The following is a 59,688-nucleotide window of genomic DNA, read 5'->3' on the forward strand; positions in this document are numbered from 1 at the left end:
ATGTCAGATGGTGTAAATGTTATGGCTAATTAAGTACTTAAGGCCAGAAAAACAGAAACAGATACAGCCGACCTTGCCCACCACTGCCCTAATTTAGTGACTAAATTATTATTAAGGACCTGGGGGACTGATTGGGGACAAAAATGAAAACAACAGCAACTCTGGAATAAACCATAACAATGTCACCAACAGCCCCCTTCTCTCACCTCTTCCACGGAAATGAATAACTACAGTAATGCCTGTGTCACAGTATGTCTGGAACCATAAGTGTCTGAGATGGCAATCTAGACATATATCCTGGGTGGTAGAGATTTCATAGATAATAAATTCTGTGTATTCATTATCATAACCATTTGATAGACTCAATAAAGATGCACATACTATCAGTTAAGTATGCATTGCATTGCATTACTATGCATTAAAATAACAAATTGTTCACGGTGCAATGCATTATATTTTATGCCTGCGTTCTTTAATGCCACAGAATGCCATTGAATTAAACCACTGAAGTGAACTCATTGTAAGTCAAATATTTTCATTCACTCTCCTGATGATTTACAAGGTGAAGTCTGATGAAAACATTACTTATATTGTATCACAGAGAAAAACTTTTTTTTTAAATAGTGGTTTTAATGGTAATTCCCCTGAAGATGGAACAGCCGTAAATAAATTTACGATTGCAATGAATCAGAGTAGAATCTAACTTTATGCAACAGACCGGCAATTTACAGCTTCCATGGCCTTGATGTTTGCTCTGGGCAAGCAATGCTCATTTATAAGTTCACCCTTAGTTCCCGACAGCCACCTCCTGGGGGATCTCATATGTATCATTTTGCCATATCCCTATGACTAGCCTAAAATAAATAAACAAATATGCTCCACAATCCATCATTGCTGTTACTGTAGGAGCAGGCCCAAGAGATACGTGCCGTCTGTCTTTCATCCAGTAAAATGGACTGCCATGAAAGCAATCCCATGAAACTCTGATGGTGTTGTGGTCAAAGCAGCATGTGGCGATAACATCATTAAAACCCGGTTGTACCATGTCAGGAGCAACACAATCTGAGCTACTTGTCCTTGATCAGCAATCAAGCTGCTTTGTGAGATACAAAGGCTAGGCAATATATTCTGGGCAAGGGAACCACACGCCTAGATAATATATAACAATGCATGTTCAATTCAGTTGAGTCATAAAGATGCGTAGACTGCCATGATTTCAATCCAATACTGTTGCCAAATTAAAAAAGTTCCCATTTGAAAGGTTGTGCTTGTTGGCAGCTAAAAACTGGAGTTTACCAGCACAAGACGTTTTAAGGGTAAAGGTTGTAAACAGGCTGTGTTCTTGCGGAAATTAAATAATGACATTTCCTAGAATTGAAGATGTGATTATATGGACACATTTTCCCCAGAAATATTTCTTCCTTTGTCGCATGTGGACTTTATTTACAGATCCTCTGTGAAGCATGTAGTCCGGGCCTCCGTCAGTGAAATTGGACGTAACCCACTTTGTTTCCTACTCTGACATCACCGGTTCTTTAATGAACAGGAATTTCTTTGATTGAAGAAGATCATTGTACAGCCTGTACCAAATTAGGAAATTCTCTGCCAATGACCCAAAACCAGAGAAGTGGTTACGTATGGTGGTGGTGTCTATGCGTTCTTGTTACCAAATTTGAGTCAGAATGCAAGCAGAATACAAGCTACATGTCTTGGGTTGGTCATGGTCCTTATGATAAAGAGACATCATGATCATGATCAACAAATGAAAAACAGACCCCGGAGATTATATTTCTATCAACACGTCTGTATGAATTAAGGTGAGTGTGGTAATTCCTTGACCAACTTCTGAGGGTTCACAGTAGAAGGCAGTAGACTGTTCTGCATGTTTTATTTATTCATGTATTTATTTGTGAATGGCTTATGGTATGGTGAGGATGACATTTTAGTACTGTAGAAGTGTGACATAAATAATCGTCCGGAATAATACATTTAACAAAGTAATAAGCAGGAAAAAAGTAACAAACACATTATTTCATTTACTTTTTGTCATGGTGTTTGTGTGTATCGAATGAAAACCAATTTTGAATTCTGGCGCAGATATGTTCCATAAAAATGTGTGACAAGTTACAGTTCCGTTGCGTTCGACTACTCCGCCTTGGCCGTGCCTGGGGGTGTCTGAACTGAGTCCACCAGGGGGCTCTGTTGCATTATTGTGAAGTGATTGCAGCGTGATAAACTGAAAGGAAAAACATTGATCTCCTCAGTAGAGTTGTAGGTGAAGCTCATTCGATGAGCTCAAAGGTTTCATTGCTTTCTCGCTGTTTGTCTGGTTGTGTTACGGACTGAGAGTAAAATGGCTACAGTTTTACCACGTATAGAGCAACTGTCGTCCAGAGTTGTTCGCATCCTTGGCTGTAATCCTGGACCCATGACACTTCAGGGTACGAATACGTACTTGGTCGGAACGGGGAAAAGGTAGCCTGCCTAGCCAGTAGCCTCATAATTAACGTTCATGGTATTGCATTTGAGCTGAACTAGAGATGTCATGGCGAAATGGTGAAAATGATACCCAGGTAGTTAATTTGGCTAACCTCAGAAATCTTGCTAGTTTATGCCAGTGTATCTAGCTTGCTCACTATGTGACAACTGTATCTTTTTAAAAAAAAATTCTTTAGCTAAAATAGAGTTGAAGTTGAAGTTAATTTAACTTAGCATTTCATTTTCATGTACGCTGAAAATTATCCAACCTAGGAACTATTTCGTTGCTGCCGAATTGTACACTTTGTATTGTCGCAAACCGTTACGGTGTGTAACGTCATGTGTGTCGTAATTTTTTTTTTTTTTTCCTGATTTCCTGTATTGCATATTTGTAATTTTATTTATTTATTTTTAGATCTTCTGGAAAAGCTTTATATTAGACAAAGGGAAACTGATTCAAAAAAGTTATCCGACGCCCATATCACACCTGTGGAAAAAGTATTTGCCCCCTTAAACTTAACTGGTTGCACCACCTTTAGCAGGAATAACCGTAACCATAAATTCCATGTAATTTGAGATCAGCCTTTCACATTGCTGCCGTGGAATTCAACTGTACGTCGCTCTGGATAAGAGCGTCTGCCAAATGCCAATAATGTAATGTATCTACATACAATAGATATACCCTCTTGTTTCAATGCTTTACGGCTGCACATGTAGCGCAACTGCCACATTGCCCTGTCTCCCTTCACAACGTCAGAGAATCCACCTCTTTCAAGAGGCCATGGCTATCTTAAACCCTCTTAATCTCTATTCTGCGTCTGTGGTTGATTGTACTGGTTCAAAATGCTGCCGCACTCTTAATCTTAAATCTGCAATCTGCAATGTTCGCTTGACACCAGAGCTTGTTAAAACCAACCGTAACATTATGATTTTATTTCTGCTTCTTGGTGCATTTTGTATTTTTCAGACGGGTCCTGATAGACACCGGAGAGCCTTCAATCCCTGAGTATATCAGCTGTTTAAAACGAGCCTTGAGCCAATTCAACACCGCGATTCAAGAGATCATCGTAACGCATTGGCATCACGATCATACGGGAGGGGTGTCAGACGTTTGTCGGGATGTCTCCGCAGGTGAGCTAGAAGTATCTACTTTTTTTTTTGTTGACCTCATGCCATTGCTTTCAGAAAAGTACAGAATCTGTTTACAGCTGAATAACTGTTCATCTTGGATTAATTGCACCATTAACACAATTATGGATATGCTTTACACATATGCTCTCTAATGTGTTTTTACTTCTTGCTGCTTGACTCATAAATGTAAGAGTGGGTTTTATTTTATACCATCTATCTGGGATTGGTAATTGGAGGCAGACACTATTGTAGGCTGAGGGCAACGAGATTAAATAACCTACATCACCTGTTGAGGATTAACAATTGTATACACCTGATGTCTGTGATCGTTAAAGTAAACTGGTGATTTTATTTCTGAAATGTTGGTCATTTAATAATAAAGTTTTTGCAAGTTACAGTGGGAGTTTAATCTCTGACCATTTACACAGTTGAAACTAGAAAGAATTAGGGGTTACTTTTCCTTTGAATATAGAAAACCTTCCATTTGCTTTTTATCCTTTAAGATTGTGAGCTTCGGGTTAGCAAACTTCCTCGAACTCCGCCCATTGAAGAATTAACAACGGATGGGAAAAAGTACTGTTACCTGAAGGACGGGGATGTCATAGCAACAGAGGGTGCGACGCTGAAGTGAGTGAGCTTGAACCTCAATGTTGACAAAGATTATTCATCACTACAAGATAAAATCTTACAGAAAAGGTTTATAATGGTAGGTGTAGGTCTCTAGGTCTGTGACATATCCATAATTTGCCTCCAAGCCCAAACTAAGAAACTGACTATTTTCAAGGCTCGTTGACTTCCTGTTTTGAAGCAGTGAATAGAAACAGTCTTGGCCTTCATTTATAATAATGCCATAGAAAACAGCAGAAGATTCATTTTATTGAACTCTCAAATCTCCAACAGGAATTTGAGAGTGTGCCGTAGTAGTTTCAGCAGCCTGTTTGATTTTGGAGTATGGAGACTATATGTTGGATTGTGCAGTGAGGAAAGTTGAGGCGCTTGAGGTTGCAGAGACTCATTGGGACTTTCAGGGGTAATTGAGTGGGAAGCCCCAAACACTACACCGTGGAGCCTGGACTTATTTCCACACTGTTCTGCCTCCTTGCCCCTGCAGGGTCCTCTTCACACCCGGCCACACGGATGACCACATGGCTCTGGTGCTGGAGGAGGAACAGGCAGTGTTCTCGGGAGACTGCATTCTGGGGGAAGGGACGGCAGTTTTCGAGGACCTGTACGATTACATGAAATCTCTGCAGATAATCCTGGACTCCAGGGCAGTCTTGATATACCCAGGTTCTCTCTCTTTTCTTCCATTTACAATGATTTTACATGTACACTATACATTTTTACATGAACTCGATTTATACTGCTAGATATTCCACTGAATCAATCCAGGTCAAGTACCATGCTCAAGAATATAACGGGAGCACCCCAGCTGGGAATTGATCTTACAGCCCAGTCCCCTAACCGCATTTAGCAGATGCAGATATGCGGAGGCACTTACTATCAGTTAATAAGATTATCGGTAGAGTCATGTATGTACTGAAGTTATCTATGGTGGGGTTCGAAAAGATGAAATGGGGAAAGTGGCAAAAGATAAGCAAAAATGGAGGAGAAACCTTTTTTTAAATTGGTAAGTAGGGAAAATCCTAGTAAACAATGTGCTCAGATCGGTACAGGACAAGGGAGAGATTGCCTCGACATCACAGGATGATCTGTATATTATTAATAAAGTTCATCATAGTTATGTAGATACCAGGTTGGCTCCAGTGCCGTTAGGACATCTGCAGGTCAAACGCATAGTGGAAACAATGAGAGCAGAATCCATGAAGATATCTCACTTATGCTATGCTAACCGCTATAGGGCACGGGCCTGTGGTGCAGGATGCAGGCAGTAAAATCCAGGAGTACATCACCCACAGGAACCTCCGAGAGCAGCAGATTCTGAGCGTTCTCCAGAGCAGTGCTGGGAAGGAATTCACCTCCTCAGAGCTCGTAAAAGTGGTGTACAAGGTACTGTACGTAAATCTGCTTTCACTCACCAGAATAATCACTCCCCTGTTGTTCATCTGCAGAAGGGAATGTGCATGCTTTTAATAGTTGGTATTCAGAAAAAAACGGTTGTAGTTTAAATATAATGTGAAATGTACATATGCAGCGTTTGAAACTCATCCTTAACTGAAGCCAAGGTAATGTCCTAATTTTAGACCTGATGTCATGGTAACCTGCTGGAAGGCCATGAGCTTTACTGACCCTTGCAGTGCTTACTGGTGAACTAGCCAAGCTTATACCCGTTAGCCTAGTTGTGACGGAACATAGTCTCACCCTACAATGTATCCCTGCAAGTATATTTCAGTAATGGTCCATGGTCCTCAGTCATTTCTTAAAAGTCTTCATTCTCAAACCAAAAATAGAAGTGAATGGTTTCACAGGTATTAATACCGATGTCTGTTTGTTTGTTAAAATCAGGACACACCCGAATATCTTCACAGAGCAGCTGAAGTGAATCTTGTGCATCACCTGAAGAAACTGGAAAAAGAGGGTGAAATAAGATGTGGTAGGTCATTGTGCTTGCTCTGCTCAAGTCAGAGGCCAGGAGTGTCTGTAGGGCCGTTAAATGTACTGTTTAGCCACAGATATTAGGCCTAGACAAAAATCTGATACATTACCACATCCCTGTAGTATGATTCACGTTATTTTGCATCAAATCTCATTCTGATGCCAGGATAATGCTGTGAATTAGTCAGGATTGTTACCAAGCAGCTTTTGACTGGAGGGATTCCCAGAGTAATAACAGTAGCTCTGGAATGGGGCTCCAGTGCATATTCTTGAGGTTTCGTAAGTCTGTGATATCCTCAGCACCTGGTGTCCTCGAGTGGTGTGTCATACCTGATATATTCCCGGTGTGGCCTTTTGATGTCTTTCCTGTCTCTTTCTGCAGAAAATGAATCACATCAATGCAGCAGATGGACGAGCAAACTCTGAGAACATAACAGGATTTTTCCAGCTTCTATGTGCCTGGGTTTCTGTAAATTACACTTCATTAAAACTGGGATTTTCTTTTCTGTAGTTTATAGAAATGTAATTATACACACTGCAAATCTGAAAGGACAAGTAATTCTGCACACTGAAATACTAGGACCTATACACTAGTTCCAAAAATGTGTCTGATGTATTACGTCAGTGCCCAAGTTAAAGGTGCAGGTGAACAAGCAATGAAATGCAAAAGGTATATAGTTATTTTTCACCAGCACCGTTATGCTGGACTCATAATAAATTAGATTTTGGAACTAGTGTGTTGGTCCTAGTATTTCAGTGTGCAGGGTTACTTATTAAATAGTACTTAATTACTATTTTTATACTACAACTTGATTTTTGCACATACACAAAATTGACTTTCATCTGAGCGCATTCATCTGCTGTTCTGTTCTGACATTCAATTCAATTGAATATTATTTGTACAGCGCTTTTTACAGAAGACTGTCATGAAGATGCTTTTCTGAGTAGCAAAAGGGCAAATGCTAAAAACATCCTAGATACTCAAATAACTATCTCTGCCTAAAATGTGACATTTATCAATACAATGTTTTCCCTTTACAGTAGATGGCAGCAAAATACAATTTTTGCTCATGCAGTAAAAATAAGAGATGTGTTTGAAACTGACATGCATTCAGTTTTAAGGAAAAACATAACTAGGAATTATTACTCTCAAGCTTTCTGTGACAGTGTATATGCTGTCACAGAAAATGCTCCTGCTTTCTGATGAGGGGCAATATGTTCAGAGCAATTAATGTAGTAAGGATTTGATATAGTTCTTGAATACAACAGGAGTGAGCGAAATGAACCTGCTAGCCATGATGCAAACACTTCCTGTAGGAGTCACAGATCAGTCTCCCAGTTTATAGGAGCCATGATGTAGACGGCTACTAAAATGATCAGTATCTTCTATTGTTAAACTCAGAATGAGATTGAGATCACTGCCTGTCATTCACAGGGTAAACCATGTACATGTTTCAGTACACTAAAGTTGTTTTTTGTCAAAAATGTGTGTGAGTGTATGAATTTATCATGACTATGGCATTAAGTTATTCAAAGAGCAGAAAATCATAGTTGAATCTGGGAAAATTACTTGCTTTTTCCATAAAGTCATACAGTTTTATGAACATTTATTGTTTAGCGTAATGTATTGCACATTTGTGCTAGCCAGATCAGGTAACAAGCAAACAGGTGTTTACAATTTTGCACACTCTCACACTAGACTTGCCTTTGCTAAGGTGAGTCATGCTCATTTATCATAAACTGGTAGGTTTACATGTGCACAACCTAAATTAGTTAGTAGCTCCTACTGAGTACATGCATCCCCTGTCAGCACATTAACAGGTTGTTCAAAGAATGCATATTTAGCTACACATGGAAGTACAGAAGTTTTGCATTCTACGCTCGTCTTATTTCCTATGTCGTCTGGAAAATTAATAGTTCTCTGATTTACTGGTGAAATTAAGGATTTCCAGACCAGTCCGTTAAAACCTCCGGTTTGGGAGGGGGCGCTATAATTACAAGGGTGCTGTAAGGCTGTCAAGAATCCTTTCTCAAACACAAATCTCACGTGGCGGCGGTGCTGTACTGTGGAGCCGCTGGGTGGTCAGCGAGCGAGCTGTCAGCGCGGCTCACGGAGAGAGAACTCAGCTGGGCTGGAGCGAGGGGGCTGAGAAAACATCGTTGTGGACGTTTCCCTTTTTTTACCCAGAGGTGTGAAAACGGCAACGGAAAGTTGCGATATACGCAGGATTAGCTAGGTGTGAACAACCATGGGAATCAGAAAAAAGAACAAGAACCCACCTATACTGAGCCACGAGTTTATTATCCAGAATCATGCTGATATTGTTTCCTGCCTTGCATTGCTCCTCGTTCTTGGGCTGTTGTTTGAGGTAAGGAGGCGCATTTGCAAAATTCCATGTTAATTCGTTTACCCAGACCTGCAGATTCGCATTGCTGCAAAAGCATCTCTTGCAGTGCATTGTTCTGGATACATTCAAATGAAAAACAAATGGTAGCCAGCAAGCAAATTACCTCGTCAGTTTATCAGATGAAAATGGAAAGTCACACGATGTCCTTTTGACCAAATATTTTATTAGGGTCTAATTCGTTTCGTTTTTCCATATCAACACTTTATCGTTCATCATTGCTGTTACTGGCTAGACAGGCGATATATGAGCGCAGTGATCGAGCTAAGGGGACCCACTAGTGAAAGGGTCTGACGTGGGTTGCAATACGTGCAAAAATAACTTGGTGCTATGCACTGTGCATAATAACATCCGTCAAATGAATGATGCTGACTGACGTCACATGCAGCGCATTGGTTACGACGTACCTGCAGTTGTACTGAGGGTGTCAGGTAATGTCGTATTTCAACGTGATGGTACAGTCGACATTTTAATAAAGGATGGATTACAGACGGAGCATTGATCAGTGTCAGGCTGGGTCGGAACCTTATAACATCGTTATCGCGTTTCTTTGTGATTTAAGGTCGTATGGGTGTTTGGTGACGTTTTACCTTTTAGGCGTTTCTACGGAAGTGCGAATTGAGGGTTTGAAAAAAGTGACAAATTGTATTCTTACAAAATCATGTGTTACACGTAATCTAAGATATATTAATATACTATATGCACAGTGCATTATCGTGTAATTTTTTTTCAGAATCAGGATGTATTTACTAACTGCTCCAAAACATAAAACATACCGAAGCATACCGAAACATAATTGAAGCCCTGCTGAAATGAAATCACATCCAAATTAAAATTTTAAATTCACCACCTTGAAAATGGCTTTTAAAATTAGATTTCATATATTCTAATTTAACAGATTTTATAAACCCTCACCAGCACAATATCTTAGATTTTTTTTAAATGGATTATTTCAGTTGCGGTCTTTAGACTAAATGTAATATTAGAAAAAGGGAACCTGAGTAAACAGAAAACACACTTTTTAAATTACTATTTCATTTCTTGAATTAAAAAGTTTTCAAACACCGGAATCACCCCTGTGCTCATTGCACCACCCTTTGCAGCAGTAACTGCAATCTAACGCTTCCTATAATCTGATATTATTCTTTCACATCACTTTAATTGTATTCTTTAATATGAATTGGTGCACCTTTCTTTTACTTCTTCATTTTTTCTTTTTAATCTTTTTTGTCTTTGAAAACTTATATGATGTGTCTAAAAGTCAGAATTTGGAATTGGCAGTCTGGTTTCCTGGCTGGGGGGGGGGGGCTACAAGCAGGCTCACTTCACAGACTCAAACAGTCTCAAACAGTCTGTGTTTTGGTTGTGATGTAAAAATTGGGGACCATTTTTGTGATCATTTTTCAATGATAAAATTAATTACTAAATTAATTATTTAAATTTGCAGTTTGGTCAGTGACAAATAAGGGTTTTCAGGTCAGGAAAAAAACAGTTCTTACATTGATGACATTTAGTTATTTCTATCAATATATTTTCAGCAAATGTTATTTATATATTAGATTTGCAGGACATCAGTCACAAATGTCATATGGGATAGCCGATGAATTTTCTTTTATTTTTTCATTTATTACCACCCAATAACTAGTAAATATTCAAGGTGAGGTCACAACAAGTATGTAGTGCTCAAGACATATTCTCATATTAATAGACCTGCATAGTAGCTAAAAGAAGACTGCACTTGTTACGTAGCTGATCCATCGGCTCCATTGGTGAGGTCTGCTTTTGTTTTGTTTTTTTGTTGATCCAGGTTACTTCTCATGTGGCTGGTTTGTTCATAACCGTTCAGCATAATGTCACCATATCTACAAATGGTGAGTTTGTTTGTTAGAGAATTGAGAAATTGTAATGCACCTGTAACACCAATAATAATAATAATAATAATAATAATAACACCAACACTGATGGGGGGGGGGGGGCATGTAATGGAAAAGGTAGCCCCCCCAAAACTGTTGAGGTGTAGCAGTGTTGATTTCTCTCTCCTAGAGGGCCAGGAGGAGTTGGCTGTCAATTACTTCCATCATGGCCCAAAGGACATGGCCACTGTGTTCTTCTATATGCTGATAGCCATCATTTTCCATGCAGTCATACAGGAGTGTCTGCTAGATGTGAGTGCCACAGCCTCTGTCTCTCTAACTCTCATTTAACTTAGTATCTTGAAACCTGAAAAGCCTTTTACTGTACATGTTGTCATGCCGGGACATGTACACATACAGTACACATGCATGCGTTGATTTGAATGTTTTCTTCTCGGTGCATCTATGTCTGTGGCCATGTGAAGAAAATTAACAGGAAGATGCATCTATCCAAGATCAAACACACCAAGTTTGATGAATCCGGTCAGCTGAGTGCCTTCTACCTCCTGTCCTGTGGATGGGGAATTAGCATACTCCTCTCGGTGAGTACTTTTCCCAGAAAAGGATCGGTGTGAAAGAGTGGCCCTTCACCAGCCTCCAGTATTCAATTAATTGGTTATTTTTTTAAATTTAAACTCACATTGTGTTCATTGAAACCCAGGTGAAACTGTTTGGCTCAGCCTATTTAAGTTTCTGCCAGTTGGAAAAGGAGAGGGGATGGCTAGCCACTATGTTCACTTGCGCATTTAAAAATAAATGATTACTTTTTATTATCTCTCAGTTGTTTTTAATGCCTTTTTACAACAGGTCATTGCAACCACATTATATTGGTGCATATAGTAAAAAAAATATTGAAGGTAAAAAAAAACATAGGTTTAGCAGTGACCACAAACGTTTCAGATGTTCGTCGTTCAGATGTAATAAACAACAGCATCAATGTGTTGATTGTGTATGTTACAGGAAAATGAACCGTTCTGTGAAATGCATTAGGGAAAAGTATTTTGTATATTACTTTCTCTTTTATGTCCTGGGTTTCCTGTTCATTCATAAAATGTGATTTATGTTTCAGGAAAATCTTATGTCAAGTCCTGTAAATTTATGGGAAGGCTACCCCCACACTTTAATGCCGTGAGTAGTTTGCTCTCTCACCACTGGAAGCCCTAGAGATGCATTGTTCATCATCATTAGATTGGAAATCATATTTATGTCTGAAACACCACCACTTGTCTTATGCTCATAACACTTTCTGTTTTATCAGTCTGTACAGCTGGATATTTACAGAATATACACACCTTGCTGAAGGGTGTGAATGTACTGTTCTCCACTAGGAATAACCAAGTCCCTTAAACAAGACACAACATGCAAATGGTAATGTGTAAAAAGATCAGCTGTGAAAGTCACCCTGGATAAATGTATGCTAAACAAAAAAAATATGTTATAGGAATAAATTCTTAGTTCTGTGTTCTGACCTGATCCATTGAATGAGCTGTTCACACCTGTTCTCATTGTCACAATCATCCAAAGGCTATATTTTACTGCATTCAATTTTTTTTTTTTCCATTTTTAGGTAGGAACGGTGTCAATTTTTGTGTAATAGAAAAGGGTTTTGTTGGGAGAATGCGCCATCTTACCTTTACATTGCATTGTGACAGTGTGGCTCCCCCTCCCAGCAGGTTCCAGATGAAGTTCTTCTACATTTCACAGCTGGCCTACTGGCTCCATGCTCTGCCGGAGCTGTACTTTCAGAAAGCCAAGAATGTGAGTCCGCCAATGGGATGGGCCTGCCACACACCTGTCCATTCACTTCCAAACTTGTACATTGATTTAAGTTAGGGCTTCCAATGCTTAAAATTACCACTTGTACCTCTGTCTATGGCTGACTTCTGACATGAACATGACATGAAACCCACAACACCATAGTATATGGACAAATGCCTAAATTGTGATCTCATTAGATCATCGGCCTGCTGAATATAGAAGGACTGTAGTTATTTACATACATACATGTTTAATTATTACACTGCTCACAGATCTAATGTGAGATGGCCTGTGTGTTTTTATATGAAAATCTAGCTGTTAGGCTTTTTATCAGTTTTCTATTCACTTCTCTTAATAAAATAGTTGTTCTTATTTGTGATTAACTATTCTTTTGAATGTGTGTGTGTGTGTGTTTTAAATCCAGGAAGACATTCCACGCCAGCTGCTGTACATCAGCCTGTACCTGGTGCACATTGGAGGAGCCTACATCCTAAAGTAAGCACTCTGACGGGGGGTGGCGTGGGCTCGTTTTCTGTGGCTAGACCAGGAGTCCTGCAGTCCTGGAGAGCCGCAGAGTGCGCAGGTTTTCACTGTTACTGGATCACTCAAAGCTGTCGGTTGTAGAGATCGTTGCCTCCCCTGGGTCCTTGGGTCTAAATTGGTTACTGATTTTATGGTGGAACAAAAATACAGAAATCCTGCAGCTCTCCTCAAACAGGGCTATAGATCCCTGATCTTGGGGTTTATTTGTATTGTTTTGTCCTACAGTCTGAACCGGCTGGGATTGGTACTGATGGTGTTGCACTACTTTGTGGAGCTTCTCTTCCACGTGTCTCGCCTTATCTACTTCAGCAACGAGAGCCGCCAAGCTGGGTGAGTCCCCAAGCACAACCGCTCTGTGTCCTGCCTCTGGCCCAGCCAGTGAAGTGAAGATGACAAATTTGAGTTTGAGTTTATCCATATATTTTTATTGAAAATGTAACAAAATGTATAAAATAATAAATTAAGTACAAACCAGTGAGATTGTAGTCAATTAAATAATTAAATAGAAAATAGGCTCACAAGTATGGAACATGTGGGTGTTCGGCTCAGATACATGCGGTTTTCTCTGAGGCACATATGGAGGCATTAACTCTTAAATGTACTTGGGAGCCAAACCATATCGAGCCTATTCTAAACAACTGGTTTCCATTGTAGTGGGGAAACTAGTTCAAACCAGTGGGGAATGGCAAATTCTGTTAGAGAGATGGATGGGTGGCTAGCAGTGGCACTGCAGCCAGTGAATGCACATTAGCTAACCTGCAGCACTGTTACACTGTCCGAGGGTAGGCAAGGGTAACCTGTTTTGTGGGTGCAGCTAACCTGTGGCCATTGCAGGTTCACGGTGTGGGCGGTGCTCTTCGTCATTGGTCGGCTCCTCACCCTATCCCTGTCTGTTCTCACTGTGGGATTTGGTCTAGCGGGGGCAGAACACCAAGGCCCAGATCTGACCACTGGAAACTTTAACATGCCGTTGATTCGGTAAGTGCCATGATTCATGCGGCGTGGGATCTTTTGTTTACTTTTTTTTGCTGGCAAAATATTTTATTAGATAGATAATGAATCATTCCCATGGGAAAAAATTTGTACTTTGTTAGAATGCGCTTTTAATTTGGCTTGTATGTGTTTTGCCCAGGGTTGCGGTGCTGGCAGGAATCTGCGCTACGCAGGCCTTCATGGTGTGGACGTTCATCAACGTCCAGCTGCGCAGGTGGCGGGAATTCCAGCAGCAGCTGCGGAAGTCAGCTCCCCCGAGGAGCAGCAGGCCCAGGAGAGACCGAGGTGAGCACTGACCACAACCCACAGGCTGAACCACAACTCCCTCTGCCATCAGAGCGGAGACATCCATCAGAAAGCGATTGGGTATCTCTCTGTCTGCGCTTGCTTGAGCAGTGGTAAGCCTAGCAATTAGCAAGCTATAATGATGACCAGAGGGGGTGCTGTTGTTCCACCCTTGAGCAAATAACATAAATTGAGTAAATGGTGTAAGCGGTCCAATTCCACCTGGAAAAAGATCTACTAAAGCCAATAAATAGTAATGTGATTCTCTTATGTCCTGTCAGTGAATTTGCTTTCATTTTCTCTTTTGGCAAGAGATTAAGAAAGGAAAATGGAAGCTGAAGTTTTTTGTTGTTGTTTTTGTTCTAGCGTTTGTTCAGCTGGATTTGAGGGTTCTTTTTTTGTGACAGGAGGACCGAATGCGATTAATGGAGCGTTGGGCAATGTGCCAGATTCACCAAGAACCAGGAAAGAGAAATCATCATAACCCCACCCCCCCAAGGCCAAATGGTCGCCCAGACTGATGGTCCATCATCTGCAATGACACTGTTGCTTTAGTATTTCAAAGAGCATACTTTTGCACGCACACACATACACGCTCATTCCTGCTTTCTATCTCAGGTTAGAGGGACTTCAGCATTGAGCATCAGCATGTATTTTCCCCCTTTTCTTAAATCGTGAAATCTTCTGACTGAAAAGGGAATATGAACAGAACTTTATTTTTAAGTGCCTAAAAACACTGTATATTAATGGGTTCTAAATAACTTCCAAGTTATAAGATTTTAAGTTACCAGAATTGTGTTTTGGAAGCTCCAGATTTGAAAATGATTTCCAGATTTTTATGCAAACCGCTTATGTCTTTGGGTCCTATGATATACTTAATACTTCAGGTCCTTACTAGTTCAGTGTAAGTGATCTCTGTTGAATTGAGGACTTTAAACCTTTGCCACTTTTCATAATTCTTTTTGTTGCATGTGAGGGTGTAATACTTGTGTAAATGTGTATAAAGCATTGTTATTTCCCCCTCGAGTACTATGCTATAAGCTTTAATGATACATCAGGGTTGAATGCAGTTAAATCATTTCCATCATTTCCATCATTTAATTGGCTGGTGAAAATAAATGTATGTTTTACGGTAGGCCTGAACAGTCACACTTTTACATGAATAATTATTTGTCGAACATGTGGGGTTCCAGGCAGAGTCGACACTGGCACGGTCAGGGTTCGATTCGTACATCACTGCATCAAGGTCTCGCGCTTTCCATGGGCACACCGCCACTTCCCAGTTTTTCCTCCTTTTCAAATCCTGTGTGTTTTTATGTAGCATTGTACCTGTTTGGAGTTTGATGTTGTGTAAGTGTTATTCTCAGGAATGGGATATTTTCTGCAACTGATTCTGGGCCATTTGGGAGAGTCCAGGAGAAAGAAACTGTTGCTGACAGCTCTGTCAGCATCACATGTTTCTTTCATCTGAATATATCCCCACAGATGTAAGTATGATAATAAATAACTTATTTTGTATTAATGGTGGAGATTCTGTTCATTTATTTTATTTTATAGCCCCCCCTAACATGGAAGAACCCCATTAAACCAATGACGACATACTGCTCTACTGCCTTCCTACATATAGGGGTGACATGGCTCAGGCAGTAAGAGCAGTCGTCTGGCAATCGGAGGGTTGCCGGTTTGATCCCCCGCCCGGGCTGTGTCGAAGTGTCCCTGAGCAAGACACCAAACCCCCAAATGCTCCTGATGAGCTGGCCGGTGCCTTGCATGGCAGCCAATTGCCGTCAGTGTGTCAGTGTGTCAGTGTGTGTATGAATGGGTGAATGAGAAGCATCAATTGTATGGCGCTTTGGATAAAGGTGCTATATAAATATGCCATATATATTGCTCTGAATTCTGCAGTCAAAATGCACAGATGGCTGTGAAATTGCAAAGCCTGAGGGTTTATGAGCCGGGTGTGTCCAGTTCTGCAAGATTTTGTCTACCTTCCTGTCTGTTCTAGCCATGCCTTACCTTGTTCAGTTATCATTTGGATATTTTATTCTTGACTGCATTGTCGCTTTATGTGTTAGTTAACTGGACGGTTTTGATCAGCATACACGTAAACTTGTACAATGAGCGATGCATCAAAGTTGAACTTACAAACATAGGTTTGTTTATTGAAGGAATTGTGCAACTTATTCAGAGAAGATCAGTCTATAAAACGAATGAAACCAATACATTTTATCTATATCTACAGCTGTCCTGGTTATTTTTGTAATTGTACACGAAACAAAGACCGTATCTGTCATCAACTATATATTTTTTACATTTAATTTATTTTGCCTTCACACACAAAGCTAGGCATACTTTATTATTTAAATAATGCAGAACCGCTATGCCTGTTTCATGTGGAAGCTCCCGTTCGCAATTAGCTACACGTTTGTTGTGTAGTTTGGTTGCATTTCGTAGATTTGTCGATTAATTAAGATGTGCTTACTTTGTTTCCAGCGTTTGAAAATACAGTAGGCCAAACTGTTTTACTATTAACCACAAGGTGGCACAATGACATTAGTTTGTTACCAGTTGCGTGTGCTTGTGCACACTAAATGACTTCATTCGGTTTCCTGTAAAACCTTTCGCTTACGTATGCAGTGCAAGTGTTTATATTTTACTACAAAAAATATCATAAACCGCATTACAGATTGTCAGTAAAGATAAACTGAACAAAAGTAAAAAACATAGCCTACTTCGTTCAAGTAATCTTTTTTCGTCGCTGTGGAAGTCCACCAGTTGAACTCGTTCGTGACCGCGTCCAATGCAACCTCAGTTTCGCTCCTGACCAGTTGAAAATACAGTTTGTTGGTACATCGAGGGAGAACGTTCTGCGCTACGTAGCACTTGAATAGGCGAGCTACCTATCGAATCGAAACTAAAAACAAACATATTTTCATTCTGGATCTGGTAAATAAACGAAGTTAAACGTGGCAGCTCCATGCTGTTGTTTTATTACCTGCCGTATTAAATGTGGGATTCGGGAATACGCTTAAAGCAACTCGTATTTGACCGGGAGAAGGGAACTGTACAGCAATTCCTTAGTAAGGTAAGTGTCGTGCAAATTACAGATAGACTAATTTGGTTCTTTGATGCATTTTCGTTTATGTTCAGTCTGGTGTACTTTATAGCACGCTACCAATACGTAAACAGCCTATCCATATTTCATGTCATTGGTAGAATTGAAATTATAGACTTTATATAGAGAGAATAGAGAGAATGTGAGTCCAAATTCGTGTATATGGATTTGCTTTAACTTGAGGCATAATTAATGAACATAAATACAAAAATCTGAAGTTCAGAATCAACTACGTCAAACTATGAAAAATGACATACTTAGCAATAGCTGACACATTGGACGATCGGCTGAAAACCTTCGCTTGTACTTATTGCACCCTTATGTAAGGTATTGTAACTTGAAAGCCGCAGCACCATTTAGGCTGTAGGTTCGCCAACTCTTCTTAAAACATATGTTGCGGATATTTTAAATGTCGTATTTTATGTGTGACTATAAGTTTAAGAAAACTCGATTCAAAAAGCCTTAGACAAACTTTGCGCAGTCACTTGTGGCTGATTGATAGTTCATTTATTTTTCAATAATTGCACCACTTTTAGGCTTGTTCTTAAATGCGAATATTATTTGTTTTATTTTTACTAAAAGCTCATTTAAATGTAACTATAAGATGCATATTGTTCTTCAAAGACGTGGTTAATTGAAAAGGTCGCCTATACCTGCTTAGCAATTATTAAAAGTTAGTACTCTACACGAATAGACCAATATATATGTATTTGCTGGCTCAGTATAACTGTAGGCTACCTGTAAATGACTGTGGAGTTATACGCATTTTGGATGTGTATTTTTGTAGATGTAATATTTATGAATCACCCAAAATGTAAATACCACATATTAAATTCAAGTTAAACAGGCTTTGTAAAATCAATATTTATTAGGGAAAATGTTTCTTCAATTTAGGTTGGGTTTGGCCAGAATTTGTCAACATATGTACTCAATTAAATGGAAGTGTTCGTTTTTTTTCTTCTCAAACATTCTGGCGAATTTGTGGTTGCACTGGATACCTGTGTTTATTTGTTATTCGGAGCTGAGGACAAATGTTAATGTAATCCAGTCATAAATATTAAAGCCCATTTCCAGTTTAAAAAGAAATCGTAAACAGGGTAACCAGAAACACTCAAAAGGTGCCAGAAGCTCTGGAAATTTAATAGATTAATCCAATTGGGTAAAATACGTAGTTATTATCCTAAGCATAGTATGCTTACAGAATATATATATATTTTTTTATATCCTGAACTAAAGTGCAAATGTATGAAATTGTGTAGCTTCCTCACCACTGTCACTGAAATTGTGTAGCTTCCTCACCACTGTCAAGTCCCTGGAACAATCAATACTGTAATTCAATTAACAAATTATCTTTCAATTTACTTTTTAGTTGGTGCCAACCACTACTGGGGGGAGGGGAGGGTTTGTTTGCGCTGACACACCAGGAATTTGTAAATATATATCTTTCCAAAGCTGTGTTCCAAACACTTTTCCCTGGGCTTAACTGTATTATAGATCACATTTGATATTGATTAATGTCAATCACTATTGACAATATCCCACATATAACAAGATACTTGTAACTTAGCCATACAGCAACTTAAATACTACAGGTGCCGTTTAACATAGTGCCTTGGTGGAACAGAAAGTAGTCAGAGACAATATGCCAGGCTAATGAGTTCTTTGTTTTATCCATTTTGTTACTGTGGTTTAATTTATATACAACGAAGGAAACTGCAAGAATGCATGTTTGTCTCCTGGATGGTCAAGGCTGGCAGTCTTGCTCCTCGTGCAACTCCAAAGATAATGCTTGTTTTTGTGTAATTGCAACTCTTCGGCTGTGGTGAAGATTCTGTGTTTGTGGTGGCTGTGTGTGTGTGTGTGTGGGGGGGGGGGCTTTTCTCAGGGTAGCAGTACTGTAGCGATGCACCCCATGCCCTGGCGTAAATCCTGACTGTGGCAGTGCCAGCTGTACTTGGCAGCCTTGCAGGGCCTCGCGTAATTCCTCCAGAGCATCACACAGGGAGAGAGGGGTTTCAGTTTACAGGGCTGTCCCCGTCTCATCACACCACAGTGACTTCCTCTGGAGCAGGGATGACCAACTCCTGGGGAGCCGCAGGGTCTGCTGGTTTTTGTTGGTACTTGGCACTTAATTGATTAATTAAAGCAGTTGATTACCCAATTAACACACCTCACTTGGTTTCTTGGGTGTAACATGGAGCAGACCCTCCAGCTCTCCAGGCCCTGGGGTAACTTCCCCCTGCTCTAATGGAGCAGGCTCCATGTGTGTGATGGCATGAGCTGTGTACAGTTTGGGCTGCCCCTCTCTGACCTGGTGACTGTACAGTTCTGCCGGTGGAGTGCAGAGTGGAAAAATGGGTGGTGAAACACACTTTAAAAGTGCAGGCATGCTGTCCTGTGCTTTCTGGAATTTATGGGGGATGACATGGCCTCTGAATACAATTGGTTATCCTAAATTAGGCGGAAGAAAAGTATAGAATAAATCATATTTGAAGTATGCATGTGTCCCACTTATCCAGACTCATTCCTGTAAACCAACTTGGCATTTTACAAAAGCACACGATGGGGAACTTATTCAGTCATTGTTGTGATACTGAATTTGTGACACTGGCTGCCAGACCTATTATTATCAGTGTGAAATTTCAAATTATTATGCAAATTATAGACATAAAGAGAATATAATCTTGAAACTTAATGCATGAATCAAATATATCAGATAATGACTGACCTAGGTCAAATAATTAAATGCTTGATTGTTTTTTAAACTAAATTGAGATTCAGTTTTTAGGCATTTCAATATTTTATAGAATGTATACATTTGTATTATTAACATTGAATTCGTTTCTTCAAAAAGCAAACATTTTCAAATTCCTAAAATACTTTTGAAATTAACATCAGGAATTCATAATGCTCCAAAGCTAGTTTCAGATCAGCTTCAAAACTAGTGACATATTCATTTTTAGCATTCACATTAGTTACTATTAGTAATTGCAATTGGTCTGCAATTTAAGTAAAGCATTTTAATGTGTAATAATTGAATCATGCATAGAATTCATATTACAACAGATTGATTGCTGGAAACAGATTGATTGCTGGAAAACTGCTCAGATTTAGGCCTAAGATTATTACATTATTTATAATGTATGTAGGTTATCCTAGAGTTCCAAAGTATTAGAACATGTGACTGACAGGTGTTTCTTGTTGCCCAGATATGTCCTGTTAGATTGATTGGTTAAGCAATAAATAGTTCTAAATGTCTACTCTTGGTTTTTGCCTTTGGTTTTGCCTGTGATTTGTGTTAGAAAATATGAACCAATATGAAGATCAGACAGCTGTCTTTGGGAGAAAAGCAAGCCACTTTCAAGCTTAGAAAAGAGGGGAAACCACTGGTGTACTGAGCAACAGACATCGAACAGGTCAACCAAGGAAAACATTTGGACAATGATGACAAATGACAGAAACGTTGTGAGAGCTGTGAATGAAAACCCAAAAACATCAGTCAGTGACATCACAAACAATCTCCACAGGGCAGGGGTGAAAGTATCTCAATCAATTGTTCGAAGAAGACTTAGAGAGCAGCAGTATAGAGGCTTTACCACAAGATGCAAACCCCTCATCAGTAGTAAGAAATGGAAGGCAAGATTACAGTTTGCAAAGAAGTACAGAGATGAGCCACAACAGTTCAGGAACAAAGTTTCATGAAGTGATGAGACCAAGATTAACTTCTACCAAAGTGATGGAAAGGCCACAGTGTGGAGAAAGAAGGGAACAGCTTATGATCCAAAACATACAAGCTCATCTGTGAAGCACTGTGGCTTACATTACTGGCATTTAGCAGACGCTTTTATCCAGAGCGACATACAGTTGACTAGACTAAGCAGGAGACAATCCTCCCCTGGAGCAATTCAGGGATAAGGGCCTTGCTCAAGGGCCCAACGGCTGTGCGGATCTTATTGTGGCTACACTGGGATTAGAACCACCGACCTTGTGTGTCCCAGTGATTTACCTTAACCACTACGCTACAGGCCGCCCTGGATGAAGTGTCATAGCTTGGGTTTGCATGGCTGCTTTTGGAGTGGGCTCCCTAATCTTTATTGATGATGTAACTCATGATAGTAGGTGCAGGATGAATTCAGAAGTCTACAAAAACATTCTCTCTGCCAACTTACGGAGAAATGCGTCCAAACTAATTGGGAGGAACTTCATCATACAGCAAGACAATGACACAAAACACACTGCCAGCACAACGGGGCTTCATTAGGGAGAAAAAGTGGAAGGCCAATTCAATCACAAGACCTTCTCCCAATTGAGCACCTCCTGAAGAGGAGATTGAAGGGAAAAACCCCTGAAACAAACAACAACTGAAAGAGGTTGCAGTAAAAGACTGGAAATGCATCACAAAAGAAGAATGCAACAGTTTGGTGATACCAATGGGTCACAAGCTTGATGCAATTATTGCAAGTAAGGGATATGCTACCAAATTTTAAGTGTTATTTACTTTCATTTACTTAAATACTCTCTGTTCCAATACTTTTGCTCACCTAAATTGGGTGGTCTGATACCAAAGGTGCTATGTTTTAAGTAGTTTAACACATTGTAAATACCAGGAAATGAAAGCTGAAATTTTGAACTCTTGTTTCGTGTTCATCTCAACCACAAATGTATTTAGGGTATTGCTAAAACAAAGGAATTGGCCTTGCTGTTCCAATGCTTTTGGAGGGGACTGTATATGGTACAGTAATTGATGACCTATGTGATTGATTTTCACTGATTTGCGGTTAAGGGTTTCTCAGCAGAGATACCGTTTGTCTACAGCGTAGCACTACTTGGTTTCGTGTCCTGGAGGTCTTTATTACCCTTTATGCTAACGGCCTGTGGACGAGTATGCTGTTTATGGTTGAATTGTCCACATATAGTTTTGTCCACTTTGCCCATGTTAACATCAGCAAGTTTCGTTTTCGGACGTTGTCATCGTTTTCGTCGCGATGGGCAGATTTGATCACAGACAATCGCTCTTGCTAATCCTCTGTGATCATGCTCTCGCCGTATTGGGGGAGGGAGAAGGGGGGTGTGCAATGCTGGCTGAGTAAACAAGCAGGCTGGAAACATGGCGGATACGTACAGTGCGGTTTCATAAACCCCGAAGGTCAGAGCCGGACTAAACATCAGGAATCTATAAGGATTTTACCTATGGTAAGTTATGGAGAACAAGTTCTGGTGAGCTCTTTATTTCGCCCTGTGAGGTGGTGGGGTTGGGGTGAGGGAGTTCATATGTGTTTGCGTTGCAATTGTAACCTACCAAGACTGCAAAAGATCATTGATCACAGACGTCGCGGCGTGTTAACTAAATAGCGGACTGGCTAACACTCTCAACAGCTAGTTGTTTGAGTGTTTTATTTCTTGTAGGTTTGTGAATACTTCGTTTCTTTAGTGACAGTTCGCGTTTGGTTGTCAGGGGTTAGATTGTGACTTTGGGCAACGTTAGTTAGTCGGAGTGATTCAGCCTCGTGGGATGAATGAATTTGTACAAAGTTGATTTTGCAATGGTATATTCCTTATTGATGCGTGGTTAGTGAAGTATTTCTCCCTTAATGTATATATGAGCGATTGTAGCCTTGGCGCTGTAATTCTGTTGCAAGATAAACCGTGTTAAAACTGAAAGGAACAGCGGCAGTGTCCAATAGGTAACCATTAGCCTACGATAATGGTCGACGTTGAATTTATCACTGTAACATCGATTTAATATGATGTTATTTTGTTGCCGTTTGCTGTTACTGCCAGCTAAACTTCCAGATTTCACCTTGGCCGTTATATTATTTTTGTGTCGGTTACAACTTTTACAAGTTGGAAGCGACAATGAATAACCTCGTGATTGCTTTTCAAACCATCAGCCTTCGGGGGTGACGTAATATGACGCGCATTTGCAAACAGAAGAGGGTTGTCTTTGTGGGTCGAACACATTGACCGCGTTCGGTAGCCGATGGGTAGCCTCGGGTATTCAAGAGAAAGTGAATGTGGCCGCAACGACATAATGGGACATTCTTGTTCTTAGTATTATAGGTAATGTTTCAGTCCTTAAATCGACTTTTAAAAATAATGTTCTACTTCGGGGGAAACATTTCTAGCCAAAAAAAAAAGTTTAACTTTAAATTGACTTTTGATACTTTTCACCTAAAGCCTTCAAATAAATCGTTCTTTTGAAAACTGCTCATGCAATGATGCATGTGTGGTATGGTTGTAATTACTTACTGCACTGGATAAACTGCATTCTACGGCTGCAACTCGAGTGGCAGCTCAGAGCCCCAGTGACATCACTGCGTGATTAGGACGCACGTTGCACATGTGCACGATGTGTCATGTTATCACATTCTAACCATGTGGAGAAAGATCAGGTTGTTCAGACTTCAGGCACAACGATCAATTGACCTCCAGAAATGTGCAGAGACCGCTAATGTGATAGCATTGGCCCACTTTAGCTGAACGCCCTGCATTATGCAGATTCTGTAGTCTGTCGCCTACATAATAAATTATTCTGTGCTTTTTGATCAGAGTGCGTTTTTAACCATGATACAGATAGACCCATATAAAGTATATTATTTTCAAATATTCAATTATATTGAGATTTAAGAAAGAGAACAGGCCTCAACAATGCACCAGCACCACTGTAGACTTTGTGCTCTTCTCATAAGTTTATGGCATTTTAGTCCATAGTTTGGAATCACTAAAGTCACTGTAGAATATGCTATGCTAACTTGTTCAAACAAGGGTGGGCAAGTAGAGTGGTATCTATTTCTGGATTTTATGCCGTCCTCTGCACTTAATTTTTTAATCGGCACAATCATTTTTTTATTTTTTATTATATATTTTAGATCAAATTCTTGTGAATTTCATTTTTGAAACTGAATGATTTATGGTTAAACCAGCAATACTATAGCTAATTAGCTAATTTGGCCAGTGTAATCGGTGACAATGAAAACTTCCATACATACCAGCCCTACAGGAAAGGAGTTGCCTACCCCTGGTCTAAACAGAACTTTTCAAAGTGTCACGCTGGAACATGTAAAATAGTTGCCCACTAGCCACTACCACAAGTTTAGATACGTTGTTCTTCGAACTGCAGCATGATAATGTAACGATAATTCTTGTTAGTCCACAGGTTTGGGCACCCCTTGTTTAAATGTATGTTACTATCAATCTGTATGTGATTGAAAGCAAACCTGAACTCTAAATGGTAGATAAACATGAGACCTTTCTAAAGAAAGATTGTTTTTACATAAATTGTTTTCTGTTAATAAATTATTTTTTTTAAATAAAGGAAAGGGGCCCTGTGCAAAAGTTTGGGAACCTGTTCAGATTATTCTTTGTTACTTTTTCAAAAGATGATTAATAAGGCCCAGACCCAGGTGATTTACTTGTTAGGCTTCAATGAGTCAGGTGAGTATAATTCCAAGACTGAACTATTTATTCTGAAGTAACTGCATGCCTTCTCAAGTATCCAACTGCAGTGACTGTTCTTTCTGGTGGTAACAACCATGGGTTCCTCTAAACCACAATCATCAAATCTGGACCTCAAATCCAAATCAAATCCAGCACTTGAAACTGTACTTCCCTCTTTGGTCTTTCAGCTCATTTGTCCCTGGTTATGGGTATGCACTTCGCACTTTGTTGTACATCACTCTGGATAAGAGTGTCTGCAAAATGCCATTAATGTAATGTAATTATTGCCCCCTTTTGCAAATTGGCTCCCTGCGTCTCTCCCGCACTTGTTCTGTGTGTCTGTCCGTTTTAGATGGTTACAATCAAATGGAGCGTGTAGAGCTTCACATGTATGCTGCATTGAGCCCATGCACACCTGTAGGCCTATATGGACTATATACAGTGGGCTTCAGAATTATTGGTACCCTTAATGATAAAAATTGATGAAAAGAAGATGATAAATAACACAGATAATGATCTATATTTTATGTTAAAACATATGGGAAAATGATTTACCTTCATTTCAATACATTTACTCTCATGTTTCAATGTTACCAACAAACTCTTTGGAAGGGTGGCACAAAGACAGTCTTAACTGAACGCAATAAGCAAAACTATCTTGAGTTTGCCAAACCTCATTGGAATTATGGTCAGATGTGACCAAAATTGGATGTTTTGGCCACACCATCAACATGTTTGGCAGAAAAATGGAATGCATACAAGGAGAAGCACCTCGTATCTACTGTCAAATAAGCCGGTGGGTCATTGATGTTTGGGAGATGTTTTGCTGCCAGTTGTCCAGGGGCACTATTTAAGATCAATGGCACAAGGAATTCAACATGGTACCATCTGGTTGACTCTGCCAGGATGAGATGTGGTCATGTGTAAATTGTACAGCAGGACAATGACTCCAAACATCAGAATCCACACAGAAATGCTTAAGTAAAAACATGAACCACATTCTGCAATGGCCATCTCCAGACTCTATGTGGAGTTTGCATGTTCTCCCTGTGTCGCGTGGGTTTCCTCCGGGTACTCTGGTTTCCTCTCGCAGTCCAAAGACATGCAGGTTAGGCTGAATGGAGAGTCTAAATTGCCCATCGGTATGAGTGTGTGAGTGAATGGTGTGTGTGCCCTGCGATGGACTGGCGACCTGTCCACGGTGTATTCCTGCCTTTCACCCAATGTATGCTGGGATAGGCTCCAGCCCCCCTGCAACCCTGTTCAGGATAAGCGGTTTAAGATAATGGATGGATGGATGGATGGATGGATGGATGGGTGCCAATAATTATGGAGCAAAAAATAAATATAAATATATAATTTTTTGAAATCCCAGGTGCTCTATGTCTGGTGTCTGCATATTGAAGTTACTGTCGATGAGGGTGGTGCCCTGCATTGCTCCTGTGTCTGATTGCATTTTAGATTGCTCCCCTCTAACTGGTGCCCAACTTATATTAGATCATGTTTCATCAGATGAAGTAGGCTAACTGATCACTGGGGCGACATTGCCTCAGGCAGTAATAGCAGTCGTCTGGCAGTCGGAGGGTTGCCGGTTCGATCCCCCTCCCGGGCTGTGTCGAAGTGTCCCTAAGCAAGACACCTAACCCCCAAATGCTCCTGATGAGCTGGTCGGTGCCTTGCATAGCAGCCAATCGCTGTCGGTGTGTGAGTGTGTGTATGAATGGGTGAATGAGAAGCATCAATTGTACAGCGCTTTGGATAAAGGCCCACATTCCTGGATATTGGGTGGACTTCCATATCTTCAGTTACAGCAGTGGTCCTCACTCGTGGTCCTGGAGTGCTGCAGGGTGTGCTGGGTTTTGTTGTTACTCAGCACTTAATTGATCAATGAAAGCAGTTAACTCACCTCACCTGGTTTCTTGGGTCTGAATTGGTTGCTGCTATTAAGGCAAAAACAAAAACCAGCACACCTTGCGGCTCTTTAGGACCAGGAATGAAGACCACTGAATTACAGCATTAACTGTGTCAGGCTCATGGTTTACTAAGGTCATAAGTCTGAGGAGTCTGAGACAGTTATACACTCCCACAGTGTCTGGGTTTGAGTCTCACATCGCGGACTTCAGGAATCTTGATTGGTCTGAGAGATGGTTATTCACTGCGATGCTACTGTTTGCGCAGCCCTGCGGCACCAGATCTGCCGTGGAGGTGTAATTGCAGCACGGTGATCTGTGGAGAGAACATGTTGTCTGTTCTGTTGCGCAAGCTGTACTTTGTAAGGTGTTGCATCATGCACACCGGCCTCTGTTCTTTGAACATATCAGGTCTGCTTTCACCATGACATCATGTGCAGATTCGGAGGTTTCTAATGGCTGGGAGATCCATTTTAATGCGTTTAACTCGACTTGTGAAACTGGAGAGCTGCCTACTCTGACAACCTTGCCTTCTGCATTGTTTTACATATTGATCTTGAATAAGGTTGGTTTGTTTATTGTTGCTAGTTTATATTTGGCAGTATTTTTCTTTCTGCACCAGTATTGCTACCTTGAAACTTGAGGTGTTTGAGGAAAAAAAGAATGAGGTGATTAATTTTTACTATTTGTATAATTTGTGTGTGAGAATGCCGTCAGAGGAATATTTGTGGATCAAAATAAATGTTTGGAACCATTGTGATTAGAGCATAGCTCCTTAAATAGCCAAATTACATGAATGAATACTGAAAGCAGTCATGTCTGGGGTTTTCAGAATTTGTATTTTATCATGCTGCTTTCTTGTCTGCACAACAGTGCAGGTGAGTGTGTAGTGTGTGTTGTAGTGGCCTGACAAACCTCTGTTTCTGGTTTCTGTTATATTGGAACGGAAAGTATTGCACTATGTCTGAATTTCACTGGAAACGCATTGTTATATGAGAAGTTAACCATAAAGAGTTCAGAAGAGATACCCTCTCCCCATCACTTCTCTAAAAGGCCTGTATCTCTGTCTCTAGGTTTTGGCTTACTGTTAAAAAAGAATGGCAACTCCTGAAAGCAGTTTAACGGATCAAAATTACTTGTTGGTTTGTCTGACCCATGTGCTGTGGGTGGAGCAGAGTGGCAGAAGAGGATGGGGAGGGATTTACTCTGGTTGCAGGTAGGGTGGGGGAACAAAGTTGGGGTGTGCATGTTTGATCTACGATTAACAATTTGATCCTGAGTTGGGATAGCACTGGTTCCTGAAGTGCTGTTGCTCCACTCAGTAAGCTCTGTAAGAGTAGTCCAACCCTTGGACCCCTGTGAAATGACCAGTCACAGGGTTCTGGTGAATTCCCCCCTGATATCACAGAAAAACCACTTCCCTTTGACATTTCCGGGCACTGCTGAACTTCTCTGTGAAGACCAGCATGTGTTGATTTGTTTTCAGACAATCAAATTTGGGTATCACTTACTGAATAATATATTTTATTATATATTCATAAATTGCTGTTCACCCCCCTTCCTGATTTCCTGCATTATTGCATATTTATCACATAGAATGATTTCTGCTCTTTAGACAAAATGCAATATTAGACCAAAGGAAACTGAGTAAATGCAACACACATTTTTAAAATTGTTGGACGTAATGAAAAAAGTTATCGAACACCCATATCAACCTTGTGAAAAAATAATTGCACCCTTAATTACTCACATGACCAATTAACCAAGTTGATAAATAGATTCAGCTGAGTGAACACAGCCAGCCTTGATTGCAGCCAGCCCTGTTGAGTCTCACTCATATTGAACTGTACCATCATAGGGAAGCAGTCACCACAAAGTTTCCAGAAGCACACTATGACAGGATCAAAGGAAATTCCAGAAGAGATGATGAAAAAAAGTTACTGAAATATCTGTCTGGAAAGGACAATGTATGATTGGCCGATGGATATTGCTAAATTGTTAGCAACTTACCATTATTGCTCAACATTATTGTATAAATCTCTCGTTTAAACCAAAATTCCTTCTGATTGACCATCAAGTGTGCTGATCACTGGTGGCAATGATCATACAGTACCAAATCGAGAACACTTGGAACAGTGATGAATCTTCCCAGGAGCGGCTGGCCTGCCAAAATGTATCCAAGGGTGCAGCGACAATCCAGAAAGTCATAAAAGAGCCCAGAAGGACATTGAAAGACCTGCAGGTCTCTCTAGCCTCAGCAAAGGTCAGTGCTCATCACTCCACAATAAGGGACTGCGCAAAAAATTGATTAATGAGAGTAGCCAAGTCGAAACCACTGCTAACAAAGCGAAAAATCAATGATTTTCTTGCATTTGCAAAAAAGGCATCTGGATGATACCCAAGCCTTTTTGGATAATGTTCTATGGACAGACGAGTCAAAAGTGAAGGTTTTTTGGATGACATGGGTCCCCAATTAGGTTTTGACGTAATGCAAATGCCGCATTTTACAGTATGACCATCAGTCAAACATGGTGATAGTGGGATGATTTGAGGATGCTTTGCTGCCCCAGAAACCTGGACAACTTGTCTTTATTGAAGAAACTAAATTCTGCTCTGTACCTGAACATGTGTGAGGAGAATGTCCAGTCATTTGTTAGGGAGTTGAAGCATAATTGGGTTATGCAGCAAGGCATATGCAGCAAGCAATTATCCAACACGCAAAATCTAGTCCACATCTGAATGCCTGAAAAACGGAAGTTTTGGAGTGGCCTAGTCAAAGTCCTCACTTGAATCCAATAGAGATGCTGTGGCAGGAATTGAAACAAGCAATTAACGCTCAAAAACCTACAGATTTTTCTGAATTAAAGCAGTTCTGCAAAGAACTAAAATTCCTCCACTGTGACGTGGAAGGCTGATATCAACTTATATGATGTGTTTGGTTGCAGTTAAAGGTGGTGCAACCAGTTAAGTTTAATTGGGAAATTACTTTTTCCCAATTAAAAAATTGGATTTTTTTTGATAACTCTTCACATTGACTGAATTTAATAATTTTGAAAAAGAAATTGTTTACTCCGGTTCCCTTTGTCCAATATTATATTTTGTCTACAGATCTGAGCCCAAATATGCATTAATAGAGGAAATCAGGAAAGGAGCAAATACTTTTTCACAGCACTGTGCTATTATATACATTTTTCTACTCTTTGTAATAAATGCAAATATTCTGCAAATACCCCTTTATGAAAAAGAACATCTTAGTCATTTAACCAAATGTATAACATAGCCCATAGCAAGTGTTACTGTTACTGTTACTGTTACTGTCCACCCTGTCCCTTCAGAACTACCGACATGATTACAATTTCAAATACTTTCATAAATTGCTGTTCCATACTTCTTCAAGAACCTTCCAAATCTAGATTCGGGTGCCATGGCTGTTTCTCACTCTTTTTCTCTGCTCAAAACGTTCCATACAGCTTCAGTGACACACAAACCTGTAGTTTCCATCAGAGCGGAAAAATGCAAAGGTCTGATACATTTACACAGCAGTGTACATACACTTGAACATTCCAGCAATATACCCACCAGTGCCCCTCCATGACCCACACATAAAATTGGCATATAAAGTTAGAAATGCGAGTGGTCAAGTAGAAGGAATCCTCTACAGGCATCTGGCAGTGATTTAACAGTTTTTACAACTGTGGGTTTTTTCACATAAACATAAATTAAGACAAAAATAAGCTTCAGAAATATCACATGCCATTAAATTCATATGTCAGAATTTTTTTCTTTTCTCTTTCTTTTTTTGGGGGGTGGGGGGTGGGTTCTATTCACTAATTATTTTTAATGTCGTTGACCAGCTGTGGGTTTATTCCAATTGAATAACATCAGAACATAAGCATGTTTGTCAATTAGCTAGATGGATTAGTAGGTTAAAATCAGCTTAGACATTAACTGAGATGGATTATTCCGAGCTGAGGTGGAAATTGCATAAAACTGCAAAATGTATTTAGATGAGCATGTGTGACAAAGGTGATGACGAAACCCACTAGAGGAGGCTTTTGTAGTTTTTATTTCTACTTTGTGATTAGTTTAGAGCTGCAGAAGGCTTTCTGAAACCTACTGTTTAAACAGAACGGGGCCTAGAATCTCCCTGCGTGAGTCACCAGCACGAGAATGCATAAATGTGGCATGTAAACCTCCATAAGGACAGCAGCTTCGCCGCTATATGCAGCATCCAGGCAACTGTTTTCTTCTCAACGGGCAGTGTTGTCCTGTGAGATGTCACCAGTGTAAGACTGCAGTAAGCTGTACTAATGTTACTTGTGTGCACGGGTTGCAGGAAGAACTGCCATTCCTGTTTTATGAAGAGCTCAGTCTGCATTCTGGTGACCGTATATGATGGGAGTATTCCTCCTGCCACAAAATGGCTGTTTCACGTAACGTCTGAAATGATGTGGCAAACTCCCACAGATAACGCACCTCAATCTTCTGGTGCTCCCTTCTTCCTGTTTCTGTTTGGATGACTTACTACGCACATGCCCAATGCTGTAAACTGGCATTCCCGTTGAATTACCCTGTGCTAAAGGTCAAGCTTCTCCCAAAGCAAAGTTCATCTGTAACATGTTGTGACATTGTGTTGGCTGTCTGTTCCACCATCATGGAGCACGAGTGATTTTCAAACAGCAGCTGTGCTTCGCGTAACCAAATAAAATAAAAAAGCAAGCCTGGAAATAACACAGCAGAGAGACATCGCTTGGGTGTTATTTTAACATTTTACAAAAGTCTTCACTTTGTGTGGAGGGCATTTCTTAGTGATATAGTCACTGTCTAAGCCCTTCACACCCCACTGACCACCACAAGAAAGTCCAAAGCAATGTTCTTGGGATAGGACAGTTTCATGAACCCCATATTATGAGGAGCTTCCATGTATTGTTGGTCACCTGACACCTATTAACAAATAGACGATCCTCTATCACAAAGCACTGTTATTGGTTCAGATCAATGTCACTGATGACACATGATCTCTAAACCTATTTTGACATACATGAAGTCTCCTCCTCCTATCACTAAAATCACTTTATGACTGACTGTCTAGCTTTAATATTCGAACCAATATTATGTCGAGTGAAATTCAGTTTTAGTTACATTTTGAGTGAGTGCTGTGCATGGCTTTGATATTGCTTTCACAATACATTCGCAGTAAACTTTCTCTCTGTTTGCCCGTGCGTATGGAAGGGATTATCTCTATCCTAGTAAATGGAGGGGGTACTGTAAAATAATACATAAAATTTGGTTCCTCTCATAAACCTAAGCACAGCAAATGTCTTCATTTGGGTCTTTGAAGTGGAAGTATTTTAGTACAGCAGAGGTACACACGGGTCTCCTCTCTGTGCACAAAGACAATTACAGAACCAGACCACAGGAACACACAACAACTGGAGCCCAACATCTGTCCACTCTGCAGAATTCTGGGTCAACAGCTGTGCTGACGTCCTGCTGCGAGTGAATATTGGTGCTTCAGCAAGCAGACATTTATATAAAAATAATCTTTATTCTTCATGATGTAACATCATGCCCCTGCATCATCCACCAGCCCCCGCTGAGGCTGATATGGTTTTGGCATTTGGATGTTCTTGTGTACCTTAGTATGCATAAAAACGATATCTAATTATGTTCAATAATGTCTAAATAATGCACGTCTGTCTCTACCACCGAAGAGTTGCGTTATTATGATAATAAAGCGATCTTCAGAGGGTCTGGGTGCTGATTTGCATGACCCGTTGAGAACGCCACGGTGACCATTGACCTTTGCGCATGTGGCGAGGTTTGGGAGGGCGTGCGTGAGAACCGGACGTTTTTCGGGCCTGGTGCCAGACGAGTACTCGGAGAAGGTCCCTGGTGTGGACCCCCTCCCGGGCGGGTGATCAGGAGGATGAAGATGAATAAACTGCAGGAAAAGGACTGTGACAGTGGCCAGCTACAGGCGCGCTGGCTGGTGAGCGTGCCGGTCCCTCAGAGGAGGGGGCAGAGCAATGAGCTGCCGGGCAGTTAGAGACCAGCCCCGGGGCCCTCGCCGGGTCCCGAACCCCTACCGGCCCCTGCCTTCTGCCGTGTCACCATGCAGGAAAGAGCGCCGGATACGCTGCTCTCTCTGGTCTTAGTCATTGCTTTAAACCCATAACAGGGTTAGGGTTAGGGTTAGGCTACTGTCCGGTTTAGTCGTGAAAGGGCCTCTGCAGTCCCAGGCCAGGCTCTGTCTGTGTTTTTAAGCCAGACTGTATGTTTTTAAGCCAGGCTTTGTGTTTTTAAGCCAGAAGTTTTCTTGGTTTCCGTGTGCATTCTTTTCTGTAAGTTGTACTTATTTCTGTGCCCTCGTTCCTATGACAATAACAACAACAAAAAAAAACCTTGGGTCAGACCATAGTAAATAAAGTTCTGGCGGGCAGTAGCTGTTCTTACTCTTAAACCACCCCTCACACAAATTAAGATTTATGGCAAAGGAGGTACAATCCAGGGGGTAGCACACACCTTGTTATTGTGTCAGAGTTGTGGGGTACTAATGGGGGAGCGCACCTCCTCATAGTTACAGAGTTGGGAGTCATGATGCAAGACTAGTCGTAGTGTTTTGCTGTGTACCATTCATTCGGTGCAGTAGCTCCATGCATTGCTGCTGATATTATGACACCTCATGAACCCCTATAATGGGTGATTCTAACATTGCATTTGAGTCACCAGTGTAAGCCCATCAAAACTCTTTCTCAATGGAAGAAGTTGGTTTGAATAGGAATTGAATTGGTCAGAAGTCATGACTGCAGTGCAATAAAATTAGATTTCAGTAAAATGATAATATATTAACCCACTGGGACCATTCCATTTCTGCTTGGTGTTATGCACATATTATGACACACTATCAGAGCAAACATTAGAAAGGCACAGTGCCAAAATACACCATATTAGTTAGACTTCCTGCCAGTGAGTCAGTCGTGTGATTTATGGCCAGCTTCGGCCTCATTTAATTCATGTGCAGGTTATGGATTAACTATACATACAACAAGTATCCTTTATAAATAAAGAGAGAGGAATGGGAGTAGGAGCTGTATATGCGTCAGCCTGGCTAGCTAATGAGGAAAAATGGTTCACACTGAAAAAATAAGTCAGTCTTAACAAGTGTCTTAGTCTTATATTTTGACTTAAAATCTTATTTCTATTACTATTTTGCTAAATGAGACAAAAAGTGCCAATTAAGTGAGAAAGTTTGACTTAAGCTAAGCAATATCTCTGACTGAAATAACATGCTCAATTGTAGTGACAGTAACTGAAGTAAAAAATATATATATCGGTGTTGCCGCTAGTAAAAAATATGAGTAGATGCAATGATATGCTGCTTTTAATCACTTTTGTCCATCGTGGAAAGAGTGTGTGTGTTTTGATTAGTTATCCTCCAAAACAATTGCAGAAAAAGAAACATAGAATTAAAGGGACTGCGATTTCTGTGACAAACACCCTGCCATACAAATAATTACGCTTCTGGGAGAAATAAAAGATATACTGGAAACTCCCACAGGACGTTCCCATTCTATCCCGGCAATAGTCAAGCTCATTGCAACGTTACATCTCGCATTTTATTCAAACTACACTAGCCGCCCCGACTGGAATGTGTACGCATTTTGTCCTGCGCTGGATATGCTTTTACGTGGCAGCCGATGCATGGATATCGCCACGAGTGAAGATAATCAAAGCACTAAACACGTGTTTTAACAGCTGTAGCCTTCATAAATAAGATGTTAATTTCAGGCAGACTGCGACCGGACCAACACACCCTCATCAAGCCGCATTTTGCGCTGCGAGGGCCTAAGTCTTATTACCAGACTAAAAACGCTCATTAAGGCGGCCTTTATTTTTGCAATGCAGCCATGGCTTGCTTGCGATGAGTTGGGGGAATTCCTACCAACTGGAGCCCTCCCTCCTGGGTCAAAGCTGTGGCCAATTGTGTGCCTCCTCACAGAGCTAACAGCCGCAGTCAACACTGGCATGGGCAGCACAGGATTCTCTGTTCGAAACCGCATGCTAGCATACTAGCATACTAGCGTATGACTCGTACTACATTTCAGGCTGATTTTCATTGAAATGTAGTCTGAATAGTATGCTAAGTATGCGGTTTTGAACATGGCCTAGGACTTTATCACTGTATTCAAGGCTCGTCTGTGCTGTCTGCAGCCTTAAAGTTTCTGCTGCTTTTGAACGTCACCTGGATCCTAAATGACTATGTTTAGCCTTTAGCAACTCTTTGGCCTGCCTGAATTGTACCTGCTTGCAGTGTTTAAAATGGAATTATTGTTGTTGGTATGGGAGCATTGATGTTGTTATTCATTAGCAGCATGCAGTTCTATTGCTATGGTGATATGCTAACCTGAGCTAAAGTTGAAGCGGTATGTTTTTCCTGTAGGAAGAGGTCCCTGGGTTCACTCTGTTCCTGGGAGGTGGGGGGGAGGGGGTGCAGAGGTCACAAAAAGGTTGAGCGTCTTTGGTACAGAGAGAGGGAGAGAGAGCGAGGGGGAGAGAGGGGGAGAGGTAGAGAGCAAGAGAGAGAGAGAGAGAGCGAGAGAGGCAGGGCTGACACTTCAGTACACACCATTATATAACTGTTCTCTGCATGCATGTGCGCACGCATACAATGTCTCTCTGTCTCTGTATGTGCGCGCATGTGTGTGTGCGTGCACTGTGTATATATAATGTGTGTGTGCGGATGCATGCTAAATGTATTTATTCTCTGTGGTGTCTTTATACTGTGTATGTGTGATTTTTGTTCACTGTGTGTGTGTGTATGAATTTGTTTAACCATGCAGGCTGTTTACACCCAATGTTTTAATTATCTGTGTTGGTTGCTTGTTTTAAGTTCATATGCAAATTTAGTCTGTATGCACTTGTGTGTGACCTTCGTGTACACTTTGTGATTTTTGTTCACTGCTGTGTGTTTGTGTGCGTGGGTGCGTGCACACATGTCTGCATGTCCTTGTGTGTGTGTGGTTACATACAGTGTTTGTAAGCAATGTGTGTATTGCATGACTGAGTGCGCATCAACATGTGTGCTGTTTATACAATGCTTGTATACAGTGTTGTGCAAGATGTTCTGTACCTCTTGCCCTTCAAGACACTATTTTTTCTCAGTTTTTCTCTTTTTCCACCTCTACTTTTGACTTCCAGGAGGTTCATCTGAAATATACAGACCAAATATATGCTAAGATACATCTTGGAGTTAAAAAGTAGTATTTCAAAGAGAGAGCAGAGAGCTGTGTGTAACTGCACGTAATGTGAAAAAAGGCTTGTTCACTGACTGTGACTCCCTCTTGTGGTAAATCATGTTTACTGCAGTATCGGTTGCATCTCAGTCAGTGCGTGAGTACAGGGTACACAACCATAAAGAAAACTCTATCCTGCTGTCCAAACGTATTTCAAAACATGTTTCCTGACGAACAGCAGGCCCTGTAGCACACTGTGAAAGTCTCTTACTGTGTGAAAATAAGGCTTATTATGGACTGGGAACTGAACCAGAAGGTTGCTGGGTTGAATCCCAAGCTGGACATTCTGGCAATTTACAAGTCAAGGGCAATGAACAGTGACGCTGATTGGCTTTAATAGAAGTCCAGCTGCTGCCGTACTGAAGTATACTATGCAAAGACATACATTGTGCCGGTCACACTGGGTGACGACATCTGCTAATCAAACAAACCATAGAAGATAATGAAGGATTTGCGACTTGCCTCTCAAAGTAAAATTGGGATGGCTAATTGATTGAGGGTGTGTGCTTGTTCGCTTGCGCGTCGAGCTGGACCCGCTATGCTCGAGGTTCTGTGTGTGCTGAGATAGTCGCGTGTGACCGAGTGTCTCTTTCTCTCTCTGCCTTATTGTAAAGCTCTGCGGTGTGCTTCCTTCAGATCAATGGCAGAGCGCTGGAATTAAAGTACTCTGGCCCTTTGAAAGCCTGCCCACATAAACGTCTTTGTTGCCGCGGGAAACCGCTATTAAGTTCTACTATTCCACGCTTGCTCTTTTTTATTTTTTATTTAAGAGCTCAGAACTCTGTGTTCCAGAACACCGTGCTTGTGCTGGATCCGGAGGAATTCTGGAGGCAGCGTGGAGCAGAGAAGGAGCGTTCTCCAGACCTCGAATCGTCTTTGGCGAAAATGCATGATTTGTAATAAAGTCCGGGAAAGGTCTGGTGTTTTATAGTTTGTAAGCGATACGGCCGCAGGAGTTACTGCGAACACAAATAAACTTTTAGAGCTGTAGTGAAAGTATTTTCCTTGTGGACAGAGTTCCATGAAAGCTAGCTAGGCTAATAATCAGAGAACATAGCCCACAGGGAGAAACAGGAGAGGTTGGCGGTTTGACGGCCAGACCTGATCACTTGGGGAGCTAGGCTCAATGATTGTGACAAGGAATCATTTTAGCAGCAGTTTGTGTGCGTTTCCAGGAAAGCAGTCATGCAGTCATCTCATTGATCTCCTGAATTTGAGGTGCATGAAATAAAAACCCCGTTGATTTGTGATTGTTGTTATTTTGGGCTTTTGCAAATCTGTAACAGAAGCAAAACAAAGCTGATACGGTGGTACCTGCATTCAATCTCCCCCACAGCTTGACAAAATGGTTTGCACTGAATTAAGTTTTATTTTTTTTTAAATCTTTTATTACTATTATTCCTTTAATGTTATTCCTTTTTGTTCCAAGTGGAAACCAAATCCACTTTTATCCACGTGGCACAACTTCCTATTCCAGAGTACATTCTGATAACTGTACACTCAGTGATCACTTTATTAAGATCACTTTATTAGGTTTATTAATCAATCAATCAATCAATCATGTGGCAGCAACTGAATGCATAAAAGCATGCAGACGTGGTCAAGAGGTTCTGCTGTTTTTCAGACCAAATGTCTGAATGCGGAAAAAATGTGATATAAATAACTTTGACTGTGGAATGATTGTTGGTACCAGACAGGGTCTTTTGAGTATATCAGAAACTGCTAATCTCATGGGATTTTCATGCAGAGAGTTTGCAGAGAATGGCCAGACTTGTCAAAACTGACAGGTAGGTAACAGTAATGCAAATAAGCACGCTACAGTGGTATGCAGAAGAGCATCTCTGAACACACAACACCTCAAACCTCTTGTGGATAAGCTACAGCAGAAGATTTAATTAGTCTAAAAAACATTTTTTAAGAAAAGAGTCTCTCCCCAACTCCCTCTGCAATAGTGGCCTTTCATACTGATGTTTAAATACTACTGAGAACAATTTTGTTCAGTATCAAAATAAATAAATACATAATAATAAAAAAATGTGTACATATATATAAAGTAAACCCATTCCCAGTGGGTAGTGCATGTCCCAATACTGAAATGGACTGAAATCATTGTCTTATATTTTTATTTCTGAGAAGAAGAAAAACTTTTATCATTCATAAATGCAAGGGAGACCAAAATAATAGAAAATGAACCTGAATATTTGTTAAAGTGAATATGAACATGAATATGGTTATTTTATACTGTCAATATGACCTTTGTACTGTCAGTTTTATGTTAAAGGTCATAGTGGAAACAACCGTCAGTCTCCCTCTGCAAATGCATAATGGTTTCTGTCAGCGCTCCAGTAAAAGTGAAACGGTTCTGGTTCCTCTATCTTCTGCTTCCCCCAGAGCTGAGATGAAAAATGGTTCCACTTCAAGCATTTTATTTATCCCAAAAAGAAAAGCATGAAAATGTGCCACTATATTTTCAGGAGCCAGTGCTGACTCCAGTGCTCATCAGGGGTGGGGTTGCATCTTACTGAGAGGCAAACGGAGGCGTGTGATTGGTCAGCTGACAGTGGCACTGCCCTCTGCCCCTCCCCCAGCAGGTACGGCAGGAGCCATTGAGTGCACTGTGACCCAGAGTGGGGCCGATCACGTGACCACCTGACACACACACACACACACACACCTCCCTCCCTCCTCTTCCCACACATTCCCTCATGCTAACTCTTCTTCCTCCACACATGCTGTCCATATCCCAGAAACCACTGACAGATGTTACCCAACACCCATTTTAACAACCACCCTTTATTTCTTTCCTTTTTCTCATCCCCCCCTTCCTGAATTAGGGAGTGAGCGAGTGTAAAAATGATATTATGCCCGGGTCACCTTGAACTGTTGTTGGTTTGGGAATTGGAGCCCATTGTGCTATTTTTTCCCCCCTTTTCTGGAATGCAAAAACAAGAAAATACTCTGAATTTCTTTGGTTGGGAGAATCTGTGCTCTGGATGGAAACCGCTGTATGTTATAAAGTGCTGTGATTAGTAGCCGTGTTTGCTGTTACATTTGGACATTAATTGCCAGTCAAAAATGTGGTTGGATTTTAAGTGAAAGCTTATCTTTAGGTCAGAGACAGGGCAACTTATAAACACACTGTAAAATGATGACGATAAAGCTTCCATGTGGAGACATAGCTCTTTTATCAAATTATGGATCAAATTAGCTCGTGCTTCTTTTTACAAATGGGAAGGAACATGATGTCCCCTGAGGACCTGTGGATTGGACATCTGCCTTAGCGCTTGTTCTGTGTACAGTAATGCAGCCCAAAACCCAGAAGCACATCTTGACAGTTGGGCAATACATAATTGGCCATAGCACCATCTAGGGATGGAAGATTGTTTTTTTGTTGGCAGTCTTTTAAAATAAATAAATAAATACATAAATTCAAAAATAAAAACCTCCCGGGCGACTCTGCTGGTTCATCCAAAGCTGCTGAGCTGTGATGCATTACGTTATAATCCATTGCAATGACTTTGGTGTGAGTGACATCGCGTCTCCTCTGACAGAGAGAAGCGGACGAGGCCCACAGGCAAGCCCCTGGAGGAGATGACCTGAAGGCGTACCTTTGTTGCAAAGGTGATGTGATCGCCAGTAACAGCTGGCCACTCGTGTCCAAACACTGTCTTGTGGGATATAGACTTACGGAAATTTGTCTTGGATTTGGTGAATTATTACATAATTTATTGAGTTAGTCTCTGCACTACTCTCGTCATCAGTGAAAATGGGTTACTCACATTTGATTGAAGAGTACAGCTGTAAAAATGTAACTGTGGACTGAAACCTAGCCTGGTTCCTCAGCCTGAATGTCAGGCTGTATGTTTATCATTAGCCATCTGACATTCACACAATAAGAAGTTAAAGTATCTCCTGAAACTGGTCTGTAGTACAATAATGGTTGTTGTTTGTACAAATGTTCAGATGGCTAAGACCCGACACCATTAAACTATAGAACTAACTAATGAATGAAGGGAGTTATTTTCACACAAACTCACATTCCTTACAGTAGCAAGACAAGAACTTTGATAAGTGTTCTGCTCATAGCACTGCAGTTAATATTTTTGTTATTGAATGATTGCACTAGAAAGCTGATCTCAAGAATGTAAGATTGCTGCCTTTTTGGCTGCTGACTCACGAGTATCCAGTACTGCAGGGCTATTCAGCTGAAGATCATGTGAGGAGCACTGTCTGCAGGTATTCACTTCAACCATGCATTACACCACCCCATTTTACCAATGAACTTACTTCCGGGACCAAGGAGGTAAAATAATCGGGGAAATCAGTTGGTGTAGTGCATGGTTGGAGTGAATACCTGCAGATTCTGTGTTGAGTAGCACTGCAGTACTGTGTCAAGCCTGGTCGTGAACACCCCAGACACTCAGTGTCGATGGTACTCGAGCTGGCCAGCTGGTAGGCAGGGCAGTAACCCTGTGTGAATGTCTGCCCACAGGAGCTGATATGCCGTGAAGATGAGCATCTCGAGGGACAGCATCTCTGACCCAGCACGGACAGAGTCCCGGAAGCGGAGGGAGGATGTGGCTGAACACCTGGGCCCCAGGTGAGAGGCTGCGGCCATTTTACACAGCTGAGAGTAGTCTAGTGGTCAGAGAGCTGGATTCTGGACCAAAGCATTTTCTGCTCTGTCCTGGGCACTTAGCCACAGTGAAATCAAAATTAGCTTTTTTTATTAATTTAGTAAATTCTCAATAACCACACGAACATGTGTAAAAGAAGATATACCAAAAAAAGTATAAAATTCCATTATTTGTAGATTTCCAAAAAAAAATTTCCATTCACTTTCTTGAAAATGAGTTCAGTTTAGACTTTACACCATTTGCGTACCAGCGGGCGTGCGTGTATTTAGGTCAAATGTCTCAATATTCCCATCAGCGTCCTTTCACGCAGCGGTGCGCATTCTTCCCCCTTGTCATTTGACATCAGTCAAATCAACTCCCCGCCCTTCAACTATTTCCCCCAAAAAGATTTGCTTCACTTGCATATACATCATATTGTTGACGATAGTGCTGCTCTAAGTTCAGTTTAACTGACTTTAAGCTTTTTGAGCAAAATAGACTTCATCATATTGGTTGCTGTATTTTCCACTGGCTTTGTACTCGTTTGCTGTCCTTTGATGAAGATATATTTCTCATCATAGCTTCGTGACAGCTTTGCATATCCCAGAATCCTCTTAGGTGAGCGCACTCCCTGTTTCCACAGCCCCAAACGATGCGCGGACAAACGAAACCGCGAGCAAGAGAACAAGTACATCCAAGAACTGGCCGAGCTCATCTTCGCCAACTTCAATGACATCGACAACTTCAACGTAAAGCCTGATAAATGTGCAATCCTGAAGGAGACTGTGAAGCAGATACGGCAGATAAAAGCACAAGGTAAGGCTCAACGCTTTGCTTCAAAGGCTCAACGCTCTGTAAACAATCGGAGTACTTTAGGATGACACACCAGTGTGACATCACTCTGGTACAGCCAACCACCAAGCATCGCACCCTAAAATTCCACCATACCAATGCTACCCCCCACCTGCTGATATTCCCCTATTATATAGAATGTTCTCTGTGATTCCAATTAAGCCACTCACTTTCTCAGCCGAGTGCTTCAATTAACGAATTAGTGACTCAGTCAGTCAATCACTCTTTATTTTCACCCAGATCCATTTACAAACAGACTGTCGCACAACTCTTGGTCTTCAATTTTCCAGAGCTAATAAAAAGTAGAAAAACCTTGAACTGAGCCAATTCGGGTAAACTATTCCCCTGACTCCTTAAAAGGCGACGTGTTATTATTTCACTTGTTTTTATTGTCGAATGGTCTCACCAAGGCAGACGCACAGAGCTGTAGTTTTACTCATCCATTTATACAGCTGCATATTTACTTTACGGAAGCCATTCCAGTTTAGCTCTGCTCAAGGTTAGAGCAACTGTGGCCCACCTGGGAGTCACACCTGCAGCAGCTGGCCCCAAGCCCAGACACCAGCTCTGTTTGATCAGTTCAGGGGCCCGACATGTCACTGTGAGGCAGACCGAGCTCCTGGCAGATTAAGGCTTTACCCTGTTTTACAACATCTGTCACCTAAACCTGTGCTCTGAGCTTACACTTTTTCAGTTGTGGGGTTCAGTGATTGTACTGAAACATTGTGTCGTACTGGGTTTATGTGCAATGTATGGGCATGTTTCAGATATTTGAAGTGACACAGCTGGCAAGTAGAAAGCGGAATTCCCAGAAACTTTGTTGATATGGCAGCAAATTGCTTGTTTTGATAATACAGATCCAGGAAGGAGGAGACGAGAGGTTTTAAGATGAGCCGTGTGTGTGTGCCGGTGTGTGTGCAGGGTTAAGCGGTTATGGCCTAACGGGGGCCTGTGAGGTGTACAGAGTAAAACCTGCACTCTATAATCACTCCGGGATTAAGCAACATCCTGTCTAAGGGATGTTTGTAATCAGAAATCAGAGGGTTGGTGGATTGTAGCCTGAGCGGGGAGGGCATTGCTTTTTTTTTTTTTACCCTGTAGCAAAGGCATTTAATCTGTGCTAATTCACTAGATATCCGGCTCTATAAACAGCTGGATCAGTTTCCTTGGGCAAGAAAGTTGGCAAAGGAAATGAATGGTGTAAATGTTAAGAGTTCTTTACACAGGAAACTGTACCATAGTCTGAAAGATACCTTATTTCCCCTTGTGATTTGTTGAACAGGAGTAAGCAACTGAATTTTGGGGGACTGTGGTGTGTTTTAAGAGTGCGACCCCGGCACCCCCTGCTGCTCTCATTGTTATACCTCCAGCACAGCAGCTGCGCGGTGTCACACGGGCCGAACAGCGGTGACCTTTCACCCCTGGCATAGCTACGTTCTTTGCAGAGTGCCATGGCAACAGCGCCAAACAATGGGCCATCGTACACGAGAAACCTTTGTGTCAGTTAAAGATGCTGAAAAGCTCTACAGTTCCCAGAGTTAAACGTTTACTGCTTAGAAGTCGCAGGCAGTTATTTCCATCACAAAGGGATGTGGCCTGTATTAAAAAAACTCACAGCTGCCTCAAGAGGCACCTCATGCACACAATGCAGGGCGTGAGGCATGGCAGCCATGACAGTTCGTCTCCCATCTGTCCACTGTCCCCACATGATACACTTTTCCTCACTAATATCTGTCACATGAAGCAGAATTGTTTAGCTGCGTGGTGCAATAAACTTAACACTGTAAACTGTGAAGAATTTTAACCGGGTTATGTTATGAAGTGCTTGAGTTCGCAAGAGCAAGTGTGCTCGCTCGCTGTGACTGGGCACATTCTGGCGGAGGATTGTAAAAGTGTGATTCATTAGGCAACCGCAGGGGCGTGTTGTGAATTGTTGCAGCGAGCGAACACTGTGCATATGCGTGCCTTTTGAATTTCCGTCGTAGTTTTGTTTGACAAGTGGGACTGCTGTCTAACCACTTCTCTAGAGAAAGCTACCTCAGCCAGTGCAGGGGAGGTGCAGAGAGCCGATGTCTCGTCCACAGGCCAGGGCGTCATCGACAAAGATGACCTGGGGCCCATGATGCTGGAGGTGGGGGCACCCATTCTATCTGTCTGTACTCTGCATGTGTGCCTTTGTGTGTGCCTGCCCTTGTATGTATTTCTTTATGTACACGTGGGTGCATGTTTGTGTTTGCATGTGTGCATATATGTGTGTGCATGTGTGTGGTATGTGTGTGGTGCGTGCGTGCATGCATTGTTTCAGGTACTGAGATTAATCAATTTTATGATGACAACAAATCCATGTTGTTCTTATGGTTTGTGTGCAAACGCTTGCATGAGCAGGGGTGTTTGTGTGCCTCACGTAGGCGCTGGACGGGTTCCTGTTTGTGGTCAACATGGAGGGGAACATTGTGTACGTGTCAGAGAACGTCACGCAGTACCTGCGCTACCACCAGGAGGAGCTGATGAGCACCAGTGTGTACAGCGTCTTGCACGTGGGCGATCACGCTGAGTTCATCAGGAACCTGCTGCCGAAGGCCTTGGGTGAGTAGGTGGCTAAGAGCAGCAATGCTAACGTAAACAGCCCCTCGTTGTCTGCAGCAGACATAGAGTTTGGCAGGTCGTGGTGCTGAAGCCAAGGTTTTTTTTTTAGTAGGCATACATCTGTCGCTGGAAATAATGAACAGATTTGAAGACTGTCAATGAGAAACCATGTTATTTTGCATTGCTGTCTGGCTATCCTGGTGAGACAGTGTTCTTTTGTGCTGGTGTGCCCCATGGTCCGGTGACCAGCCCATAGGATGCGTGAGTTTGTGCTGGCCTTTGGTAGTTTTCAGATTGGTGACACGTGGCACTTTACTCCATATCTGCAGTGAATGGCGTCCCTTGGGCCAGTGATCCACCTAATAGGAGCAGCCACACCTTCACCTGCCGCATGCTGGTGAAGCCCCAGAGCCAGTCTCCCACCAGCCCACAGCCCCCCGACCAGCTGCCCCAGCAGAAGTACGAGACCATGCAGTGCTTCGCCGTGTCTGAACCAAAGTCCATCAAGGAGGACGGGGAAGGTGAGAGCCTGATGACCCCTCGCCCCAGGTCTCCTGCCCAAAGCAGCGCCGTGGGTTACCAGGTCACAGTAAGACCTGACACGTGCTGCTAGGCTAATGACACAGTTGTTTCTTGTCTGCACAGATCTGCAGTCGTGTCTGATCTTTGTGGCACGACGTATGCCCCTGAAGGACAGGCCTGTCGGCCCACCAGCACAGGAGAGTTTCACCACCCGGCAAGACCTGCAAGGTAACTCTGCCCGGGTGTGTGTGCGTGCTTGTGTGCGTGCGCGCGCCTGTGTGTGCTTGTGCACGTGTGCGTGTGTGTGTGCTTGTGCGTGTGTGTGTGCTGTGCGTGTGTCGTGCTTCTGTGTGTGTCTTGTGTGTGAAAGCCCAAGCAGAAGAGATCCTGCCCCTCTGGTCCTCATAAGCACCGTCTCTCCCCAGGTAAGATCACCTCTCTGGACACCAGCCAGCTGAGAGTTTCCATGAAGCCCGGCTGGGAGGACCTGGTCAGGCGCTGCATCCAGAGGTTCCACCTGCAGAGTGATGGAGAGATGTCCTTCGCCAAGCGCCACCAGCAAGAGGGTCAGTCCCGATGCATTCTGGAACATGTTTTTTTACCTAATACTGAGAACATTTTCATGTTTGGTTGTGTTTGCCTGTCTGTTTGTTGAATACATAAAATTGTCTTCAGAGTGGGGGGGGGGGGGGAATTTAAAGAATAAAAAATAAAAAAACTGCCTAAGAATGAACTTTATTAAGGTCACAAATTCATATTAAAAGAATTTGTTGGATTTGAGTGTACATCCACGTACATAAGTGCAGAAATGCATTATGGCATTTGCAGTACAGGAGCATTGATGTATTTATTTACTGTGGTTATGCAGTGAGTCACACTCGCTGTCCCTCATGCGCTGTAGTCTAGACACCCTCCCCTATCTCTCGTCTCTCACTTCCTCTTTCACCCCGGCCTCTTAGATCACACTCTCACAACAAAGGATGATAAGCCCACACGTTTAGGCTCTACGGTTTATCGCATATCCTGGAGGGATCTGAGAATGGATTCAGTGGATTTATTCTTTATGAGCGCACAGTGCACTGTTTTCTTTATTTATTTTTTTGTGGTTTTAAGAATACATAATGTAATGTCTTTCTCTCCCTCTCTCTTGCTCAGTCCTGAGACACGGACATGCCTTCAGCCCGGTGTATCGCTTCTCCCTGTCAGACGGCACCATGGTGTCCGCTCACACCAAGAGCAAACTGGTGCGGTCGCCCATCACCAAAGAACCGCAGCTCTACCTGTCTCTACACGTCCTTCAGAGGTACCGACCCCTACCCTGCCCAAAGGATTCCCATTTCTCCTTTTAAACCCCTAAAAGTCTGCAAATTCAGAAACAAAGGATTTGAAAGTTCAATGAAATGACAGCAGTTTGTTTCAAAGTGCTAGAAGCTTTGGTTGAGATTTTGCAGATTATCCTGGAAAGCCTAACTTTTGATATGAAGGTGGTCTGAATCCACATCCTGCTGTGAGCGTTTGGTTTGGGGTTTGAATTTAAAGATGTTTATCCCAGGGAGCTGTTCAATTTTATGGATATTAGACCCCACCGCCGGCGGAGTCGGCCCCTGCTCTCCGCCCTGCTGGAGGCTGAAGTGAAGGCTTCCCGTTGAGCCCCGGGGGTAAATGTACAGCGCGGCCGGACTGCGCTCCTGACAATGCAGCCTCTGTTAGCGTAGCCACAGATTAGCTGCGAGCGTGTTGTTTCTGGAAGAATTGTCAAACTCACAGCCGTGATCCAGCACCGGTGAGGTCACGGTGGACAGCGGCGCCTTTGTGTGTCCGGCGCGTTGGACGCGGTCAGAGCGTCCGCGGTGGAGGGATGGCGTTAGGGGGTCACCAGCGAGGCGGGTTTCGTGCGGGGAGGTCAGCAGTGTGGGAACGTGGGGCCATTGTGAGCTGTCACATTCACTGGACGGTTTTAATAGCTAACGCCCTTCTGCTGAAGCGCTGGGCTTTGATGAAGGGGCTTGTGTCCCACAGCTATGTGAGATTTTCTCCAGCGTGGGAAAGATAGAAACACATTGGACAGGGCAGACGTTGGCACGCCTTGCTGGTATGTGGCTCAGTTGCTCTGCATGCCCAGGGTGTCACAACACTGCCATTTAATGGCATAATCATTCACTTTTTTAAAATAGGCAGTTTGCTAAAATCCTGATTGCTGTAATGAAAATACCGCATTCTATATTTTAGATTACATTGAGCCGACTGAACATGAGCTATGTTATGCTAGTATGACTTGCAGATGTGAGTTTCCACCTGCTCACCTGTGTGTGTGTGTGTGTGTGTGTGTGTGTGTGTGTGTGTCTGTGTGCTTGTCGGTCTCCAGGGAAACGGCCATCAGTGGGACGGTCCAGGTTGGGAAAGCCCTGAATTTGGGCTCCTGCACCACACCCCCTGTCCAGGGCGGAGGTCCTACTGGGACGCAGGTCCAGGATGGGGCCACTGGTGGCCCCACAGACGCGGGACAGGGGCAGGGACAGGGACAGGGACATGGGCAGGGGCAGCCCCAGGGGGGCAGGTTGGGGTGTCAGGGCCCAGTGAACCACGGCCCTCAGGGGGGTAACTACGCGCTGAAAAGCAGCAGCCCCGCCCGCTCCCCCATGCTTTCCCCCCGGCTCCACCCCAGCCCGGGGGCGGCCCCGGCCCAATTCTCCCCCGGGGCGGAGACTCACAGCTTCTCCAACAGTTCCCTGAGTGCCCTGCAGGCCCTGAGCAAGGGCCACGCCGTCGCCACGGAGACGTCCCACCCGCAGAGCTCACTCGGCAACACCGCCGCCTCGCCTCATTGGCCGAGCTCGAGCAAGCCCGATGGCCCCACCCAGCAGAGGGAGAAGGAGGCGGGAGCGGGGCCCCAGGGCGACGCCCCAAACACGCTCCTGAACAGCAAGGGCCACACCAAACTGCTGCAGCTCCTCACCACCAAAACCGAGCAGGTGGACCTGTCGGCCCCCGTTCCGGCCCCAGGGCCCCCGACCACGGGCCCCAGCCATGGCGCCTCCCTGAAGGAGAAGCACAAGATCCTCCACATGCTGTTGCAGAACAGCACCTCCCCTGTGGACCTGGCCAAAATCACCGCCGAGGCCACAGGCAAGGAGTCCAAGCAGGACCCGGGCCCCGGCCCCGGCCCCAAGCAGGAGCCCGCCAGCCCTAAGAGGAAGGACAACGCGCTGCTGCGCCACCTGCTGGACAGCGACGAGAACGCCACACCTGAGCCCGCCGTGAAGGCGGAGCCTGGGGACGACCGGCCTATCGGGGCGGAGCCCGGGACCGAACACGAACGCCTCCGCGGTCACGACCGACCGCAGCAGGTGAGCCTGACCGCTCTCAGCTCCGGTCATCTACAGCTTAGACTCGGTCCTGGGGGACCCCTGTGTATACTGGTTTTCATTACAGCCAATCTCTTGCTCAATTAAGTTCCAGTTCTTTCAAAATGTCTTTCTTTAAACTTATTAACACAATGCTAGTTTGGATCATAAACCTTTGAATTTTTCAGTATCATCCAAATGGTTCATTTTAGTGGCCAGGTGTCTATACTTTCCCCAATTACAAGCCTATTGATTCATCTCAGTCTCAGAAAAAATTAACAGATATTTAAAATCCTGGGATTGTTGATTGTGGTTGGAACAAAGACCAGCATACATCAGGACCGAGTTTGAGAACCAATGCAGTACAGAGCCTTATATTTATTTACAAGACTGTAATAATATTGGATATAATCCAGCGCAACAAAACTTTTTAAAACTGGCATAAAGAACATTTACCAAACTTTATATTTATATTTTACAGTCTGTTCCTTACAGTGACAGTACCTTAGATTATTAAAGCGCTGTGCTATCTAACATTAGCAGAACCTGATATTTCACATTCCCATATGACCTATAAGACATTTTTCATATAGCAATAACTGGGCATAAGTTTTTTATATCTGTATAGTCAGAACTCGTTCAATTAAGCCACTTGTCAGTTTGTATATGCCAAGTTTGCAAAGCAGATTTCAGGCTTGGTTTATTTGCAGGCTTCGTTACAGAGATGCATGCCATACCGGTTTAAACGGCTGTGATTGATTACCGGATTGTTCCGTGCCCTTTTCTGTGCAGCACTCAGAATGCCATTCCTCTTGGTATCAGCTGCAGGAGTCAAGCAGGAAGGACAGAGACAGAAAAGGCTTTTGCTTCACAGAATTGTTTGTGTGTGTGTGTGTTTCCTGCTGGAACTACTGAGATGCCAATGTCTATTCTGCATATTGTTTGATAGATCCTACTGGTATACTTTCTGCTACTCAGTTGAAGGACATCAGAATGCAGTTTTAATATATTTGGGCCCTTATAATATATTTTGTACGTGTGGACCTCAATAAAGAGTGAAACTGAGTGTGTGAGTGTGAGAGTGTGTGTGAGAGTGTGAGAGTGAGAGTGTGTGAGAGTGTGTGAGAGTGTGTGAGAGTGTGTGAGAGTGTGTGAGAGTGTGTGTGAGAGTGTGTGAGAGTGTGTGTGAGAGTGTGAGAGTGAGTGTGAGTTTGTGAGTGAGTGAGAGAGAGAGAGAGAGTGAGTGAGTGAGAGAGAGAGTGAGTGAGAGAGAGAGTGAGTGAGAGAGTGAGTGAGTGAGAGAGTGAGTGAGAGAGTGAGAGAGTGAGAGAGTGAGTGAGTGAGAGAGTGAGAGAGTGAGTGAGTGAGTGTGTGAGAGAGTGTGTGTGAGTGTGTGTGTGAGTGTGTGAGTGAGAGTGTGAGTGAGAGTGTGAGTGAGAGTGTGAGAGAGAGTGTGAGAGAGAGTGTGAGAGAGAGTGTGAGAGAGAGTGTGAGTGAGTGAGAGAGCGTGAGTGTGTGAGAGAGAGCGTGCGCAGCATTTTCGGCTGAATCTCACGTCAGATTAGCGCTGCCTTCACACTTCTGGGGCGTGGAGAGGAATTACCGGTCCATTAGAATTCGGAGCATGTTGGGACAGATGGTGCCCGGCCGCTATGTGGGGAATTCTCTGAATTCTCAGGCGGAGAGGTGGCGGCTAATTGAAACGGAGGCATCGATGGTTCTGATGTCACAGGAGCGAACACGGCGTTCTGTCTGCTGGCAGAGCCTCAGGTTTTTCATTGCTTTGGCCCTACCTGGAGCTGCGCTATCTGGCCTGGCTACCGCAGCCAGACGGTAGCACGCTGGAGGTGAGGGGTATTAATGTGCATTTTTCTGTAGTCTGGGGAGTAATCAGGAGGTGGGTGGGGTGAGGGTCCCACACGGGCCCTGTCTCTCAGTGCCAGGAGATGGAGGGAGAGATCAGAGCGGTGGAATTGCTGTGCAGGGTGGTTCTAAAGTTCCACTGCAAAAGTCTCTTTCCAAGGTATTTAGTCTCGTAATGAGATTGAAATCTTTTTCTTTCTTTTTTCTGACAAGTGAAAGAAGTGACAAGTGACACTTGACAAGTGAAATTTTCTCACCCCATTGGCAAATCTTGAAATGAGTTGAACTGTCTCACCTCATTGGCAATATTGTTGTCGTATTCAATTAGTAATATCACATGTCTAAATATAAGACTTAAAATACTAAATGACATGACCCATGTTGTGGAACATGATGCTTTTACTCATAAATCATCCCTCCTGCATGGCTCCAATGCCCGATGTACAGCAAATGCCTCCTCGCACCTGCAGTTAGACGTGATTATCACTTAACCTAGTAATCTCATCTCCAGCCAAGAACTAATAGCATGGTCCTCGCTGTAACAACAAAAGATCATATTAAGAATGAGTATATGGGGCAGGGTCTTTCAGTGCACTCGTCTCTGGTTATGGTTTCTGCACTTTGTTGTACGTCACTCTAGATAAGAAGTCTGCCAAATGCCTGTAATGTCATGGAATGTAATTCAAAGTGTTAAGTAAGATACGGACAGAATTGTGACACTCAGCTGTAAGGGGAAGATGACGATGAACCTGTCACTGATACAGAAGCAGTAAATTATTTTGCCAGTGGCAGTGGCCTTGCATCACCCGTGAACTCATTAACACTCACTGTTAGCTGTGGTTCTCGCTGCGCATTAAGGCACTTGGGTTTTTCTGCCCCCTTGTGGTGATTATCAAAACTGCCTCTGTCAGAATCGTACTGCCTGACGTCCTGTTTACTTTGGCAAGGATACTTGTAATCTTTTAATTAAAATCACACCTCTGCCTTGCCATATATTCTTCTAAAATATTTTATAATGTCTTTTTATATTGCAAGGAATCCTCTCTGCCAGAGATGTTTTTCTGTCTTACAAAGATCAGTAGATGTGTGTCATCAGTGTTCTGCTATTGTTTGGCTGTGTGCTTGAGTGCACATGCGTTTAAGCATGTTTGTGTGTGTGTGTGTGTGTGTGTGTGTGTGTGTGTTTGGTCATGCCTGTGTTCACGGCGTTGTGTGCTAGATTACTGGCCAGCCTGTAGAGCAGCCAATCACAGCAAACCCCTGGGGTGTGGCCAGTCTCTCTCCTATAGGTGTTTCAGCCACCCCTTTCAATGTAAGTCAATGGTGACAATACGGTAAAAATATATAAATAATTCAATAATTTTTTCCCCACAAGAAATTGTTGTTGCAATCTGTGTTTTTTTTTCTTCTAATGTTACCTCATCTGGCGATTTGTTCAAGTTATAAGGGCAATATAGTAATACTTTCAGATTGCATCACTGCAGAGTCACACTATCTCACACAGTTAGTGGTCTTGCCGCAATTTGCGAACTTCATGCCCATATAAGGGCTTCCCTTTTCCACTGTTGTTCAACATTTTAGTGCCCGAATTCTTAACTTTTGCTTTTGCTTTATACAAGCCCCTGGATAGTCACTGGGTGATGTCACAGGCACTTATTCAGTCAATATTTCCTAAAGTCTTTGCTCTCTTCCCACCCTGCAGATGGGCTGTGAGCCCGTTCCAGGCTCCCGCCAGCAGAGGGCGCTCTCGGGTAGCAGTGTTCCCAGGGCGGGCCAGCCAGTGAAGGCAACCACGGGGCGGAGCTTGTCCCTGGACACGAGTGTCCAAAACCAGGCCTCGCCCAGACCTTACCCCCCTCTCAGGAACAGCAGCCCCTACCCCACCTTGCAGCAGCCAGGCATGATGGGAAATCAGACCAACATGGGCGGCACAGGTAGGTCCATGTGTCACAGAGCACAGAGCACAGAGAGCCCAGTAACTACGCTGCTTGTGTACTTACAGCTGCACATACGTGGTCTTGAGTAGAATTATATTGTATCGATGCACACACCACACACAGGGACAGGTATAGAAATGATTTGTGCAGGAAAAACAGGCCCCCCTTGTACATTTAGGAGCACTGTGGGAGACTGGTGGGACTGTACATCACAGGCTGTCCTCTCTCCACAGGAATGCCAGGTGGGCCCCCCCCTCGTTTGGGCATGCAGCAGGAGCAGTGGGGCATGGTCAGGCCCACGCCCCCCACCATGGCCGGCATGGCCAATCAGCTCCTTCAGGGGGCGGTGCCCGGACAGGTCGGCCCGGTTCCCATGAGGCTGAGCGGCAGCCAGCTGGGACCCAGGCAGATGCTGCCTGCGCAGATGGTCAGAAACGGTGAGACGCGAAGCCTCATGTAGCCTCACTGTGACCGAGCCAGGCCACACAGCAAACTCACTTTCACAGTGTGGCCATTTAGATGAGCTTCCATCGGGGGTTAAGAGCAGATTTCTACTCAGAAAACTGACTTTAAACTGAAATGCTTTACACACCCTTTATTCTCCTTGTGTAACAAGTGGCAACCACTCTGAAATTTAGCTATTTAAATCAAACTTATGTGAAACAGACTCTTTTTCGGCAAATGGTTCAAACTGAATTTTGTGCAGATAGCTGCGCAGTCACCGTGACCGTGGGCAGGTCACATGACCAGGAGTGTGATTATGACCTCTCCCAAAAGCAGCTCCGCCACACCTGGGGCTGAGCGGGTCTCGGGTTGCCCAGCAGCAAGCACCACCCAATCAGACAGCACCATGGCCAGACCAAATGATGCCCATGGACCAGCATGCCTTTGGGGCCCAGGGAAGGTACGGCTGCAAACACAGTGACATACATGCTCTGTGTGTTGGTAAGGCCCTGAGTGTCAGTGTGTCAGTAAGGCCCTGAGTGTTGCTGATATTCTGTCCTGCAGGCAGTTTGGTGCTCCCCTGGAGAACGCCCCATGCCTCTCAGAGCCCCCAGACGAGGGGGCGCTGCTGAATCAGCTCTACTCAGCGCTGAAGGATTTTGACGGCTTGGAGGAGATTGACCGCGCGCTGGGCATCCCAACGCTGGTGAGCCAGGTAAGCTCCACACCTGCCCTGGAGTCTCACAACGAGGCTACGGGAAGACGGCAGCTTCCCTCCAGCTTTTCAGGAGTCGCTGAGGTGTGTGTGTGTGTGTGTCTGTGTGTGAGTGTGTGAGTGCGTGAGTGCGAGTGTGTTTCTGTGTCTGTGTCTGTGTGTGTGAGAGTGTGTCTGTCTGTCTGTGTGCGTGTGTGTGTGTGTGTGTGTGTGTGTGTGTGTGTGTGCTGTATATGTGTAAGTGTATGCCTCCCTAAAGCAGTGTGTGCTCCTGTGTGTGTGTGTGTGTGTTCCTGTGCTAACAGACCCAGCCGGGGGAACAGGACCGGTTTGCCACCCAGAGCCCCAGTGCCAAGCCCCCTGTGTACAGCCAGCAGTACACCACGCCCCCCTCCCATACCCCCGTGCAGGACTCCTCCTATCACAGCGCGGCTGGGCCTATGGGAGCGCAGCCAGGCTACCCCATGCTCCACCCCCACACCCAGACCCGGCCCGGAGTCCGGCCCCCCAGTGCCACGCCCGGTCAGCCCAACTCCCTGCGGCTACAGCTGCAGCACCGCCTGCAGACACAGCCGGTACATGTCTCTCTTCTTTTCTCCCCCCCCTCCTCTCCCTCTCTGTCCATCATGCTCTCATCCGCCATCCCTCACGCTGTCCCTCACTCACCCTCTCAGCCCACACACATCTCTGTCCATCAGACCTTATCCCTCTCTCCCTCCCTCCCTCTCTCGCTCCTCACACACCTCTGTCCATCATGCCATCATGCCCTTGTCCTCCACTCCCCCTCTCCATTTTCCTCTGTCACTCCCCCATTCCTCTGTACCCACACCACTGTCCATCATGCTCTCATCCTCCACCCCTCCCCCCCTCTCTCTGAGCCCTGACAGTGTTCTGTAATTAAGGCTGCTCTGTGTGCAGTTTTAACCTCTGCTGTTTAAACCCTCCTCAGAACCGGCAGCCAATCATGAATCAGATGGGGAGCGTGCCCAATATGAACCTGCCTCTGAGACCCAACGTCCCTGGGCAGGTGAGTGCACAGGTGTACTCAAACACTCAGACCGTGCACATAATACCTTCTGTAGTGTCTCATACCAACACACACAGCTCCAGGCGCTTCTCCCTAAGAGGTAAACATTTAAAGTACAGAACAAATTAAACAAGCCTGCAGCTCAAAGAAACAAACTGTCACATTGTCTTTTTTGTATTTTGGTTCCGTTGAGCTTAATCTGTCCCTGTATTGTCTGTTTTATACTTTGTTCTGTTTGTCTTCCTGTGTCTTGCCTGGTGGACTGACTTGCCGTGTCGGTCTGTCTTTCTGTTCCATTGAGCTTCGTCTGTCTGTCTCTATATTGTGTGTTTTTTTTGCTTTATCGTCCTGTGTCTTGCCTGACTGACTTGCCATGTCTGTCTGTCTCTCTGTGTTTTTGACTTTGTTCTGTTTGTCGTCCCGTGTCTTGCTGGACTGACTGACTTGCCGTGTCTGTGTCCCTCCAGGGGGCGATGACCTCTCAGGTGCTGGCTCAGAGGCAGCGGGAGCTGCTCAACAGCCGCCTGCGTCAGTGCCAGCTGGAGCAGGCCCAGCAGCAGAGGTCCATGATGATGCGAGCGCAGGGCGTCGGCAGCGTACCGGGCGTGGCCACCAGCCCGAGGGTGGGCCAGCAGAGCCCCCAGCACGCCCCCTACACGCCCAGCTACGGTACAGGACTGGCCTCCCCCCAGGCTCCCACCAGTCCCTTCTCCCCCACCTCCCCCAGCCTCCCCGCCCCACAGCTCCTCTCCCATGGCTCCGCCCACATGGGCCCAGCTGCCCAGGGAATGATGGGAAATGTAGGCGGTGGGCAGTATGGAGCTCAGATGCAACACAGTGCCTTCCAGTTTCCCAGCTCAGGTACTGCCTTTTCCCCAGAATGCTGTGTGTGTGTGTGTGTGTGTGTGTGTGTGTGTGTGTGTGTGTGTGTGTGTGTGTGTGTGTGTGTGTGTGTGTGTGTGTGTGTGTGTGTGTGTGTGTGTGTGTGTGTGTGTGTGTGTGTGTGTGAGAGTGTTTTGACATTTTACAAAGTGATGTCATAGGGCTCTGCAGGGAGAGATTATGGCCACCAAGTGGCAGTAGTTGTATTTGAATGTGTGTCCTCAAGCTGGTCCTCATTACTTCTAAGTTTCATAATTAGTGATCTCTTAATAATTGTGGCACCACAACAGGGAAAAAAAGGTGACAGTGCATGGGAATGATTGATCATTTTCAGTTTCCACTGTGTCTGAATCTGTGTTGCCAACACAATGCTTTTCAGATGGGATTAATGTAAAATACGGACAACTGAAATGTATATAAAGGCCAGTGCTGTGCCACTGTGTGTGTGCCTAATCTGTTGACTGGTGCCGAGTGTGGTGGAAGCTGTTGGTTTTTTAAAAGTCTTCATAGGAGCCATTTGACCCAGTTTTTTTCCTGTACTCTCCCTCCCTGTCATGTGACCGTACTGTTCTGACTTGCACACTGTTCAAATTCTGCAAGTCCTGTTAATTGCCAAGTGTGCGAACATAAGATTAGTCATACACATGCGTTCTTCTAACCCATCTGGAATTCACACAAGTGATACACAAGTGAAACTTGTTTTACACATTTAGCCAATACGATGATGCTTTTTTCCTTTAAAAAATACAGAGAGAAATTGTAGGTTAGGAGTTGCACCCGATCACCTGGGACTCCCCTGTCTCCCAGGTATGGCCCAGCAGCCTGACATGGCTTTTGCAGGAGCTGCCACTCCTCAGAGCCCCCTGATGTCCCCCAGACAGACCCACACCCAGAGTCAAATGATGCAGCAGCCACAGTCCGGCCCCACCTTTCAGCCCCCCTCCGACATGAATGGATGGATGCAGGGCCACATGGGTGGGAGCAGGTGAGCAGGCGAGGCCCAGGCTTTCGGGCCTACTGCTGGGTCCACTGAGCCTATTATGTAAACACTCCAAAAGTAACCACTACTAACAATGCTTTTTAAAGCCGGAACCCTGTCACATTATAAAAACTTCTGATGTGCCCCAAAAAGTCAGGTTTTTACCAGCATGGGGATATTGCATTACTTGTTATAAAGGTGTACAGATCCTTTTGAGGAGCCATAGTTCTAACACTTACTTTGCTGACAAACATATAGCAACAGCCCAGTGTTATTTCTGTGTTTCTCATTGCAGCATGCTGACACAACAACCAACGTCTCAGTTTGTGCATCAATCCAATGGGGGAATGTACAACCCCAACCACAACATGAACGGCAACATGAACCTGAACATGAATGTGAACATGTCCTCCATCACCAGTCCCGGCAGCATGAACAATCTGAACCAGTGCTCAGGGCAGATGGGCATGTCCTCTGCAAACTCTGTGCCTACTTCTGGCCTTCCCCCAAATGAGCAGGTAAAAGACTATGGGTGAGTCCCAGTGCTCAAAAAATGTGTCCTCCTTTCCTCCGCTACCTTTCGTTTCCTATCTGGAAGAATGGGGGGAGGAGACGAGTGAAGAAAAGGAGGACACATTTTTTTAAGTAACGGGATGCATCCGATATTGCAGAATTTGATTGTTTTATCTGTAACCAGATAACCATGTTTGCTTAAAGCGTTGCTTTCTCTCCATTTCCAGAAGTATTGTTGAGCCTCATCTCATGTGGACCCTGGATGCAATAGCGTACTGGAAGCAGTTGGCAACCAATGGAATCACAGCATCTCACTACAGTCTAGTCTGCATCCAGTGAAATCTCTGACATCTGACAGTTATTGGAGCACCGGTTGCTGCTTGCCACCTCTTCTCACTAAAGGTTCAGGAAGGCATCCTTTTCCGGCTAAAACCAGTTCACTTTGAAAACAACTCATTCCCGCTCAGAAGTCACATGATTCCTGTCAGTCCACCCTGAATGACAAACTGATGTTGGCATCAGGACTCTTTATCAGATGGAGTGTGCTACTCTCTGGGAACCACAATCACTTCAGTTACCTCCTTAAAGCCAAGCAGCACTGTTTGTGTTGGACTGTGTACATTTCTCTCTTTATTCTTACAGTTCTCTGCATTGGTTGTCATCAAATGTCTGGAAGATAGTTGAATGTATTTTTCAGGGTTAGACAGGGATTGAAGGGAAAATTTTAGTAAATTAATTGTGAGGGGGTAATAAATGACCTGAGAGGATACACATTTTAGAAAAATGGTTATGATGGTTTATATTATTAAACCAGTTTAGTATAGTTTACTAAGAGGTTGATTAGATTAAATTAAAAGTTTTATTTTGTGTATAGACCAGTTTAAAAAATAATTTAAAGAGTTTAAACTAGTAGCTACTTTGTAATGAAACAAAAAAGAAGAAAAAAATTCAACTTTTTTCAGGTGACATGAGGTTTCATTTAAAATATCAGCTGCTGTGTTTTAATTCCCCCAAAACGGTTCTATTTGAAAATATTTTTCAAATATGGATATTTTTTCCAGTAGTTTCTGATAAAAAGAGGCATCCCATGTTGTTTTAATAACAGTGAAATTGTGATAGATCTTTCTTTACATACCATTTTAATCTTCCCAGTCTGGTCTTAATTTTTGTTTCTGATTTAAGAAAGAAGGCAAGGCTCAGTTCTTACATGATTACCTCATTTTCCAGTGGTACAGCGAGACGTGGGTGAGGTTTATCTTCAGAACATAATTTTATACAGCATATGTATAAAATGCATATGTTATACTCTCACCATAGATACTGTGATGAAGTAAAAAAAAAAAAAAAAAAAAAAAAAAAAAATTTAAAAAAAAGATAGAAACCCCAGAGCCATAATATGAACTGAACAGGGATTTCACTGTTGTTAGGGGTGACCATAGTCTCTTAGGTGGAGAATCACAGAATGTTCCACTGGATAGCGCTAATTAACTATTCCTCAAGGATCTTAGCCAATACCAGGTGGGCCGTTTTGTTTAACATGTCTTGTAACACCTCTTCAGAACAGCTATGTTTTGATCCCTGTTTAGTAAGTATCTTATCTTTTTTATTGCTGGATGTTTTTAAAAATACAAAATGACCTTCCTCGTTTGTTCCCTAATGGAGGTTGCTGTGCATGGGATGCTAGGTCAGGGTATTAAACTGTCGGATTGTAACAACTTCTACTGATGGCTGAAGATCACCGCCAGTAACCCCACCTCTGAGTGTGGGGGAGGATACAGCTGATTCCTGAAAACCAAACCTTATATCCACCAATCATGCAAAGGATTGTGGGTGGGATATTGCAGTTCTGGCTCAGGTGGTTGGAATAAAATGTACGTGCAGAGGGGTGATCTATCTTGGGTAAGCATAACATTGCGATTTAATGATTAAATACATACCGCTTTCCCCCAATAACTTCTACTGATAACCTCCCCTAGACTACCAACTAAAAGCCTAATTTAACAGTCTACCCAAAGTATGAACTTCTTTAGGCATTTTCAGTCATTTTCATCAGAAATAATTTGGCACATCTCTTTTATTGATTTGTTTCATTGCAGGTTTGTCTTTAAAGAAAGATCACAGACTCCCTCAAACACATTCTGCTGTTAAGGCATTGGCAATATATTGAGGTCTTTTCCCTCTTTAGCTTATAGCTTTTCACTGAAGCTGAAAAATGCCTTTCTGGCTTCTACTGGATTTGCAGATCCCATTTAGAGTGTACAACCCTGAAATCAATCTTTACCTCATATACTGTTCATTATATGCATATCTTAACCTTTTTAGTTGCCTTCCCCAAAAATAGGCATCTTCTGACCAAAATCAACTTTCACAGCTACAGACTAACTTCTCACATTGAATTTATTAACCAAAACTATCTGTATATATCACATTCTGACAAAGTTTTTTTTATTTTATTGGGGGTGGATCTATGTTATTTTTGCATCACATTTAAGTTATTCTAAGGGTTTTCACTTCTTGAGACTAGCCAGATGTCTGTCCCTTTTGCAAAATCCAAAGATTTTTTGTCACTATGTTTTAAAAAAAAAAAACACTCAGTATTTCTGTACAGGAGGTTGTGAATTGTGCAAATAATGTATTGCATTTAGACATCAAAATGATATACAGCCATTGTTTTTAAAATATCTCAATTTGATTTAGTTTAGAAAATGTGCTCATTTTCTCCCTTTGCTGGACTGCTGTTTTCTTAAGAGATGGGGAAGGCTCATTGTTAGCATCAAAAAGATAACACATAGCACCTAATGCCTTAGGTATTTTCGTCTTGTATATTACTATAAAATCAGTTGTATAATATTTGTATAGTCAATTATGTACAGTGTTGAATGAGGGTGTCATCACTCAACATGTCTTTGTTGCTGGAAACGCAGGATTGTCCTCACCTCATTACCTCTTAGTTTTCCCATATTGTATTTGTGAACAGTTGTAAAATACTCTATTATTTGCACAATGTTTTCATTGACTGTCTGAGAATTGTGAATGAAATGGGTGATGTGTCGGTAAGTCTAAGAAGTAGGCTTTGTAAAATGTATATGTTGATTCTGGGGAGCAATCGAATCCCAATGGATTCCCCCTCCACGTTCACACCAAATAATCACCTCATTGCTGTTTGCAGTCATCGTGTGGGTACTTAATGCAAAGGCCGATATTTCGTGAAGGAAACCTGAGCGCATTATGCAAGTTGTTCACTTATATCGCTTTGTGTATGTCAGGCAGTGTTCTATGCCTTTGTAAATAAATAATTCTGCAATTTTTGGAATGATGAATGAACCGTGTTGAGTGATCATTTAACTATATCTTTTCTATATCCGTTGCACACAACGTGCGTAACATTATTTTAAGAGCACGATCCGTGAAGAGATCAGAGAAAGACCCACCAACATAATGGTAAAATAGATTAGAAAAAAGATTTTTCATTTTTTAAAAATCAATCTAAGAGAAGTAGTGCTACACCTAACAAGTTCCTATCATTTTATTTGGTTGATCCAGTGATCGCCTAATTCACCTGAGTCATCTCGTTGACTTTTCCTAGAC

General features: G+C 43.0%; 3 protein-coding genes across 9 annotated transcripts; all 3 read left to right on the forward strand.

The window, feature by feature from the left end:
- Positions 1-2,212: 2,212 nt before the first annotated feature.
- Positions 2,213-7,769, forward strand: lactb2 (lactamase, beta 2). The gene is made up of 7 exons (XM_061255495.1): positions 2,213-2,475; positions 3,446-3,609; positions 4,113-4,236; positions 4,721-4,899; positions 5,471-5,619; positions 6,076-6,163; positions 6,548-7,769. The coding sequence occupies exons 1-7, from the start codon at positions 2,354-2,356 to the stop codon at positions 6,589-6,591; spliced, it is 870 nt and encodes a 289-aa protein (XP_061111479.1). The 5' UTR covers positions 2,213-2,353; the 3' UTR covers positions 6,592-7,769.
- Positions 7,770-8,208: 439 nt separating this feature from the next.
- On the forward strand, positions 8,209-15,548 carry LOC133137063 (translocating chain-associated membrane protein 1-like). 3 transcript variants are annotated; one of them, XM_061255074.1, is made up of 11 exons: positions 8,209-8,534; positions 10,378-10,441; positions 10,614-10,735; positions 10,909-11,025; positions 11,553-11,611; positions 12,136-12,241; positions 12,666-12,736; positions 13,010-13,114; positions 13,619-13,762; positions 13,917-14,062; positions 14,470-15,548. In XM_061255074.1, exons 1-11 carry the CDS (start codon positions 8,415-8,417, stop codon positions 14,544-14,546), a joined length of 1,131 nt encoding a protein of 376 aa, XP_061111058.1. In that variant the 5' UTR covers positions 8,209-8,414; the 3' UTR covers positions 14,547-15,548. The 3 variants fall into 3 exon arrangements, with proteins under 3 accessions (XP_061111058.1, XP_061111059.1, XP_061111060.1); XM_061255075.1 differs by having other exon boundaries at positions 12,154-12,241; XM_061255076.1 differs by having other exon boundaries at positions 12,157-12,241.
- Positions 15,549-16,925: 1,377 nt separating this feature from the next.
- LOC133137151 (nuclear receptor coactivator 2-like) lies at positions 16,926-59,420 on the forward strand. Of its 5 annotated transcripts, none has more exons than XM_061255224.1 (21): positions 16,926-17,147; positions 39,372-39,441; positions 40,313-40,420; positions 41,080-41,252; positions 43,316-43,419; positions 43,697-43,874; positions 44,204-44,395; positions 44,520-44,624; positions 44,822-44,962; positions 45,552-45,699; positions 46,762-47,743; positions 51,306-51,537; positions 51,774-51,977; positions 52,318-52,444; positions 52,549-52,699; positions 53,005-53,274; positions 53,649-53,726; positions 54,194-54,587; positions 55,359-55,593; positions 55,883-56,105; positions 56,328-59,420. In XM_061255224.1, exons 3-21 carry the CDS (start codon positions 40,332-40,334, stop codon positions 56,337-56,339), a joined length of 4,038 nt encoding a protein of 1,345 aa, XP_061111208.1. In that variant the 5' UTR covers positions 16,926-17,147; positions 39,372-39,441; positions 40,313-40,331; the 3' UTR covers positions 56,340-59,420. The 5 variants fall into 5 exon arrangements, with proteins under 5 accessions (XP_061111208.1, XP_061111207.1, XP_061111211.1 ...); XM_061255223.1 differs by lacking the exon at positions 16,926-17,147 and adding an exon at positions 22,250-22,370; XM_061255227.1 differs by lacking the exon at positions 16,926-17,147 and adding an exon at positions 22,250-22,370 and having other exon boundaries at positions 55,416-55,593.
- Positions 59,421-59,688: the final 268 nt, after the last annotated feature.

This window comes from Conger conger, chromosome 9 (genome assembly GCF_963514075.1).
Source record: "Conger conger chromosome 9, fConCon1.1, whole genome shotgun sequence".
NCBI lineage: Eukaryota > Metazoa > Chordata > Actinopteri > Anguilliformes > Congridae > Conger > Conger conger.

Bases quoted from the DNA above. Each gene is read 5' to 3' on its own strand.
- lactb2 (XM_061255495.1), top strand. From the start codon at position 2,354: ATGGCTACAGTTTTACCACGTATAGAGCAACTGTCGTCCAGAGTTGTT. The intron at 2,476-3,445 runs GTAGCCTGCCTA...TGTATTTTTCAG, and splicing joins TTGGTCGGAACGGGGAAAAG to ACGGGTCCTGATAGACACCG. The intron at 4,900-5,470 runs GTTCTCTCTCTT...TAACCGCTATAG, and splicing joins GGCAGTCTTGATATACCCAG to GGCACGGGCCTGTGGTGCAG.
- LOC133137063 (XM_061255074.1), top strand. From the start codon at position 8,415: ATGGGAATCAGAAAAAAGAACAAGAACCCACCTATACTGAGCCACGAG. The intron at 13,763-13,916 runs GTAAGTGCCATG...TGTTTTGCCCAG, and splicing joins TTTAACATGCCGTTGATTCG to GGTTGCGGTGCTGGCAGGAA. The intron at 14,063-14,469 runs GTGAGCACTGAC...TTTTTGTGACAG, and splicing joins CAGGCCCAGGAGAGACCGAG to GAGGACCGAATGCGATTAAT.
- LOC133137151 (XM_061255224.1), top strand. From the start codon at position 40,332: ATGAGCATCTCGAGGGACAGCATCTCTGACCCAGCACGGACAGAGTCC. The intron at 40,421-41,079 runs GTGAGAGGCTGC...CTGTTTCCACAG, and splicing joins GCTGAACACCTGGGCCCCAG to CCCCAAACGATGCGCGGACA. The intron at 41,253-43,315 runs GTAAGGCTCAAC...CCACTTCTCTAG, and splicing joins ACGGCAGATAAAAGCACAAG to AGAAAGCTACCTCAGCCAGT.